Raw genomic sequence first — 72,089 nt, forward strand, 5'->3', positions numbered from 1 at the left:
TCCAACCTATCTGCCCTGTGCACTTTTAAGCACTTGCATGCACATTCACCACCATCACGCATCAGAGTTTATTTTCCCCTGCTATCTTCGCAGCAGAACTTGTATTGTTACGAATTTAATACGTCCCTACCTTTTCCTCGGGCCGGCCATCTCTTCAAGCAATGCTAATATAAATGGCGGCCCTCTGCATTATCGCTTCTCAAAATATTGTTATTGTAATCCCTGCTGCATAGACATGCATACTGTAATATCATATTATTAATTTTCTTTTATATCGTTGTTTATGCAAGTCAAACGAATCTGTGTCAAATATACTTTATTGATTTTCCTTATTATCTGCAAAGTCAACCCAAGCTTTAGCTGGATTATATTATACGCAAGTATTTCTTTAATTGTTTGTTCCCTTGTTATGTTTTTTTTTTAGGGGAGAGCTAAAAATGTGTTAATGTGTGTGAGCCATGGTGCACGTGTGTGACGAGAGTACATCGCCCAGCCCCCCCCCCCCCCCCCCCACTTCACGGTCCCTGCAGCAGTACAGAAGTAGAACGTCACAAATTTCAGAAAAGGCAGCAATGAAAAATATTAACAGTCCTTTCCAAAATTAATGGGGCATTCCAGACGATTTTCATAATTTCACATCATGTATATAGTACATGAATCGACAGTTCCATGTATAGATTTGTGGAATGTATTGTGGTCCTTGAGCAGATAAACAATACTCTGAAAAATCTTAAACAATACTGAACAATGTTGATGTCATAGGAGCCTCACATATTTCAGAAATGTAGCAGTGTAATTCCATTACGATACCACTTGCTTAACAAGTCCACCTGCGTAGAACGTATGCATGCCATCTTCTTTTGCTCTGCTTCCTTGAGCCCCAACTCATGCATTCTTATGGTGAGGCTGGCATCTGGGCATGTCATCATCCTTGTTCATTGCAATTTGTTGCAAATTTTTAAAACATTCTCATTCCTTAACCTAATCACTATAAATTCTGAAATTCTGTACTCGGTATAACTAATTTATAAATGTAAAAGTCTGAAATTCATCCGGAGGTCTCCTTTAAGTATTCAGCCAAATATTGAGGCGTACAAGAGAAATACAACACAATATTCGTCTTACTAACAGTGACTAATATAGTGCTCTTCCAACGATAGTACATCTGTATATTATAGCGTTTCACAAAATAATATAAAACTTAAATGCAAAGTATACATGATGAACAATTAATCATTGAAGAGAAATGTCTTCAAAAGCTTTTGGAAAACTGCCAGAGATGGTGTTTTTTGCATACTCTGTGGTATTTGAATTTGTTTCCTGTACTGGAGCCCTTGGGATAGATAGAATAAGATCTTGGCCAGGTATTTAGAAATATACATTTTCGTTAATTTGGCAATGGCAACTCTTATTTTAGTTTTAATGTCCTGAGGAATTATTGTCTATGAAAACTCACCATTTTCCCGTTTATGTGCAGCTGAACAAATACTTCAGAATTTGACTGTTGTGAATCCAGCCGATGAATCGTCGGATGTCCTTTTTCTGCTAAATTCTTCACTGTAACCCAGGATAAAGGAAACGCATTTTTGCTGTTTTGACGTGTAATCGGTATGTTATGAGTTGCAAAACGCCGGATGTTCCAGATGGGCCTTTCCGACTGCTCAGATGAGCTACACCAAGTGGCAAGTGTTTACACTTTGTCTGAGCTCATCATTTGTACTGAAGCGAGAAAAAGTGCCTTCAGGACACACTGGCTCTATCCACAGAGGAAAAGGAGCTTTGGGCGGTGTTGGGTGTGATCCTAGTGCCTGCACAGTATTTCATGAAAGTTGTCGGCCCCTGACAAGAGTTTTAAGCTATACTGAAATCCTGGCTTCCGATTGGCTGAGATCAGCTACGTCATTATCAATGGTAGCAGTTGTGAAGGAGTCGAAGTTTATTCATTCCAACGAGCAGCTTCAAATTCCTCTCTTTCCCGAGTAACCTTTACAGCTAATGCAACTTTCGCTGGACACGTTGTGTTTGTCGTGACGACTCCAGAATTTGAAAGACCAATCCGTAAAAGGTGCTGAATGCATTCTTTCCAAGCCGGCTCGCGAGAGGGAAACGGTATCAATGTAAGTGAAATTATTAGATTGCCATTACATTGTCATGACAACCGTACACAGCGCCGCTATCGGTCAAAATTAAAGTAAAATTATGGACTTTTTTAAGGATACTTTGCTCGCTTCATTGAAGTCCTAAAAAAATTAATTTCCTCTCCAATCATGTTTGATTCATAATGGTTGTTTTGACAGATACTGCTCTTTGGTAGATTACCCTGTTCGTGCGTGGATGATCTGTCTCTCGGAAACGAACAAAGTCCGTGGCATGTCGATTCATGTATTCCAATATATTGTCCATTAAAAAGTGATGATCATCAAGTGCGAGGTACAAAATCCTTTTTCATTTTTTTTTTTGGGGGGGGGGGGGAGGGGAAGGCTGCTGACAATGTGACATCAAAAGTGAACCAATTTGATAAGATTGAACACAAATGCCTGCTCAGATATTATTTGCCTATTCATTTGTTATATCGCTTCATGAGCTCAGAGAACACTCTTTTTGACGGTTGCTACCAAGGTAAAAAGTAGTCCGCCACGACTTGCAGTTGATTATTAAGTCTTCCAGAAAAACGGGGAAAACCCCATAACAACATCCCCTGGAAGTCCTTGGGCTCAAATTTGCGTTTGCCTGTTTGAACATTGCCATCCTCTGTTTTAAGATATACCACAAGATGGGTGAGGAAACGTTTTCCAGTTTGTTTTCTTTACCTGCTCTAGTCACTTTAATTTGAGAATCAACATTGAGCACATCCATGGTATTTACTTTGTGCGTGTGTGTGTGTGTGTCGTTGTTGTTTTTGCATTTTTCGTTCACGTTTCGGAGTGGTAATGTGTTCTATCAACAAAAGAGTAAGCAAGGAACGGACAATTTAGAATAAGAAGAATAATTTTTCATTATTGAGAGGATCAGATTCTGACTATAAATTTATCTGTTACATAACAGCATTCCATAATGAGAGACTGTATATAGTCTGTAGCCTTATAGGTTCTAACGGATTTTTTTTTTCTTATGACGATCTCTTTGCCTGATCTCCATACCTATATCTATCCTTCCTATCTATCCTCTTCCTTCCATCTATCTATCAGTCGATTTCTCCTTGTTGATGAGTTCAACCGCCGTAATCTCATGGTAGTCCTGTTTTGCTTTATGCATTACATTCGTTGCGCAGTTGTAAAAAAAAAAAGGATTAAAAAATGAAGCTGACTTTTAGAGAAAATGAACACATGAATAGATTATAAATTCTGTGTCTGACTTTGCCGACTGCGTGCGAGGTAACCTTGAATTATTCATGTTATACAGTTTGCTATGGTCTCTGGTCAAATGACAAACGAATCGAAGGTAGTTGCAGGACAGAAATGATGGAAGTAGAATTAGTGGTTGAAATAGTATATTAGTATTTCATTTCATTTCATTTCATTTCATTTTATTTCAATCATTTATTGTCCATATCATGGATATCTGTTTTGTTCACATGCTTTTTACAAAACAGAATATACGATACAATTACATAAAAAACATTTACTGGGTAAATGACATATAACACATAAGAGAGACATCTCTTTGCCAACATTATAAAACATAAAAAAGTCTTATCTATATCAGCAACGATATTCAAACATTCAACCTATTGATATATCTTTATATGATTAATATAAACTGTGAATACAACAAAACTGATATGGATGGTTTATTTCCGTGTCTTGGGGTACAATATACAAAATCCTGCAAATTATTCAATTTTAACGACCAGATGAAATAGATAAGCAAGCATTCTTACTTTGATCGGATTCAATCTCCTCCAACTTCTCAACATATTTCATTAATCATAAAATAGATAAACATCATCAACTAAAATAAATCGAAACCTTCCCTAAAACCTCCAGCTCAATCCATACAGCCTTCAAAACCTTCCTAAACCATACAACGCTCTCAATCAATCCAATCAATCAATTCAAAATCCAGTCATTATGATGATAATCACAATATTTGTTTTGCCTAAATACTTTCTAAAAAAAGGAAAAATAAGTATCATCAACCATACAAAAATCCAAACCTTCTTACCAACCTCATCATTACAACATTCCTAAACCATACAGCATTAAGCCCTAGCAATCAAATTAATCAATTCAATAAATCCAATCATTAATATCATCACAATATTTGTTTTACCTATACATAGGCCTACTTTCAAATATATATGTATACATGTCTATAATATGAATATATATATATATATATATATATATATGTGTATTAACATATATATAATATATTATATATGTTAGATATATATGTATACATGTATATATATACACACATATATATATATATATATATATATATATGTGTATATATATATATGTGTGTGTGTGTGTGTGTGTATACATATATGTATACATATATACATTGCATGTGCATAAACAACATTCCGATGACATGTAGACCGTTTGGAAAACATATTTGTCAATAGTACAGAACATGGAAAATATCATTCAACACATCGTAGATCATTACCAGTAATCCATCAACAAAATGCGTATTTCTACGTCCTGATAGGGCAAGATGTAAATTGTGAATATAACTTGCAATGACATTAAAACTGAGCATACAACACTGAATTAAGAGAGGTGATTTATTTCCATGTTTTTGGATACCATAACATAATGCATAAGTTTAAGATATCCTACAAATCATTTAATAACCGGATGGAATAAGGCACAAAAGTAGTAGTAGTAGTATAGTAATAGAAGTATAGTAGTAGTATAGTAGTAGTAGTATTAGTAGTAGTGGTAGCATAGTAGTAGTATAAGTAGTAGTAATACTAGTAGTAATAGTAGTAGTAGTAGTAGTAATAATAATACTTGTAGCAATAGTAGTAGTAGTAGCGGTAGTAGTGGCAGTAGTAGTAGTAGTAGTAATAGTTGTAGTATAGTAGTAGTAGTAGTAGTAGTGGTAGTCAGTAGCAGTAGTAGTGGTAGTAGTAGTAGTAATAGTAATAGTATAGTAGCAGCAGTAGTAGTAGAAATAGTATAGTAGAAGTAGAGTAGTAGTATATAAGTAGTAGTAATAGTAGTGGAAGTAGTATAGTAGTAGTAGTAGTAGTAATAGTAGTACAGTAGTAGTATTAGTAAGTAGTAGTAGTACAGTAGTAGTAATAGTAATAGCAGTAGTAGTAGTAGTAGTAGTATAGTAGTCGAAAAATAGTATTAGTAGTAGTATAGTAGTAGTATAGTATAGTAAAAGTACTAATAGTAGTAGTAGTTTTTGTATAGTAGTATAGTAGTCGAAAAAATAGTAGTAGTAGGAGGAGGAGGAGGAGTACCAAAAGTTGCAAATTGTAAAGTGCTCATTGTCACAGTGGCTAGCCCGCCCGAAGATCCCAGAAGTATAATGCGTTTGAGCTATTTACTGCCCATGCACTAGCACAGTTGCCATGTGAATGATTCATTCGTCCGTTTCTCTCCTGCTTATCAAATTAGATTTTTGTCTCAAATATAACTACGGTTTATAGTTCCCATCCATCATGTCCATGCAGTGAATAGCGAGAAACCCATAGCGAGTTGTGCGGAATAAACATAATGTCTACCTACCCCTATACACCACCCCTCCCCCCCCCCCCCCCACCCCCCTCCTCCAGACTAATTTGTCTAAAAGCTTCTTTCACGTTGTATATGGTAGAGGCAGAAGTGGCATTGAGAAGTACTAACATTGATTGTAGTGGTATAGTAGTTATAAATGTAGTAGTACACCCTATAGCCTAAAGCAACAGTAATTCCGCTTCATTTGTTATAGAAGTAGCAGGGGCAACAGTATTGGAAAAAATATTACATTCTCGTTTCGCTGTTCATTTTGCACGGGTAAATCACTACAGACAATCATAGCGCCTGAAATCGTTAGCCTTGCGAGTCCTAATTCATCGTCGTGAGGTCGTCTTTAATAGATTAAAGAGGCTGGTGAAATTAAAAGATTCAAGAAGCTGTTAACACAAGATAGTCTATACTTACGCTATCTGAATATTCATACCATCTCTGTTTATATGACATATACTAGCTGGTTCTACTGGAAAGAGATCGATTTGTTCAGGTTGATTAGACTCGGGTTGATTGACTGATGGATTCTAGTACAAATATCTTTTAGTGTAGAGCGCTGAATTTTCAGTTATACATGATACGTTAATTTTGTACACATCAGTCGATGTCATGCATCGTTCCATATATAGATATTAAAAAGGTACGAGGAATTCTATCTTGCTGACATTATTCCGCGCCATAAATTAAAATGATCACTAGACAAGCTTAAGCGTTATACAAATCAGTGGTACAATCATGGAGTGGACATGCATAATTATTACGTGCGCTTCATTCATCCATCGTTTCAGAGGGTGAAATATAAATCATCATTCCATTCTTTGTTTTATTAGCCTTTTCATGAAGAATCAAGTCAACGAAATACAAGAAGCTCTCATTAAAATGTAATAAAGGGAAGTTATACGAGGCCCAACACGCCATCACGTTCACGCGAAACAATGATATCAATCAGAACCACTTTTCAAGTTAGCTAAAAAGTAGATGCCACCTCGTCGCAAGTTTCCTTTTGTAAATAGACCTGCACACAAATCCGCTCCAAGACATGAATAAATGAGACACTAAAAGTTTGTATCCGCTCTCATCAGATTTTGTTCTCGCTGAGTCGCAATTCTCTGTTTCTGTTCCGTTATTCTCAAGGTTCGTTATTCCGAGGGTTTGTAATTTCGAAAATGAAAAAGGATTCGTAATTCCAAGGATGCGTTGTAGGTAGGCTCCCATTCGCCTTCTGCTTGTTTTCGTATTAACGAGCCTTCGGAATAAGGTACATCACTCACAATCACTGTGGAGCAATGACTTCTAAGGAGAAAAAGATATAGTATATTACTTTCGGTCCATATAAACCATGTCCACTAGTGGAAGAGTTGTTGTGCGTTGATGACGTCATCACATGAAGCTAGATTATAGACCTATATTGGTTGCTTGCAAATATCACCGTTAGATGACAACTTGTGAAATTTCAACATTTCCCATACGTTATGACTCCCATTGTCTACCATCTATGCAGCCATTGCTATCTATAACAGAGTTTGGAATTCCTTTTAAACTTAGTTACCATTGTTACTCTGCTGTAAGTTAAACGAGTGCTTTATGAATGACATGATGTCGAAGGCGAGCGACATACTGTATACTGAATTCCAACATTTTGCATGCCTTGGCTACCAACTTTCTTGCTATCATCCGATAACAACCCGGTTTCCCTTCCCGTTTTCTACTATACTTCTTTTCTCATTCTCGTTCCTTTCCGCACTAATCTATGATTGTTGTACTTCGTATGGTGGACTGACGCCCAATTATAGGCCCTTTTAGTTCATCTAGTGGACCCTCTGCAGCAGAAGTTTTGTCTGGCAGGGGTTATTTTGTAATGTATTGGAAAAACTTGCCAATTTCCAGTTGGTTTTATGTGGAACTCTTAATATCTAATCTGACCTAATTCTACGAAAATGGTCTTATATAGGCCACCATTAGGGCCGTCTGGCTGGCCTTTTGCAGCAAAAATTTTATCTGGCATGGGGCAAATTCCGTAGGCTTACTCTGTAAAGCGAACTTAATATTATTTGACACCGGTTTCAATTGGTACCTCCTATGTTTGATCGAGGCCCATTTGGGAGCCATTTAGGATCGTCTGGCAGGCTATAGGGCTTTTTACACTTGTGTTTCTTAACCCCGGACTTTCTCTGACCCAGGACTATCGTTAGTCCCGTACCAATTTTTTCAGCTTTTTACACTCGCCAGTTAGTCCCGTACTATCTCTTGTCCGGGGCTAAGGAGAAAACTGACCTTTTTACACTCGTATTTCTTAGCCCCGGACTTTCCAAACCACATGAATATTCATAATTACGCTGTGTACTGTACACGTACACGCACGCACCGGCAGCACTTGATTACCTCGTTTCTGATTGGTCAGTGAGGGTCGGACTTCGTCTCCGTCGCTTAGCCCAGGATTATTTTTTCGTTCTGTTTACACTTACTTGCTTGGCACCGCAATTGCGGTGCTAACCCCTGCTATTTTGCAGGGCCAGATAGTACCGTACTATCGGTGGGGCTAGCCCACTTTGGCAAAAACGAGTGTAAACAGAAAGTGGGCTAAGGATAGTCCCGTACCAACGGTGGGGCTAAGGCCCCCCCCCCCCCCTTAGCCCCACCGTTGGTCCGGGGCTAAGCAAAATTTTACAAGTGTAAAAAGCCCTTATTTTTCTGGCAGTGGCCATTTGGTATACAATAGGGTGACAATATAGAATTTTCCACTTGGCGTGGTACCTATAGAATGTGCCATTATAGGGGCCGGGGCCATTTTACGTGGCCTCGCGGGGGCCCGCATGCATCAGAAGGAACACGGTGCTCCCAGATGTCGGATCCGCATAGTACCTGCATATTATGGTAGGTCCCCCTCTGTACGTAAGTTCCAATACTCGGATATCGGGTACAGGCCTATTACCTTGTTCGTTTAACTGGGCTGCAAGACTAGTAAGTTGATCACGATGGCTGGTTTAATCGGATCGTTGAATGATGACGTCGATAGGGTGATGATAATGTCTAGGGTCCTAATGATGACGATGGACAGTGATGATGATGATGATGATGATGATAATAATAATAATAATAATAATAATAATAATAATGGTGATGATGCTATGAAAATGACGAGCGTAAAGGGGAAATGCGATGATAACTAAGATGAAATTCAAAGATGATGATGGTGATGATGAGAATGATACTCATTATAATCTTGTATGGATGTCATTATTAACCTAGACATTTTGATTTTTCTTAGGTATGTCTCAGCATATCACTTTTCAGTGAACATGATAAAAATTTTGTTATTTATTTATTTTCTACTACCATCCTTTGCAATGCTCAATTATTTGGCCATGTTGTAAGTGTACCGTAATTGTGCATTATGTTATTTTTCTTGGTACCGGTAAATGTGTCTACAATGTATTTCGTGATGTACGTTATTATATGTGTAGGGCCTCTGAGAATAACAGTGTTAAGCCACTGACAGAGAGCTACCCTACTGAAACAAAACAAATAAATGAATAAATAAAATTATTAAAGTTTTAGTAGCCTATATGTAAAATACATCAGGATTGGGTCTCATTATAGGCCCTATATAGGCCTTTACTCGAGTACCGGCCAGTCATCCTGGGTACACGGCTGCAAGGGCCACAGTTGCTATCTGACATTGTGGGATTTGCGGAGCATATTGGCAAGTGAATGTGGCCTATGGGGGGATGAACTCGCCTATTCCCGGCTGCTCATTTCATAGAGCTTAATCGCTCTAATCCCGGCAAAATAGTCTCCCTAGCTCCCGTTTTGTTTTGGGTTTTTTTCTGCAAGAATGTCGTTTGATTGCTGTTTTTTTCGGGGGGGGGGGGTTCAGTCCGCACACACGATTTTACGAATGTTTCTTATCTTCATGTACGTTGTTTTCCTTCTTTTTTAATCTCACCCATTCCCAAAAATTATTTTCTCCTCACTCATCAGCTAGGACTCACACCTGTAAATATAATGGAATACCCCTGATCGCATGCATCACAAAATCGTACCAAAGATACTGACTAAAACTAATGAAGAAAAAATAATTAAAAATCAATAATGCAGTTTGGCAAGAAACTTAATAGCTGCAGATATTGAGTATGAATTCCTCTTCAAACTGCGTTTTAGTTGGAAGATAAAAGCTTTTCTCATGGAATTTAAAGGGACTATATTTCATTGGGTGCATGTACCGCGAATGGTTTTTGAGTGAAAATGATTTTTTGAGTGAAAAAGAACTCGTAGTCTGGCTTTGCGGACCCTTGGACAGAGTTTGAGTTGAAGAACCCTCCTTGGAAATTTGATGGATGAAAGGATATATCTCACTTTATCCACAGATGAAACACCGGCTTATTAACCCGTGTGAGCCCTAAAGAGATTTTTCTCCTCAATCAAAAAGCTCTATACTAGCTATCCTATGACTGTTTCAAATTGGCAACGGGCATAAACCATTCGTAAGAATTGTGGTCTACTCTCGATCTCATCGGAAATCTCCGACCATCTTCGTCATCATAAAATCAGCCCCCAGAAAAATATAAATACATCTGTGCATATCAGTCCGGCCAGCGTGTGATTGGGGAAACTAAATATCTATCGGGGACCCTATCCCTAAACCTAACCCTAATCCTAATCCTAACCCTAACCATCAAACCCTAACCCTAACCCTAACCCTAACCCTAACCCTAACCCTAACCCCAACCCTAACCCTTACCCCAACCCTAACCCTAACCCTAACCATAACCATAACCAAAAACCCTAACCCAACGTTTTTCCCATAGGTTTAACACGTGCCATGCCCCAATCTGTGCCGTCTTTAAAAAAAAAAAACGCGTCCGTCCATAGTGAAAACCGGGAGCGTTTTTTTTTAAAGACGGCACAGATTGGGGCATGGCGCGTGTTAAACCTATGGGAAAAACCGCAAACCGGGACAGGGACTGGGTAGTGCCAGCACCAGTGTTACACAAATCGATGCTGTTTCTCCTTCCCTTTTCTCAGATTTCGGTACTGATAAGGATTTTAAGATGTTGAGCGAAGACTTTGGAAAAGCTGAAATCGACGCCATAGAGTCGGCATCGAAGAGGGTGGAAAATATGCTAAAGGTAAACATAGCAGGAAGTGCATGAATAAGCCCGCAGCAGTCCCACGCACAGACTTCCATGTCAGTGCAGACACTACTGCGGCAGACTAGAAATCTAGCACGCAGGTCATCCCGATGACTAACGTCTAACGAGTAGGCCTAAACGTTGGACTACAGCATTCTCGTATATAGATACTAGGTCTAGATCTAGACACTAGAATTCTAGTGAAGTAAATGACAAACATACAAATTACAACCCTAGGCCTAGTTAAAAATTAATCCTAATCATTGAGTGTGCATATCATTTGCACGTGTGTACCTCATTGAGTCATGGCCTCACAGAGAGTCACGTCACAGTCACATTGTCACAATATGCAGCATGAACTCCTTTGTTTGTTTACCCTAGATTTGCCAATTATAATCCTTCAAAAATAATAAACAGTCCAGGATCCAGCAGTTATCGAAATTTAATCATCTGTTCCTTGTGTCATTATCACCGTTTCAGTGTAACGTAAGTTTCATCATGTCATTCAAACAGTTCATGATGGACATGATGTGATGTTTTGAGTTATTTTGCAAACAGACAGACAGACAAACAAACAAACCAACGGCGGCAATAAATAACCTCCTTGTTGGAGGTAAAGCAAGTTACCCATTTTTCGACTGCCTACATAATTGCGGAAGCAAAATAGCAAGCATGATTTGAACGCCTGCGCTGTGATCATCATTCGAACGCCTGCGCCCATTGGCATTGTTCGATCCCATGACCAGATGACCATGTCCATGCTTCAAATTCGTGACATACCGCTGTGCACCACCTATGAATGGATTAGCACGGGTGCCACGCATGAACGAAACTGTATACATCGCACTATGAGAGCGCAGTACTCGATATACATGTACTCCACGCTGTGCGAGAGATTCAACGCGCATACGGTGCACTCCCGTTATAACGAAATGCTCGGGACCGGCAGTTTTCTTTCGTTAAAACGAAATTTCGTTATAACCAAACAAATACAATATATAACGATAACAAGGAAACCACGTATATATATCGTATTCTGTTTGCTGAATACTCATCATACACTGGAAAGCTATGTGAAGTATGATGGGATAACCATATCACAATAATAAACGCAAGTTCCCCTCAGAAACTGTATGTGACACAAAGAGCGAACACAGAGTGGTGTGAAGCGTTCACCCATGCAGAGACACTTTAAATGCTTGTTCCGCTACGTATTTTCGAAAGCAATTCGCATTTCGTTATAACGGAGCACATTTCTTTAGTTTTTCTTTGTCTGTGGCGCCCGGAAATGACTTCGTTATAATGAAAATTTTGCTATAACCGTGTTCGTTATAAGCAAATTTTTTACCACAGACTTTAATGATGATAATTTTGGGACCAGAAGATTTACTTCGTTATAACGAAATTTCGTTATAACCGTGTTGGTTATAACGGGAGTGCACTGTATGTTGCGGCCGAACCATGGCAAATATCGCAAATTCTGGCACGCACGGGTGGCATACAATTTACAAATATAAATAGCGCGTAAACCCACAAGTTATCTCAGAAACTGCTGCCATCGTGGCTGTAGGTGTACACGCTGTACAGATTCAATGTAGATAAACGGACTAGTAACTTCAAAAGTTTGAATGAAACAAGTCTATATAGTGTTGCTATGCAATCCTACTTACCCATTACTTACCCGTTGATCTTGAACCGCTTATGCGAGCTGACTTGGGAGGGTTGCGACAGTGATTTCAGGGGTCCGGCAACGTAGCCCACTGTTGTGCTCTTCGGAACACGAAACACTTGATTTGCGCCATTTTTTATTCATGAATCGCAGGGAATTTGTTTTTGTATTGCGGTCTATTCATGGAAACAGTCGAATCAAGGGTAACAAGCTTTAAAGATACTTAACATGTAGAACTGCCCTGTGGTTCTCTGTGTTGTCTGTCGTCATCTATATGATATGCATGGACCTGGCGGTCTGCTTCACGTGGACATTCATCATTTCGTGTTCATTAATTAAATGCATACCTCTGTCTCCGTCTTTGTCACAAAAACATTTTGAACATTCTTCTCTGCTTTGATCTTATGATCTCCACCGCCTGCAAGATGGAGCAAAACACAATCGGCAGCTTTCAAAAATCTATGAACCCATTGAGGGCAGACTGATTTTGCTACAGCACGCATTTCTCAGAGACACCTGCCCGAGCATACTCCGAACTCATCCTCAGCGGGTTAAATTAAATTGTAAATGTGCAGAAGATAATAACTGTCTTAAATCAAAGGAAATGCATGTGCGGTTGTGGTATATATTAGTATATCACTGTTTAGACATTCTCATTACCAAAATGCTGAAGTACTTGTAAAGAGAAAGCTGACATTTTTGCTAAGTGACAATGATTTATATCTCATTTATTTACACCTTTTCTGCACATTTGTCAAGAGTAAGAACTCATACTATATAGTAGGGAAGAGGATATGTATGTCTTACTATATTAAAGTCAAGGTCATATGTGTGACCAATAGCGAATGAATCAATAATTTCCAATCCAATGAACGAAATTAGTCTTTGCTGCTTCCCATCATTGGTGTTTATTCAAAGAAGTTTCCATCTGCAAAGGCACATCAGCCAAATAAGACTGGAATAAGGGATGCAATCATCATTTTCAAGACATCTGTACGTACTCATTATGATGCACATAATCAGGTGGCAGCGGATCTCATACTTCAAAATGGTTGGATTCAGTAAAAGTACATTCGTTACTAGGTCCATGGTTCTAAAAGAGAAATCAAGCAAAATTGGTGATTGTTAATGCTCATTTTTGTTGATAATGTTACGTTCCATTGCTCATCTTATTTTCTTTACAGAGGCCCGATCAGTTGGAAAGAGTGGAGCAGTTCAAGAGGAGAGAAGCCAGGAAAAAGGTGACAAAAAGTCTCTTTGTTTGACTGTATTGTAAAAAGTCACTCAGGATGATTTTTTTTTTTTTTTCAGTAAGCCAAAAACTATGCATTTTGAGTCAGCTCCTTACACTTGTAAGTGATTTGAGGTTTTAGGTGTTTCCTGGCAGAGTCAAATAAAACTACCATTTCTCTTACCCCATTTAGAGTCCTCCAAAACATGGCACGACTTGTAAGGCCCAAATTCACAAAGGTGGTACAATAGAAACCATGGTTTAAACCATGGACAATTTGTACAGAGCGCCAAGTGTTGCATGGCCTATTTGGTTACGAAATGACAACATTTTCGTCAATGAAATGATTATTTCGTCAACGAAATGAACATTTCGTTAATGAGATGAATATTTCATCAACGAAGTGGTCATTTCGTTGACGAAATGACTGATTTCATAATGAAATACAGTAGTTCCTTGCGACACTTGGCGCTCCATACAAATTGTCCATGGTTTAAACCATGGTTTCAATTGTACCACCTTCGTGAATTCGGGCCAAAAGGTTTCATCTGGCATGTCCTCGGGAGGTCCTCCTGAGGTCCTCCTACAATTGTAGTTACAGGGACTCTAGGCAGGGTTTCTGTCTAATTTGCAGTGATGGAATAAGAAAGAGGCATCTCTCATTTCAGTCGTAAACCCGATGATTTCCCATCTTAGTTTGTGACATACAGGGTATTCGTGATCCTGGAGTCGGATATTTATTTGGGAATATAACTCAACTTGTGAAATTCGCGAAAATAAAAGCACTGCGAAATGCAGCACATCTAATCCATCGGTATTTAATGTTGACCGGGATGTCACATGATCCTAGAAGCATCACTACACATTGCCTTGTAGTTGGGATCAATGTTCCTGTTGCAGGATACAGTAAACCATGAATAGTGCTAGATTTTTGTCTATTGTATGTGTATGGGAATGCATTACATTAGGGCTCTGCATACCTGAGGGCAACAGTAAAATAATTACTTTTGTGAGCCCTAGCCCATGTATTGCTTCCCTGTTCATACTTTGTGGTATACGTCAACTCTGCTATTTCCATGTAAATGTATGTTATGTTACTGCTAGTGCCATTTTTATTTAGCTGAATAAATGAATAGATAAATATTGATGACAATAATGACAATAATAATAACAATAATAATAATAAACACATACAAAAATAAATGTCGGCAGGATCCCTATATATGAAAAAAAACACCAGTTATTACCAAGATGTATTGCATTTCAACCCCCTGCAGGCTTCAGTTGAAGCCCGCCTGAAGACGGCCATGCAGTCACAGCTGGATGGAGTCAGAACAGGACTTACGCAGCTGCATAGCGCCCTCACTGGTATTCGGGAGATCAGAACATGGTGAGAAAATAAAATGAGTTAAAAAGGTAAAAAACAAACAAAAACAATTTGACCTTTCTGGATATGAATCATTATCAAATCATGGTATTATTTGATATACACAATACTGAACAAGCTGAGATTTAACTGTTCATGGATATTACAAAGTTTTCAAACTGCATGTGATTCTGGCGTTGGTACAATTCCATTCTCTTCATTCACATATCAGCACAAATCAAACTTACTATTAGCTTGGATTTATCTATAGCTAACATAAATATCAATCTTCTGCTACTTGCCCAAATGACTTCATTTAAACTTCAGAACAGGAGAGTACAATGTATATAAATATGGTCAAAGTGATGTCATGCATACACTAGATACATTAGTATAATTCTTCTGTTGAAGTTGCTGCTGCAGTCTTGAAGAGTATGCACTGTGCATGCATTTGTGGAACTGAAACTATGATTTTAACACAAGAGTCGATGGAAATGGGTGATGTCAGCCATAGGATATCCATTTTTGCTCAAACAAAATTGTATGGATGAGAGCAATAGTGTACAATGGTACTTTTAATTACATGTCACATTAGGCAAATTGCCAGTCGGATATCTACATTCTGTCTACCAGGTGTTGTATACAGGTAATATAGAAATAATGAATGTTGTTTGAGTGTGCAATAATGGACAGAATTTTTTATGAGGTAACAGATGAAATGATCCATTCAACGAGGCTGAGTTAGATGGATCAATGATTTCATCATTCAACAAGTGAAATATTCTGTCCCTTGCACGAACGACAAACATTTATTATTTGTTCTACGTATATAACACCTAAAAATAGATCTTTGTCATTTGATTTTTTTTTAATGAATTTGGCAACAAATGAGAACGTGCGAGATCTGAGATTGAAAGAGCTACATTGTAGTGCTCACTGAGCGCTATACACTAGCACGCTGTTCAGTAATATGCTCGATCGCATGCACACTGCAAATTCAAGCACCTTGCATTCATAGTGTGCTGGGCTATCAGCATGCATTGAAATAGAGCAAATTGTAGGGATCCAAGATTGCAAGGTAAATGGAGCCAAGTTTGCATAAATGATGATATAATAGTAAAATGGGACAAATGATTAATATCAAACAACCAATCAAATGACAAGGATGTATTTAGGTGATATGTAAAATGTGACCCTGCATCACAAAACCAACAAAAAGTTGTCAGACATGGATTTTTAAGTAAGGGTAGATTCTGAAAGAGTAGACTCTAAGCTTTAAAATGATGTAAAACTCAATTCAAAGGACTCCCTTAACCTACCGTGGTATCTAAATACTGGAAAGAAAGCACACACTCTGGAAAAGTGTGAACTGAGAAAAGAGCCTCTGAAGTACAAGGTCTATTCAAGCGCTAATCTTTACCAAGCCATGCTAACTGTGCTTAGAATGGGTCAAAAAACAGGATACACACCACTGGAGCAACAATAATGAAGGGATTACTAGATTAAGCTGTAATAGAGCATTTTCCATAAACACATTCTGTTCAGGATTGATGCCAACTTTCAAAGCAGTAGCATTATCATTTCAAAAGTTATTAGACTTGAAAGTGAAGAGTGTGCAAAGAATTTCAAGAAATGAAAAGGGACCTCTAATAAAAACATACCTGATCATTCTGCTTCCCCCCCCCCCCCAAAAAAAGGGGTTGTAGAAAAATTGCTGAAAACACACTTTTCCATTCATGTTATGATCCCAAACTAAAGAATAGTGTAGAAGAAGGATAGCTCTGTTAGAAAATATGAAAAACTCAGGATTGACGTGGTTAACCCATTTCACCTTTTTTGAGTCCTCACGTAAAATCAATGGGTGCGACTTTCTGTTGGTTTTGTGATGCACGGTCACATATAAGACATTCTGTCTGCTATCTTTTTCCCCCATATCTTCCCAACCCCCATCCAATATCCCTCACTGCAGGGTCAAAGAGGTGGACATTAGGTATCGAGAATGCGCTGAGCTGACCTCCACCCTCGGAGATGTCAAGGAAGTAGCGAGTCAACACAGTCAGGTACGTTGTACTCTCCTTTCTTCCTCCTGTATAAATGCCTACCGTTGTCATCCATTGTTCTGATGTCATCAGCTGAGAACCATGAGGGCGCTATTGCATTCTATTAGATTTGAGCCTAACCAAAAACCTAACAATCGGTTTTCATGAAATAAAAAGTTTACTTCATCAAAAGTGGGTAGATTAACTATTGCCCTTGTGGTTTGATTTTTTTTTTTTTTTACTGAAAATTGAAATACAGGGGAAACTCGGTATAACGAACACTGCTATAACGAGATATCCGCTATTACGAGGAAATTTTCCCGGTCCCAATTTCCCTTCCACACAAGTCTATGTAAAATGCTACTCTTATAGCGAGATCAGCTGTAACGAAATAACTGCTATAACGAGATAAATTTTGTGACTTCCAAACAAAGAAAAACATAGCCAAAAAATCATGCTCGCCCACAGACTGTCTTTAACTGTTGAGGATGAGTCCCGAGTATGCTCAGGCAAGCTTCTATGGGAAATGCGTGTTATAGCAAAATCAAACCATCCTCAACAGGTTAAAGGGATGGTATAGTTTTGATTGAGATGGGGGACTGAGATTTTAACCTTTTGTGAGATAATTGTAAACCGCTTGTGAAATAATTTCTTTGCACCACAATTCATGTGAGAATAAGAGAATTATTTTTTTCCCTCACACACAAGAATGAATGATTTTTGCAATGTGTTGCAGAAATTTGTTTTTTAAGACTGTAATTTTGTGTTTGTACTTGTTCGAAAGTGACTATTCTGCGTCTGTCTCATTATTGAGTCGTGATTTTGTATTTTTATTCATTATTTTTGTTTTCTTTGATCTCATCCAGCTTGCAGCAGCTGTGGAAAACTTGAAGCACATCTTCACTGTCCCTGAGAATGTGAAGAAGACCGAGATGTACATTCAGGATGAGAAACTGCTGCATGCACACAAAGGGTATTAAAACTTCCCTCCTGTTTAAAGTTTTCAGTCTTTTATAGATTCACTTATTCGTTCATTCATTTTAAATCATTTACTTTTATATACTTTATACACCGTATATTTCGCGAGTCTAAATTTTCGCGAATCGGGAATTCCCAATGATTTCAGGAGTGGTTAAATTCGCGATCGTGGAGTCCTGTACTGAACGGAGAAGAGTACACGCGTACGTCTCATTTATATCGGGATCAGAGTCAGTATTTCGTGTGTTTTTAATTTCGCGAATAGCACCTGACTCACCAATTCGCGAAAATAAAGACCTCACGAAATATTCGGTGTATATAGTATCTTTATCTATCTATCTATCCATCTATCCATCTAATTATCTGTCTATCTAACTAACTATCTATTTGTCTGTGATATGTATTCAGCAGTTATTTGCACATTTTTTATTCATTTATGTGTGAAAAATGACATTTGGTGCCTTTCAGGGCAAACAAGATAAGTAGGTCTTTGGAACACTTAGATGTGTATTTATTTGTATTTGTGCACATCTGCATGCTTTTATTTGTTTTATTTTCTATGCCTTGCTGAGGTGTTGCTTCATGTGGCAGGGGAAGTAGTGATGACTAATTCTGAAGTGATTAAGTGTGATTTGAAAGACTTGTATTCGTTGCACTTCACATGAAGTTGTAAAGTGGAATACAGTATGACGCTATGCCCAAAGAAATTATCACCTGCTTGAGAGGCTCAGTGGACAGGAATGCATAACTCTTAATGTAGAGGACCCAGATTCAAGTCCATTGGCAACAAAATGCTGTCAATCCTGAGGTTTGCTTCAGAGCCGTTTGTGTGGTTGCTGGTTGCATATATATTTCAAGCATTGATGCTTCCTTTGTGGCAAAGGAACACATAATGGAGCCCTTAATAGTCTCTGCCTCATATCTTTGTGCACTGATTAAAGACTACTATAGCAATTATAAAGTTTAGCATGCATATATATATATGCCAATAGGCTGCACATACAACCAGGATGCTGGCATACATGCTGAACGATACACTATACAGGGATCATACAGTACCTCGTTTGTACAGTTGTATCTGGCATTCCTTTCAGAAGGGCTGTGTGGACAATTATCATGGTAATAATTATGTTCAGATGATGATCCTTAACTTTGAGAATAAGCTCATACTTAAGTATGAGGTGCCAAGTGTTGCATGGTCTCTTTTGTCTCAAAATCGGTCATCGGTCATGAAATGACAATTTCGTGATGAAATTGGTTTTTCGTTGTCAAGTGACGTCAAGTTTGTCAACGAAAAGCAATTTTGTCACAAAATTGTCATTTCATGATGAAAGAGACCATGCAACACTTGGTGCCCCATACTTCACTATGAGCTTATCCTCAATGTTAGCTCATCCTTGAAGTTAAGGAGCACCTTCTGAATGTCACTAATTATAGCAGCTTATTAGTGGAAAACTGAGCAAAGAAAATGGGATTCCATCAGGATTCAAACCCGAGACCTCGGGAGTGCTAGCCCGGTGCTCTACCGACTGAGCTACAGAAAGCCCTAGTACAGTGTTTGTCCCTGAAACCCATAATTCTCAAAGAGCAGCTTAGTGACCCTTTCTTTGTATTCAACCCCATTCAGCCTAATGGAACTGGAGAGTTCCCGAGATGACCTCCTGTACGAACTCCACAAACAGCCGTCAGATAACCCCATGGACAACCACGTAAGTTCTGGTTTGTTGTGTTTTATTGTGATTTCTCTTGTTCTTGTGTTTGTTTGTGAACGTTTTATGTCCGTTAAGTTTTTTTATTGCTTGTTTGTTTGGATTTGTTTGCTTGAAGATACGGTGTAAATGAAATTCTCTTTATACTTGCTTGGAATGACATTTCTACCTTATGTCATCTCAGTGGCAACTAATATGAAATTAGAGTGTCTTTAAACAGAAACAGCCTTCTTGTATCGGTGTCTCTTAAAGTTGATGAATGAGTGATATTAAACAGGAGTATAAATGCAATTATTAGCATTCTATTTTATGTATAGGGAGGTTCATAACCTACTTTTTGTCCCCGCCGAACAAGTTCGAGCAGGGGACTATGAAACGGGCTCCGTACGTGTGTGTGTCTGTGCGTCCGTCCGTGCGTCCGTCCGTCCGTGTGTGCGTCCGTGTGTGATCAAAATGTTCAATTTGCTACTTCTCTGTCATTTATGAGCCAATTTTGATTCTGTTTGCTTTATATGATAGCACTACATGGGAGCTTTAAAACTTCTACACAGATTTCAGTTGTGACCTTTGACCTTGACCTTTGACCTATATTGTACATTTTGCTACAAAATGCTACTCCTTCGCCATTTCTAACCCGATTTCGATTCCGTTTGCTTTATGTGATGGCACTACAGTTAGTAGGTGAGGGCTTCAAAACTTCTACACAGAATTTTGACCTTTGACTTCTTTGACCTTTGACCTTGATTTTTGACCTATATTGTACATTTTGCTTCAAAATGCTACTCCTTCGCCATTTCTAACCCAATTTCGATTCCGCTTGCTTTATATGATGGCACTAGTTGAGGGCTTCAAAACTTGTACACAGAATTTTGACCTTTGACTTCTTTGACCTTTGACCTTGATTTTTTACCTATATCGTGCATTTTGCTACAAAATGCTACTCCTTCGCCATTTCTGACCCGATTTCGATTCCGTTTGCTTTATGTGATAGCACTAGGTGAGGGCTTCAAAACTTCTACACAGAATTTTGACCTTTGTCTTCTTTGACCTTTGACCTTGATTTTTGACCTATATTGTACATTGGCTACAAAATGCTACTCCTTCGCCATTTCTAACCCAATTTCGATTTCATTTGCTTTATGTGATGGCACTAGGTGAGGGCTTCAAAACTTGTACACAGAATTTTGACCTTTGACTTCTTTGACCTTTGACCTTGATTTTTTACCTATATTGCACATTTTGTTACAAAATGCTACTTCCGGCGGGGACATATACGCACCGCGTAATTTCTACTTTTCCTTGTTTTCAAATATTTTTCTCTTTGATCCCACAGCTTCTGCAAAAATACTTTGCTGATGTAGAAAAACTATCGGTAAGTGACATTGGATTGCATTTACATAATATTGCCAGTTCCATCACTGTTAAATGTATATTATGGCTGTAACATTATCTTTCTCCTATCTACATGTAATATAAAAGTAAGTTTGTGCTGTGTGATAATGCAGTGAAATATAGAATAGGTGGAAAAAGAACATGAACAGAGACGACACAGGCGATGACAGCAGCTCATGGAGTGTAAAATTATTGTTTTTGATGATAAAAATAAACGGAATAGTACATAACACCTGAAAATAGGGCTTCATTGATGATTATATACATGTGACTGTACATACACGTGTACTGTACCCAGGGCCACGCTGAATCACTTCCCCGTGTTGGAACTTAGATTGGGATTTAGCTCCTAACAGCCGAGGGTAAGCCTAGAGATATCCATGGGTTAGCCTTGTGCTTCCAGTTGTTTGTTACGGGAACCGAGAAACCTCAATCTTTTAATGTGGCAGGATAGACCTTCCTCCCATGTAGAGAGTGAAGTTTTCCCCACCGAATCATGGATCTCACATATTGTGTTGCCTTGTACATGTTGCACGTGTTGCAGGACATGTTGTTCAAGCAGATCAGACTGGTGTTGCAGAGGGTGTTGCTGATCGCCCACAGGCAGCCGCAACTTGTCGTAAATTGTCTCCGCATCATTGAGAGAGAGGAGAGGTGAGGATTCCAACTGACTCAAAACTCAACAGAAATGTATCCATGATACTGCATATATGCTTTATGTTTCATGGGATTTTAATACATGTACATAATGGACTTACAGAATTTTGTGAGTCTGGTGCTCTTCACAGCTGTAACAATGTACAAATGATGCATAGGACAGAGTGGATTGGTGAGATTTGGATGCGCGAGTTTAACTTTGCATCTGTTTAAACCTATGAGCGTAGCAAGTGGGTTTTAGACTGTTCCAAAGTGAAACGAGAGCATCCAATTCTCACTGATCCACAAAATAGGCCTGTGCATCATTTGTGTTATAAATTGGGCCCGTAAATTCATGAAATACAGTCATATTCCCCATCAAGCGTCCGGTACACCTACTACGTATACACTATACAAGACGGGAGCCATGTGTTCGCATTTTACCAGACGCATGGCTATGCGTTTGGATTTTACCAGTCGCATTGCTCATGCATAACATGCTAAAATATTGACTCTGATGCCAACATGAATGTGACATGCTCGCTTACATTTCTCTGTCCATTACCATACTCCAGGATTGTGAATTTATCCACTCACGGAATTATCAGGAAGTCCCAAGTTGCAAAAAAAATAAATAAATAAATAAAATAAAAAATATTAGACTCGCTATTAATACAGGAGAAACTCGGTATAACGAACACTGCTATAACGAGATATCGGTTATAACGAGGAAATTTTCTCGGTCCCAAATTTCCTTCCACACAAGTCTATGTAAAATGCTACTCTTATAGCGAGATCGGCTATAACGAAATAACTGCTATAACGAGATAAATTTTGTGACTTCCAAACAAAGAAAAACATAGTCAATCAAACCTGCTAGAGCGAGGTAAAGCAAAATGCCTTCGGTAAAGCTTTACTTCGCCTGTGCTATCATCTTCCGAGATTGTAAAGCTTGATGCGCCAAAAACTGTCTTGTATACACATAATCATTTTCTTCAGTGCACTCCAGCTAGCACTGCATGTTGTACGTGTGAAGTGTGTGTGTGCACGCACACTGATATATGCGGTTACCTCCACTGAACATGTCATCTCATAGCATGAAATGGAAATCATAGATTGTTCTGCAGTTCCGAGACTTATCCCTCATGACTGCATGTGCAACATTGTTGTCATTAATGTTGTACAACCCGACTTGTAGTTGCCTAACAGACAGTTGAAACACAGGCACAAAAAGAAGACGGCATTTGATGAGAAAATCCAAATCTACCATGCTCTCACTTTTTTGGTACAAACCCCTCTTCTCATGAAATTTACATGATGCCATACTTAATGTGAACATGTCATCTGTTGCTACAAATAATATGAATTGCTACAACAGTGACATTCGTTGTATATAATTGTTGAATCTATCTTGCTCATGTGTTTTTGATAGATTATTCTCCTGTGCCCGCCATAACTTTGTAAATGTTTGAGTCTACATTGCTAAAATTCACAGAAAAACAGCCTGAGGCGTTGATAATAGTGATAAGGAGGAATATCTTGTATAGTGCTCATGACGAAAATGTTTCTAAGCGCTTTACAATTAACAATAGAGAACAAACATATAAATCGGCTATGAGTTCAAATAGTCCACACTTACATAATCATTGCTTCTTTTGAAATAAATAGGTTTTGAGTTTGTTTGTTTGTTTGTTTGTTTGTTTGTTTTGGTGGTGTTTCTTTTTTTTAATGCCTCCACCACGAAATGGTGCCGGAGGCATTATGTTTTCGGGGTGTCCGTCCGTCCGTAATCAATTTTGTGGACAGCATAACTAAAAGCCGTTTGAGGTATCCTAATGAAACTTGGCATGTGTATGTATGAGTGGGCAAAGTTATGCCTTTATCAACTTTTATGTGCACATGCTCATGGTCAAAGGTCACGTTCAAATGCCCAAAATTTCACTATTTCCCCCATATCCATGCAATTCCTGAAGGTATTTTCTTTAAACTTAGTGTATATATGTACTACCAAATAAAGATTCTCCAGAAAGAGTTTCGGTTCATGAGGGTAAAGGTCAAGGGTCAAAGGTCAAATCAAAATGTTGAAATTGTACATTTTTCTCCATATCTCGCAAATGAATCATGGTATCTTCATGGAACTTAGTACATATGCATGTACTGACTGGCGGTGATTATCTAGGGAATTTAGGGTCACGGGTCAAAGGTCAAGGGGTCAAAATGTCAATACTTCCCTCACATTTATGCAATGCCTGCAGGATTTTTCTTGAAACTTGAAATATACATGTATTACCCAATAGATATTCTGTGAGAAGTTTCTTGCCGAAAGGTCAAGGGTCAAGTGCAAGTGCTAAATTCACTTCTTCCTCCATATCTCGAAAATAACTCAAGGTATGATCATAAAACTTATTACATACTTATGCATATTCTACCTAACAGTGATTCTCTTTAGAACTTGAAGGTCAAAGGTCAAGGGTCAAAGGCCAGGTTTAGAAACTAATATTTTACCATTTAATACTGAAATTAAACTTTTTCTCCATACACGTACCTTGTAAATTACTCAATGCATAAACTTATAAAAGGGTCAGAATTCAAGGAAAGATCCTCAAAGTCCCAAATACCTGCACTCTGACAACTTAGTCATTCATCCAATTAAACCTAGTTCAAGGAAAGTGAACATTCAGCACATTTGTGACAAACCTGCCGTTTCAATATTTTGCCAATTATGTGAAACTGTCATCACACATTGTCAAGACATTGTACTATAGACCTATTAGGAGAACCATGCATTATGGCGGAGGCATACCAGTCGCCGTAGCGACATTTCTAGTTTGAAAATGTCAATGGAGGTAGAGGACTGACTATGAGTAGGGAGGTTGTTCCAGAGAAGGGGGAGTTGTAGGAGGTGCAAGGGCTGAGTTGTTGTGATATCAACAGATCTGGATCCATACATATCATTCAGCTAAGGTCAAATAAGAGAGGAAGTGGATAACAAGAGAGTATCGAAGTATGACAATTAGTATCCAACCATCCAGTGATTTGTGAGTCTTATGTAATTAAAAAAAAAAACACAAACACTCTGTCCCTGAGTTCTCAAGAACACAAAGTTGTTTAGTAGATTTTTGCAGAGTTCTTTGTTTAAGTATTTTGTTTTGAACATTCCTAAGTGAGATAATGAGAAACCTCTTACAAAATATGAAAGACCATGTAATTTTAAGAAGAATTCAGCATTTGTTTGATGAAAATGGGTTTTCAAATGGCTGAGATATCCCAAAAAGTGATAATAATTAAAGACTACAGGCCACACCTTTTATAAGGATCTCTTTGTTTCGCCTTGTTTTTGGATATCTCAGCCAGTTCAAAACCGATTTTCATCAAATAAACTTTTGATACCCCTTAGAATTGCATGCTCTTTGACGTCTCATAGAGTGGTTTCTGAATATCTCACAAAACATTAAAAGCTAAATTCTCACCTCGACCAGAACTGTACACACCCTTTAATATGTGTCACATGCCTTTTGTTTAACTTGGTGATGCAGGATCGACAAGAAAATGTCCGACAGGGAGAAGATGGCAGGCTTCAAAGCCCCGGCGAGGCCCAAGAACTGGCGCCAGAGGTGTCAAGATGAACTCTGCAAGGTCATCCAGGTCAAGTGAGTAGAGCAGAGGACTATCAGAGCAACTTTAGTCAGATTAGTTTCATGATTCCATTGATGCCAATCCTTTGTCATCTTCACACAGTAATGCTGTCATTGATGGTGGGAAGAGCAGCTCTGTACTGCGGGCTATGTTCACACGCAACAAGGCCTTCTCGCGTTACAGAATTATAGCGCAAAACATTGAGGGGGTGGGTTCTGGCCCTTACAGGATTAAATGTACTCAGATGGACCTGCTAAACTAAACAATGCTTCACAGGGGGTGCCTTTATCATGACAAAACATGTCAGTCAGTGAAAGGTTCTGTGTTTGTACTTACTACGGCCTTGAGATGGCAAAACAACGCATGTAGAAAATTCATGAAAATTGATTTAGTTACATATTTCAGCTTATTTTAGTATAATATAACTCTTGCCCAAATCTTGAAATCAGAACCCATTCCGTTACTGAGATATGATGCTCCCTCCCAGTGGGAATTGTTCAAATTTTGTTGGCAAAACAACATAAGAAGCGATATGCTTGCCCCTGCTCAACCCACATCGGGCATGGACTTGGCAAAACAACGTACATTGTATCTACGTGTACATGCGATACTATTGTATGTTGTTTTACCATCTACATGTTTAGGCAGTAATACACATGTAGGCTGCACGCGCATACTGACATTGTAATACATTATATGCGCGCCAGTGATCGAGACTTAAAGTTATTTTGCTACGGCAAAACAACGTATGTTTTTATTAAATGCAAATTATTCTAGAAATACACATGTAAGGGTCTAGTAAAATCAATTTACCTGCACTGTATTACTGATACTGTTGGTCCTTGTAGGGTAAGATATGAACTGTTGAACGAAAAACAGAAAGAGAGCTGTAGGTTTGCAAAATTTCAAGCTCGATTTATACTGGAAATGAGGTTGGATGTAGATTCGTTGTTTTGCCATCTCAAGGCCGACTTGTACATAGAGAGGAATCCCCTTATGATGTCATTTTCCAAAAATGTTCTTACTGCAGAGTTGAAGGGAGCCAGATGGAGGACCGTATGATGGAGCGAATGTGGCTAGTGCGCCACCTAGAGTTGATTCGGCAATACATGGTGGAAGACTTGCGTGTTGTGAAGGTATGTTCCCTCAGTCGATACACTTAACCCGCTGCCTATGGGAATTTGAGCAAGCTCGGAAGCAACAGGTTAACAAAGTCATAGTTCTGACATTTTTGTAGCACCATTTACGGTCATAACAAACTAGGAGTAGTTGGAAGAGAAACTACAGGTATGATGCCTCTCACATTTAAGATAAATGCATTTTTTTTTCTTCAAATTACAGCATTTTCTGATGCTTTATCCAAAGAAGCACTTTAAGGCCGAGATGTTGAGATGTGCCTTCTCATTTTCCCATTTTTTAATGATACATGTATAAGATGTCTTCACTTGGCTATTTCCCTCCCTCCCCCCCCCCAAAAAAAAAAACAAAACAAACAAAGCAAAGAATGGAGATGAAATCTAGGAAAAGATATTTTAAATATATGTGGAGTGCTGTAAATGCCTTGGGTCTAAAGCCGAAGGAACTCTCACATTAACTTTGACCTCTGCTGTTCAGAAACTGGAAGTATCATTTTTGGGCCCGCTTTGGATGTAGACGCGCAGTAAGTTTTCATAATTCATCTTGTATTTGTATGCTTGACGTGACTTTCCCCTTTTCTTTTCTTTCTTTCCAGTTCCTCTGTATACCCCTCTTCCCGCCGTGCTACGACATCTACGCATTCTTCATCAAGAAGTACATCAACTGCGTTTCTGCGCATGTGAGTTGCCAAGCGTTTTGACCCTGAATCACATCAGCACCAAAAAGTCGCTAGTATACAAATAATAAATGTTTATGAGTGCAATGAACGATTATTTCACAAGGTGAAAGATGAAATGATCCACTCAACGAGGCGCAGCCAAGTTGAGTGGATCAATAATGTCATCTTTCAATGAATGAAATATTCTGTCCATTGCACAAATGAAAAACATTTATTATTTGTTTCATATAACACCTAAAATGGATCCTTGTCATTTGATGTTTTATGAATTTTAAGAAACAAGAGAGAATGTGCAAGATCTGAGTGCTCACTGAGCACTTTACGCTAGCGCGCTGTCACATACCTACTGCAAACACAAGTGTTTTACATGCGTAGTGTGCCGGGCTCTCGGCTTGCATGCAGTGGATCGAATTGTATGGATCCAAGATTGCACGGTAAATGGAGCCACAATTACACGAATGATGATGTAATAGTAAAATGTGAAGATTGATCAATAGCAAATAACCAATGAAATGACAAGGATCTATCTAGGTGTTGTATAAATATGAATATTTAGTTAAGGGCAGATTCTAAAAGAGTAAACTTACATGTAAGCTTGAAAATGATATATAACTCAATACAAATAGACTTTCCTAACCTCTCTAGATAATAGAAAGAGCATACACTCTAAAAAACTGTGTACTGAGAAAAAAGGCTTAGACGTTTAGGATCTACTCAAGTGCTAAATCTCACCAGGCTGCGCTCTGTGCAGTGAATGGGAGCCCCCCCCCCCCCCCCACAAAAAAAGACAAAACAAAAACAAAACAGGGTGTAAAAATCCAGTGAAGGGAATATCACATTGAGTTGATATTGTGCATACTCTACTAGTATATGGACATTCTACTCATGACTGATATTAATTTTCAATGCAATAGCATCAATGTTTCAAAAGTTATTAAAGTTGAAAATAGAGAATGTGGAAAGAGCTTTTAAGATATGAAAAGGGGCTTCTGAGACATGTACAATCACACTATGGTACAAAAAATGAGTGTTCTGGAAAAACTGCCAAAAAATCACATTTTCCCATTTATTTTACGGTCTGAAACTAGAATAATGAGGAGGAAGAATTGCTCTTCATAAAATATAAAAAATAAAGATTGACAAAACTGACCCATTTCACCTATTTTGAGTCCTCACATAACATCAGGGCATGCGACTTTCTTCACATTTGTTTCATTTTTTCCATTAGCCGAAAGGGTTCGAGAGACATAATTTTACAGTATCAGTCTGTCCCTATGTCCCTAATCCCACTATTACAATTCAAAACGGACATTTTTTTTTTTTTGCCATCGCTGAAAGCAGAGAAATCAGGAAGCAGTGAATTTGGAAATGATCAGCAAATATCATGAAAATTGAGAATTCTTAAGAGTCTTCAAACATGACAATCTGTTGTCACTTGAAGATAGTATATTGCAGCTGCCTCAGTCACATTACTTTGAGGTGTAATTGCTGTTTTTATGTGGGTCTTTTTTACTGTAAAAGTGGAAATTTTCGCGGTGTTGAAATTTTTGCGCATTTCGCGCAACCAGAAACTAGCGCGAAAATAAAAGCACGCGAATTTTTTTGCTGCCCGTATGTTCAAGTAGTCGATGTCTTGATTCCGTGGAATTAAAAGCATGTGAAAGTCTTCTTGCCCAGCCAAGTGCGAAAAATTTGTCACGCAAAAATATCCACTTTTACAGTACTTCTTTTCTTTTTTGACAGTCAAGATGAAAGTAAGACATAGGACATACAACTTGTACATTGTATTTTCTGTTATTTTTGATAAACTCTATGAACATTGTGTCCCTGATTCTCTCCTAAACCAGCTCGAAGACCTGATCGGCGGTGGCCTGGAACACAACGAGATCATTCAGATGCTGACCTGGATCACAGAATTCAAGTAGGTCCCCCTTCCCCTGTCAGTCAAAATTGTGTTACCATCAGTCCCTTTGTAGACACTTTTGAAAGCTAGATCTTCAGCACTTCCCCACTTTGGATAGCCTTTAAAGGCATAATCAACCATTTGCAGATAAAACAAAAACCCAGCATTCGTGCTTTAAAATAGTTCTAAAATCTGAGTTAGGGATAGAAACAACCACTGTAAAAATTTGAATCAGTAAAATCGATGTTAAGTATTGTTAGATATACAAAATGTGAACAGTGAATATAATAAAACAGTTTCCAGACTAAACCATCTACAGTTACGGTTTATTAAAAAAAAATACCGATATCTCCTTATATTTTAGGCTTTACTGCAAAAATTGTATATGTAGGATGTTTTGTTTAGTGACAGCAGTTGGCTTGCATAAGAGTAACTGCACAGAAGCATGTGTACTTTATAGGAAGGAGGGAAGTTGACTTTGTTGGCATAGTCTGCAGTATCTTTAGGATGGGCAATGCATGGATATCTACACCAGGAACTGCAGAATGTTTCGTAGCACACGTGTGTGGGTAGTGCAGGTGGGAGTTGGATCGAGGGTGCAATGTTCCCCACCCCCCCAGGCTTGCATGATGGAAGAATTTCGAATTTCAGGGCTGCACCCTCAAGAAGTCACAGGTTTTCTTGTTTGCTTTTGTTTTTTTGTTTTTTGTGGGTTTTTTTTTTCATTTTAATCTCTTTTGAAAGGGGAAAGTTTAAGAAAAGAATGTGTCACTTTTTAACACCACGTTTCACAGCCTGCCCATGCCAACATATTGCACAACCTAAGAAATAAATCAGAACCTTTCCATTGTGTAGCATGTCAGCAATATTTGTTTTGTGGAGGAAATCGGGCCAATGTAAAAACAGCTTTTCTAGGGTATACTGTTTTCTGTTTGTTTTTTATATACACGATCTAAACTAGTTTCATCATTAAACAATGTAATGTTTGAAGTACTGTATATGCCATATATTTAGTGAGTTTAATTTCTTGCGAATTGGGACTTCCCAACAATTTTGTGTATAGTTAGATCCGCAATCATCGAGTACAGTAATGAACAGAAAATTGCATGCATGCACATTGCATTTATGCTGGGATCAGAGTAAATATTTTTGCATGTTTTTGAATTTGCAAATAGCAGCTAAGTCACAAAACTTAAAGTAAAAACCTTAGTGAAATATATGGCATATGCAGTACACATGTGAACCCATTAATTTTTCTTCCTGATCGTGATGGCACCACCAGGGGAAGTATGTTGCTCGGCCATCCCGACCTCGACATCAACGTCAAGGAGCACCCCGATGTCCTGTCTGACCAGATGGTGGACGACCTCCAACAAGAGTGAGTAGATAGGCCTTCACAGCTTTTTATCATCACATCACGGTGGTGATGTGGCTAGTATTTCATATGACAAAGTTTTTTGGTTTTTTTTACTATTTTATGTAACTCCCTTGTTATTCGTGTGTTGTTGTTTGTTGAAGTTGCAGAAGTTTTGAAAGCATCGTAAGTGCTGAATTTTTAAACTCATTATTGATTTTCAACACTCTCTAGAAATTGGAGTTCTGATTTTCTTTCAAATTGGCAAGTTTTGGTAAGCTCAATGTGTAACTCTCTGCAGATGTTATGAATTTAACCAGCTCCATCAAATCTTTGTCCAAGATGAACATGCAGTGAAATTCAGTGTTGCCAATTTGGTGAGGGTGAGGTGATAATTTCTGCCGCAAAAATTACCCAAGGACATGATGGGTTCTACAGATGTTACACATGAGAGGCTTGATTTATGTACATTGTAAATCTCTTTCCCCTCTCATGCCATTTTATTTTCCTCTTCAGATACATGAAGACCCTGCACTACAACATCCAGAAGTGGATGGCTAACGCTCTGGAGTCTGACATAAAGGTGAGGCATAGAGCTCTTTCAGATGATAGAAAAATATATTGTATTATAAAATGGGTTCAAGAATGTAGCCAATTGGAAGCGCTGAAATGAGTCACGTGTGCGTGCATGATTTTTTACGATCATGCACAGCCTTGCAAAAAAAGCGGAAAGTCACTGACGTCACAATGTTTACACTAGCATTGCGCACTCGATCAGTTGTTACAAGTGCGTCACGTGCTCCTTTTTGCGCTGTCAATCCTGTAAACAACTTCTCGTTCGGGCTGCCAGCCGGCCTTTCTTGTGCATATGTGGCGTACGTATATGCTTATATGTACAGTACTTACATGTGCGGGATTTCCGAGTGCGACGTGCATAAATGTTTGGGACGAACATCTTCGGACATCTTGACTTTTATGACCCACAAAGGTACGTGAAAAATGCTGTTAGTTTTCGACCCATTTTATAAATCGAATAATACACAGGTTTGAGTTCGTGACGTTAGTGGAGATGCAGCTCACTCTCGGGTATTTACAATGTAGTGCATTTTTCACAATTGTAAATACCCTCGAGTGCGCTTCATCTCCACCAACGCACTCTCACCTGTGTATTATTTGTATATTATCACCTCCATTAAAAGTCATTTTTATCTTAATTTTGAGTTGTGGAGGTATTTGGAGAATTGTTAAATCCTCTTTTCTCCCCTTTCTGTGAATCTGCACTTCCTATAAGGCTCTTTTATTTCAATCACTTTTCAAATTGGTTGATAAAATCGTCCAAATTTGAAAAGTATTATAGCAGTCTGAAGTTTAGTGCTTACTCAAAATTATGTAGAAAAGTGGAAATTTATTTTGAGCTTGATGGTCTCCTCTACATATGCATCTCTCTTCAATGGTGAAAACCAATCTCTTTTCTCCTCTTTTCCAAACATTTTGGCTAACCCCTCTCAGGACTGGCAGGGCGATACAGAGCCGGATGCTGACGGGGAGGGATACTTCAGGACCCAGATCGCTGTCATCATCTTCCAGATGATAGAACAGAATGTAAGAGATATAGAGAGAGATGGATACAGAGGAGAGACAGAGAGAGAGATACAGACACATACACATGAATATATTGTGAGAGAAAGACATAGAGACACATATACAAATATATATTGAGAGAGAGAAAGACATAGAGACACATATACAAATATATATTGAGAGAGAAAGACATAGAGCCACATATACAAATATATATTGAGAGAGAAAGACATAGAGACACATATACAATATATATTGAGGGAGAAAGACATAGAGACACATATACAAATATATATTGAGAGAGAGAAAGACATGGAGACACATATACAAATATATATTGAGGGAGAAAGACATAGAGACACATATACAAATATATATTGAGAGAGAGAAAGACATAGAGCCACATATACAAATATATATTGAGAGAGAAAGACATAGAGACACATATACAATATATATTGAGGGAGAAAGACATAGAGACACATATACAAATATATATTGAGAGAGAGAAAGACATAGAGACACATATACAAATATATATTGAGAGAGAAAGACATAGAGACACATATACAATATATATTGAGAGAGAAAGACATAGAGACACATATACAAATATATATTGAGAGAGAAAGACATAGAGACACATATACAAATATATACTGAGAGAGAAAGACATAGAGACACATATACAATTATTGAGGGAGAAAGACATAGAGACACATATACAAATATATATTGAGAGAGAAAGACATAGATACACATATACAAATATATATTGAGAGAGAGAAAGACATAGAGACACATATACAATTATTGAGGGAGAAAGACATAGAGACACATATACAAATATATATTGAGAGAGAAAGACATAGAGACACATATACAAATATATATTGAGAGAGAGAAAGACATAGAGACACATATACAGTTATTGAGGGAGAAAGACATAGAGACACATATACAAATATATATTGAGAGAGAAAGACATAGAGACACATATACAAATATATATTGAGAGAGAGAAAGACAGAGACACATATACAAATATATATTGAGAGAGAAAGACATAGAGACACATATACAAATATATATTGAGAGAGAGAAAGACATAGAGACACATATACAATATATATTGAGAGAGAAAGACATAGAGACACATATACAAATATATATTGAGAGAGAGAAAGACATAGAGACATGCACAGAGAGAGAGAAAACAGAAAGAGATGAGAATACACCAATGCACTGAGAAATGTGCTACGCATGTATACGCCCGTAAATACTGCCATGATTCTTTCAAGGAAACCAAAACCCAAGAGCAATGTGGATTGAGTGAAAGCAGCAACATGTGTAGTAGAACACATCAGTGAAAGTTTGAGGAAAATCGGACAATCAATGCAAAATTTATGAATTTTTAAAGTTTTGGTGTTGGAACTGCTGGATGAGGAGACTACTAGAGGTTGTGTCATCATGTGTGGACAACGATATAAAGAAAATATAAAGGGATTTCCACAAAAATTCACTTATGTAACATAATGAAAGAGCACTTGACTATTACCGCTTTCAGAAAGCAGGAGGAATAATTGCTACCCTTAACATATGTCAGTATCAAGTTGATGGAATGTGTAATTTTCATGAAAAATGAATTTTTGTGGAATTCCTTTTATACTTTCTTTGTATTCTTGTCCACACATAAGTCATAATTTCTAGTAGTCTCCTCATCCAGCGGTTCCAACTCCAAAACTTTAAAAATTCATAACTTTTGCATCGATTGTCCGATTTTCCTCAAACTTTCACTGATGTGTTCTACTAATGTTGCTGCTTTCACTCAGTCTACATTTCTCTTCGGGTTTTGGTTTCCTTTAACTGTTTCATGATCAGAAAAATAGGATGCTGCCTTTTCCTACATGGCCAAAGTAGATATCCTCTTGGCAAACTTGTTAAAATGCTTTCACTTCTTTGGCTCATAGTATCCCTTTTGAGGAAAATATCAGTTCATAAAAAAAAGAATGCTATGTAATATATGATTATGTAATATGATTGTTTGATAGGAAATCAATGTGCAATTGTTTTATTTGTTGTTTCATCCTTTACCATCTGTAATATCATGTCAACTGCCTCTTTAGTGAGTGGTCAATGAGTGATTCCTAAATGTGACAGACATATACATGTAAGTAAATAAGTAAATTAAGGAAGTATATTTGAATTTCCTGGAGAGGTTATGTTCCAACAATGTACCTCATTATGTAGAGCATCACTGCATAACCCATCTAAATATTACCGTATTAAATGTAATCATGTACAATCAGGCATGTTGTGCAACTTCATTGAAGTGATCTCATTACCATAATGCTTCTGATTGGTCGATTCTTCAGCTTCAAGTGTCCAATCAGATCAGCAAGGACCTGACCACCAAGGTGGTGCTGCTGTGTGTGGAGGAGATTCAGGGATTCATCGACACTTACAGGGGTGAGTGGGACCACTTTTTCCATTTAACCCATCGCTTACCTCCATCTGATATGTCATGTATTAACCCTTTGGGGAATGGTCAGCTCTGAGAGGGAAAGGATTAACTGAATGAAGACAATATAAAGTGATATCATGTGGATGTCCTTTCGGCTTCAATTCGAGGGTTTTTTTTGGAAATCAGTGCCAACCATATTCAAGGACAGAAAAAAAATTTACCCCGCACTTCATCCGATCATGTGGGAGGTGAAAGAACACACTGACTTGCACGGAGAAGTGGTTTTGTAATTGTCTGATACACAATGTATACATTCTTTGTAGATTATCCACATTGAGAGCAATAACAACTGACAACAACAACAACAACAACATCATCATCATCATCATCATATTACTCCTTCAGACAGCCTTATTGAAATGAATTCTGAAAATATCGCATGACCTGAGCTAACATTGCTTGTTTTGAACATGAGTGCAATATGCGCCCCTTAATAGGGCAGGTAGTGTACAGTGTCCCATGAAATGCTCTGGTACAGATGCAGACAAGCCATGTTGTACCTTTTTTATTGTATAGTTGAAATGAGAGATATACTTGTAGGTTATGATGACATTTATCGCTGCTTTTCTTCCAGATGCCATCAAGGAGTACAAGACCAAGCACATGGCTGACAGGAGTATGCCAAGGTTCTTCTTCCAATACATGGTGAGTAACATTTCAGCACTGCTCCGCCGTGGCATCCCTCGCCATCAGCATTTCTATCTGTGCCGTTATTGGCAAGTGGACGTGACAAGCAGGGTTGCTGTCACCTAAAGGGAGAAATTTTTCCAAACACATGTATACATTCAGTGAAGATTAGTCAAGCACTGAATGAATAAATATTTGGGGATAAAAAAAAAGTTGGACTGTACGCAAGTAATGCCTTTTTTAAACTTGTGCGTAATTCATGGCGCTGCCCACCATAGATAGGAACTCTACAACTGTGTCTGGTGTCTCAGTAGTAGAACAGCTTTTATTCTCTGTTTGTTCTCTTTGCCAGGTGGCCATTGTCAACAACTTTCACTCCTTCATTGAATTCACCAAACAACTGGAGGTATGTATAAAGAGTATAGTGAGGAAGTTTTTCCTGCAAATTTATACAGTTATGAAAATTCATAAAGTACCATCACTTTTCAGGCACTTTTCAGCAATTTCTTTCAAATTTCACACAATTTCATCAGTGATTCAAAAAAATGGTATTTTTGTAACTTTCATTGTATGGGTCAAACTAAAACTTCAGCTCAAGATGTTGTGATGTTTCTACTCATAGAGATACATGTGTAAGCTTTGCTAATGTCTCATCCATACACAGTGCTTTGCAAACAAACCCATACCATCAGAGGAAGAATGGGAAGATGTCTGTAATGTTTATGCTTATTCATAAGTTCAACTTGTGTGAAAAAAAGCTTTATTCATGTACACTGCAAAGTGAGTTTATGTATCAAGCTTGTAATGTACAATGTACATGTACCCCCCTCCTCACATTACAGTGCGCTCCCGTTATAACGAACGTGGTTATAACAAAATTCCCGTTACAACGAAGTAAAAATTCAGGCCGCAACATTATCCACTCGTGACTCTATGTGTATTTATTGTTGATTTGTTCGGTTATAACGAAATTTTGATATATAACGAATATGATATATAACGAAAGAGAACTGCTGGTCGCGAGAACTTCGTTAAAATGGGAGTCCACTATATTCTTTTTCTGTGTGCAGAGGAGACATCTCAAACTTCCAGCAGGAGAGACCGGGTCGACGTCAGTCTTCCAGAGTCTGATTGATGGATTCAACAAGCTTGCAGGAGAGAGGTGAGTGTTTGCAAACTGAGGAGAACAGAAAAACAGATACAGTTCTCCCCCGCTTTAGTGGGTTTGCTGATGAAGTGCAGTAAATGTCACTGAAACAGATTTTTTTGTGTGTTCTTCAAACACCCCTTTATAATCGAAATTGCAATACTTTTCTTGGCATATATTTTGGGCTGAAACGCATCATGTGTCCCTCTTTAATCTATAAAAATTATTACTACATCCCTAAATTGGAAGTACCGGTAGTCTTGTCTCTTGACCACTCCCAATCAAATGGGGGCCACTGTATAGCACTATTCTTACGTTTGGACATCTGAGTATTTACAGGCAAGGCAGCGGGAGTGAAGACAAACCCACGATCAGTGCACGATTGGCATATTTTTTGCGACAAAATTATCTACATTGAAATTCAATCCACTCTGAAGGCTTTGATATTCTATGAAACTGTCAGATATGGTCCTTCTTAACATTTCTGATATCCGCAAGAAATGTCAGTGATAAATTACATAAAAGAATGATACATCCAGGAATATGAATGCCAACAGCGTGTCGTCTGTATCAGCACATAAAACTGTATACGCTGTTATTTTCGTGTACAGATATTTTCGCGTATGACGAGGTTATAGACATTTTTGTGAGATGTTTTTTTCGCGATTCAATGCCGACTTTTACATTAATGCTCTATTAACAAAGCACATAGAGATATTTTCACATGTTGTTAAATTCACGATCCAACCGTGATTCGCGAAATTCACGAAAATTAAACCCTCGCAAAAAAATCAGCTTATACAGTGTGGTACACTGTATGCTTCTGCATGCAAAGCATGCATTCACACCGGTACGGACTCACACTCCAGCTCCGCACATGTACTGTATGCAAAGGCTAGCTGTTCGTTTTCACTCCAGCTTCACTGGAATTGACATATACCCGACCACGAGAATGGAGATTTTACAAAAGTCCATTCATATCATCATTTCAATACTTGTCTTTTTATTGTCTCCATCTAATTGTCTACCTCATATTCTCCTTCTCTGATTTTTTTTTCTCGTCTTCAAGCCTTGGTGACCTGCTGTGGGAGATGTTCCTTGATCTCGAGCCTCACCTTAACCAAATTCTCACCAGACCTTGGTAAGCACTCCTCCACCTAGCCCAGTCTTAGTTCCATCAAAAACCTTTATCTGAACAAGTAACCTTCTTGTCGTACTGCACAATGTGCGTGGTTGATACTGAGGCTAACCGCAGTAAAAAAGACAATACTGTTATTATCAGTGCTTATTATTTGCACAAATACTGGGTTTTGTTGCTTTGGTAGAGATCAGATTTCAAAGCATAGCTGATGTAAATGAAGGGATTGAAATCTGAATGCGAATTGGCCCCCCTCTTGAATGCAGGTTCCATCACAGTGCATCCCCAGCCCTGGATACGGTGTGTATCACCATAGAGGATTACTTCAGCGACTTCAGCCACCTGAGACCAAACTACTTCAAGTCTCTTATTGAGGAGCTGGAGAAGAGGACGGTGGTGGCCTACGTCCGAGGGATGCTGGAGAAGTGAGTGGTCCATCCCTCCATCTTTCATCTCTCTCCTTCTCTCTCTCCTCCTCTTTCTATTCTTTTCTCTTTCTTTTTCTCAATTTCTTCTGTTCTGTTCTCCTATTCCCCATTTTATCACCTCTTTCATATCTATGTTCCTTTATATCTCACTTATCTCTCGTTCTTGTTTTCCTTTCCTCTATCTCTCTTTTTATTGTCTCCTTCCTTCGATTAATTTATACCAATCACTCTCCGTCTTTTTTTCATCCCCTCTTCTCTTCTTTCTATCTTTCTCGATTTTCTTCATGTCCTTTCACTGCCTCCTTTATCTATCACCTCTCCGCTCATCTTGCTCATCTGTCCTTCTTGCTCTCTGTTGCTCTTGCTTCATCAGGTCCCTAGTTCCTGGTCCTAGTTCAGGTCCTGTAACTCGGGACGCTTTCGGGACGCTGGTTGTCACAGCGTCCTTAAACGTAACATGGTCATTCCCATGTGTGCTGGAAGAAAGGGGGCAGGGGATTCTGTAAATAGAAAAGTCTTCTCGCAAGAGTCAGAGTGAAAATCTTCGTCACAGTCGTTTATTGAACTTGCGAATGGTATGCTGATACATGAGATATTTCTGTGTATGACCAGTGCTGTAACATAAGCCACCAATTGTAGATTATCATGAGCCGAAATCCTCCAAAATAATGTTGAGTTACGTGAAATTCTCTCCTCTTTTATGCCTCTGTAAGTGATGGTGATGTAAGCCTTGTGTGCTGCAACCGAAATACTGTTCCACAATAGTATGTGAAGAATAACCAACAAGTGTTGAATACTTAGAAAAATTGGTAGGGTTGTGACAAAAAGCAAAACTTAAAGAATGTCATTGTTTGTATTTGCCAATTGATGAATGCAGTGAACATCTGAATGATTTCGTATGACATCGTAGGGCCTAACAAACACATGTGTGATATTTTTGTCCACTCCTGCCAGACGCATGACGTTCAGGACATACGAGGAGCGCAAGGATGCCGCCGAGAAGATCACGCGGGAGAGCGACACCCTGGATAGGCTCTTCTCTAGGCTGAATCACTCAGAGGAAAGGGGAATGGTGAGTTCGACACGCCTTGAAACGTTTGTACAGCTTGGGATAGCAGGAGCTTGGATCAGCTAAAGTTTGTCCCCCAAAATTAAAAGTGTCTTGATTAGAAAAAAAACAGAAAGAAAAATCAAATGTTGCAGGGGAAGAATATGTATTTTGGAATGCATGGAGCATGCAAAATAAACTTTTAAGATATCTTGATTTATATATAATCTACATATATTATTATCATTATTATTATTTTGCAAGAAACAAGAAATCATTTTGAGGGTTAAGTGTAGTTTTTAGTCATCCATCTTTCTTTTCTTTGAAGTTTTGAGAGCAGTGGATATTTTGGAGAAAGATAGCATGGCTGCATGGAGAAGATACCCCCCCCCCCCCCTTCCACGACCTCCTCCTCCTCCGATAGAAAGACAGAGAGAAAGAAATAAGAGGAAAAAAAGGTCTTATGCCAGGAGTGTCACTTTGTGACAGACACTGCACTGTAAAAGACTATATTATTATCATTATCATTATCATTATCATTATCATTAGTAGTTAGTAGTAGTAGTAGTAGTAGTAGTAGTAGTAGTAGTAGTAGTGTCATCATCATCATTATTACTGTTATTATTATTAACATCATCATCATCACCATTATTATTATTATTGATATCATTATCATTATTATTGTTATTATTATTATTATTATTGTCATTATCATCATCATGCCTGATGAAATTACAATCACCCTCTGCTTTATTTATTTTTATTTTTTTATTTGCATCTAAGTAATGCTTATATCCATTTTGATGATTTTTGCTCACTCTCTGCCCATCCGCCATATTCTGCCATACAGATTGGGTCAGCATCTCCATGGGTAAATTCATACATTATTATTTATTACAATAATAATAATTGTTATTATCATTATGATTATTATTATTATTACTGTTGTTATTATATTATCATTATTATTATCATCATCATCATCATGCCCAATGAAATTACAGTCTCTCTCCGTCTGCGTAGGTAAATTCGTATATTATTATTATTGTAATTTTTATTATTATTATTATTATTATTATTATTATTATTATTATTATTATTATTATTATTATTATTACTATTATTATTATTGTTATTATTATTGTTTTTTTATTTTATTCTCTTTAGTAGTAGTAGTAGTAGTAGTAGTAGTAGTAGTTGTAATAGTAGTAGTAGTATCATCACCATCATCATCATGCCCGATAACATTACAATGTCTCTCTGCTTTATCCTATTCATGTTATTATTTTACATTAAGTAATGTATATATTCGTTTTGATAATCAAGTTTTCGCTCACTCTTTCCCCATCCGCCATATTCTGCCGTACAGATCGGGTCAGCGTCTCCATGGGTAAATTCATATATTATGGTGGTTTCCCACAGCTTTGCCATAGTTTCTCCCGTCTTGTAACCACAGCTTTCTATTGTTTCATTTCAGTGGGTATACATTTAATGTATGACGATGTGATCGTAAGTTCAGATTGTGGAATGAGATTTAGATTTTACTACTCTTTGAGAAAGAATATGCTAAATTGATCTTTTCCATTGAATTGATTGAATGGTTTGCATTCTGTATTGCTCACCCTGTGCTTCAAAAAAAGAAAAAGAAGAAGAAGAAGACATGTCTTCCTTCATTGAATATGCATAAATGTAATACGGATTGATCTGTGCATGATTATGAATGAGATGTCACCTTAGGCCATGACTGTATTAGGTACACAATGTCTTGTATGGATGACACAACCTATGTGTAAAACTGTGTGTGACAAATCGTCCTTGGCTCTGTGTTGATTGTTGTGTCTCTCCGTCCCCCCCCCCCCCCAGGAGCCGTCGCTGTGTGAGGTCATTCCACTAATGACCGAGGTCATCCGCATGGAGGACACATCCATGCTGACCCTAGAGATTTCGGTAGGTGTCCAGAATCCATGAGCCAACTCCAAACTGGCTGATTCACACGGTCGTGAGATGGCAAAACAGTGTATCTACATGTAACCTCCTTTCCAGTAAATCAAGTTTTAACTACAGCTGTTTGCCTGTTTTTGTTTAGCACTTCATATATTACCCTATAAGGAATAATTAGTATCAACAATATATTGCTTGCAACTTGATTTCACTAAGACCCATTATTTTTAAGAATAATTTGCATAAAGCGAAACATATAGTACGTTGTTTTACAGCATCAACCTAACCAAGCTACTTACGTATTACTATGGCAAAACAACTTAAGTCTCATCAATGGCGCGCATTCATGTAACACAATAGACTGTGCGCAGTTCTGCGGTCTGCGCACAGCGCGCAGCCTACTAATGTGTACATGGCAAAACAACATATTTCTCGCAGATCATGTAAATACATTGTTTTGCCATGTTCATGCACGACGCGTGTTGAGAAGGGCAAGCATATTGCTGCTTTCGTTGTTTTGCCAACAAAAATTATAGCGATTCCCACTGCGATGAGTTGTCATATCTCAGTCACAGAGTACATTCTGACTTCAAGATTTGTGTCAGAGTTAGATAACACTAAAACGAACTTTAATATGTGACTAATAAAGTCGATTTTCATGAATTTTTGACACACATTGTTTTGCCATCTCGAGTCCACACAGACATCTTGATAGCAACATCATAGTTTTCAAAATATGGCATTACTTCAGTGCTACTTTTAATCTTCATCTCATGGAACATTATTATACTGCTCTAAAGTCAGCAATGTTCAACCATTCTTTTACATTGTGCCACCACAAGATATGCAAAATACCTAGTTTTTTTTATAAGCATTTAGATGTCAGTGTGTCACAGCATTTTGGAGTATTTGTATCCTACGTCATGGAGCGTGGTTGCTGTTCAGGAGTTGTGCACAGCGAGGAGGCAGCAAAATTTTCTCAGTTCACAATCAAAATTTAATTCACCTCCATGAGCTTTCACTGACTGTTTTCTGCAGACTCTGTCAGACTGACATTGACTCACCGTAGAGGGGGTATTGCCAATAAGATGAACCTTTGAATTTTTCGCGAATTGGTGCCGATGGCCTTTTTAGCGGCATGAAATTTTATGCGAACTACCTCCAGCATTCAATGCATGTAGTGTAGACAAGAACTTTCGCGTGCATTTTAATTTCGCGAATCTTGGCAATCGCGAAATTTGCGAAATTATAATGCACGCGAACATTCCTCGTTTTACAGTACCTGTAAAACTAGAAGTTTTCACAGTCGAGAAACTTTTGCAAATTTTATGATGACCAATGATTGGCAAAAAAAAACTTGCACACAAGAGTTTTTGTCTGCACCATGCATTGAATGCCAGTATAATAGCAATTGGCGAAAGTTTCATTCTGCAAAAAAGGGCTGTCGGCCGCAATTTGTGAAAGTTGTACGCGCCATTGTTCTTGGTTTTATAGTATAAGTTCCACACATTCAGAGTGAAATGGAGTAGAACTAGCAAAACTTTGCTTTATTGGCTGTTTTGTCCCTTTTTGTTTAGACACTGGTCCATCGCTACCCAGACATAAGGACAGACCATTTGGTCAACCTCCTTGTGACCAGGGGCGACCTAACAATACAGCTGGCCAAACAGGTTAGTTGAACTTTCTCTGCTTTGTCTCCATTCAGAGTCATCCATTTATCATCTATCTATCTTATCCGTTCATTCATTTTTCTGGCCGTCTATCCTTTCTGTCCTTTTATCGATTCATCCATCTCTATAGCCATTATGTCATCCATCTTTCAAGCCATCCCTCTATCTATCATCCATCTATCTACCATCTATCATCTATCTATCTTATCTATTCATTCATTTTTCTAGACATCAGTCCCTTCTATCATTTTATTGATTCATCCATCTCTATAGCTATCCGTCCATTTGTCCATGCAACTATTAACTCATCCATCTTTCTATCCATCCATAAATCTTACCCATTTTTCTGTCTATTCCTTCTGCGGAACATATATCCTTTTAACCATGATCATATCCTTCCATCCAAGTTTCCATGCTGCACTTATCCATTCATTTTGATTTCCATTCATCATTATGTCTGTGCTCCAATTTTCCATTTTATTTTTTGTATGAACATTCCTTCATTTAGGTATTCTAAGTCACCCATTATTTTAGTCACTCATTTTATTAGTCAGGTGTTTATAGTCATTTTTCTCTGTCATGAAGGTATCTGCCTGTTACTATTTTGTTGGTTCATCGGCAGATTATCACTTATATGTCAAATATATTTGGAGTCAATGGCCCAAATTCACGAAGGTGGTACAAATGAAACCATGGTTAAAACCATGGAGCACCAAGTGTCGCATGGAATATTTCGTTACAAAATCAGTCATTTCGTCGATGAAATGATTAATTTGTAACAAAATGACAACATTTTGTAACTAGATGAACATTTCGTCCACGAAATGATAATTTCATTAACGAAATGGTCATTTTGTCGATGAAATGACCAATTTCGTAATGAAATATTCCATGCGACACTTGGCGCTCTATGGTTTTTGTCCATGGTTTTGGAACCATGGTTTCGTTCGTACCACCTTCGTGAATTCGGGCCAGTGAGGCTGTGTAGTTGACTATTCGTGGATAGATATATAATATGTTAGTGTGTATCTGTAGGTGTATGCATGTACATGTTTGTATGTTTGACTGTGTGATTGTGAGCATGTATGAAAGAGTGTTATCATTTCTTTTTCTTCTCTTTTTTCTTTTCCTGTCCAGCTTGTGCTTGATACTCTTGGTGAGGAGGCAGAGAGGCAGATACACACGAGGACCATCTTCTCTGATGTACCCACAAAATAGACTGTATATGGGAGTAGACACATACAGAGATAGAGAGATAATTTGAATACAAAGAGTGAGAGATATATATTATCAACAGATAGAAATAGAGAGAAACAGATACACACAAGGACCATCTTCTCTGACGTACCCACAAAATAGACTTATGGGAATAGACATATACAGAGAGAGAGATACTGAGAATAGACTTAAAGAGTGAGAGATATGTATTACCAGGTAGAAATAGATAAATGGATAAACTACTGGTACAGTGCACTCCCGTTGCAACGAACACGGTCATAACGAAATTTCGTTATAACGAAGTAAAACTTGTGGTCCCAAAATTATCGCCATTAAAGTCTTTGGAACAAAATTCGCTTATAACGAACACGGTTATAGCGAAATTTTCGTTATAACGAAGTCTTTTCCGAGCCCCACTGACAAAGAAAAACAAAAGAAATATGCTCCGTTATAACGAAATGCGGATCGCTTTCGAAAATACGTAGCGGAACAAGCATTTCTATAGCGTCTCTGCATGGAAGAATGCTTCACAACACCGTGTGCGTGGTTTCTTTGTTTTTATTATATACTGTATTTGTTCGGTTATAACAAAATTTCGTTATAGCGAAAGAACATTGCCAGTCCCGGGCATTTCGTTATAACGGGAGTACACTGTATACAGAAAAAAAAATAGAAAGAGATCGATAGAGTTTGTGGGAGAGAGAGATGATGAGAAGAGACAGAGAGTGAGAGAGATATATGTTAGCAGATAGAAATAGACTTATGGGAATAGACATACAGAGAGAGAGAGATACTGAGAATAGACTTAAAGAGTGAGAGATATCTATTACCAGGTAGAAATAGATAAATGGATAAACTACTGGTATACAGAAGAAAAAATAGAAAGAGATCGATAGAGTTTGAGGGAGAGAGAGATAATGAGAAGAGACAGAGAGTGAGAGAGATATATTATGTTAGCAGATAGAAATAGACTTTAATACGGGAGTAGAAGAGTATACTAAGACAGAGAGTGATTTAATATGTCAGAAGGGATATTGAAACTTACTTAAACATGAGCTTATATAATTGAAAGGACTATGACCTCTGTAAACATATGGGCATTTGTCAGGTTAAGTGTCACTATGAATGTGACTGAAGTTTATGGCACAATAAGAGGCTGGCTGTTGAGATGTTATGCAAAAAGAGTTTTCCTTATCTCTAGAACTCTACTTCAAAATGCTTTGAACATAATCTTGTCAACTGATAATTATTTTTCTTTTAGGGCAAAACAGTTATATTAACTTTTTAATACTAGCACACATTTTGTTAATGCAACATCTAAAATGATCTTTGGGCAACCTTCCAGCATAATTTGTGACCCTCTTTACAGGGTCAGTATCCTTGACTGATGAGTGAAAACGTGGAATTGAAAAAGAAAAAGAATACATGATTACACCAAGGATATGACACACAAAGACAAAGTTGCCCTTTACTGTGTGCTGTTCCTCGGCCCAAGCTCAGGTGGTCATCTGTACTGCATGCGCATTCTGGATTTTTTGGGGGGAAAGAGGTGTATTTTAGTAGCTCGATTCGGGGTTAAAATCCCGTGAATTCTTTGAATAGGGGATTTTATGGTTATTGTATTTCTATCCGAAATTTGTTTAATTATGGGGTGGTTTTCAAATCATTCCCAAACAGTGGAATAATCATGGACACTCTTCACCATGGCAATCTTCCTTCATTTAGGGGATAATTTTGCTAGCTTCCCTTCAAAAAAAAAAAAAAAAAATCTGTTTATGGGGGTAATTTTACTGGCTTCCCTTCTGAAAGCCTATGATGGGTGAATTTTGTGCAGCTTCACTTCGAAAAACCTGTGATATTGGCTCAAAATCCCAACCCCTTTCCATCCTTAAAGGGAGCATCTCTAAGAAACTGGAACAAGCATAATATGCCTATGGTTGACTGTCTGAGGATGGGGTGGGGGGCACGGTGTTGTTCCTGCAGACGATTGCCGCACCCTGTGTACAAAAAGGAGGCATTGCATATTTGTTATGATATGATGTGTTTGAAATGTTGTGTCACACTGATCGCCTCTCTGCCCGTGAGTGGCAATAGAAGGAAACCGATTATGCGTGGCCTTCAGCTGGTTTCATGGGAGGGCAACACACAATCTGAACAGGACTAAAAAGGAATCCAGCATGATCTTCTATGGGAGTCATGTAGCCCAGAAATATTGACGGAGAAGGGTACATCATGCTTAAGTTACGGAAAGCTGTTTATACTTGTATTTTGTATGTTGCGTTCAAAATGGGTTTAGTGAAATCTCTTTAATTCACATTCCCTATTAAAGTCCAGATAAGTAAGCTTTATGTGATCGAGTCATTATGACATCCAACTTTGCAAATTGATACAATATGAATAAAAAGACAAAATCAATTTTAGTCTGTTGATCAGACAGTTTCTTTGTTTTCAAAGCACAGAGCGACATCGGGCATTAATTGTATCTCCTATTGTTTCACATGTATGCGTGAGAATCACTGTATTCCATAGAATAATCATATATGCATTTGTTGTACATACTGCTGTAGGACTATTGTATTTACATGTGCAATATAAGGACATTATGTGACTCTTATATGTATCTTGTTACAAAGATGAATGATCGAGACCAGATTGCGTTTACAGGTGATGGCGTTGTAATTGTTAGTATGAAAGTAAATGTGTATCAGTAATGTAGTACCAAATACCTGGTATGATGGTATCATGGCATTTTGGCCTTCTGAGAATTCCCTTCAAGGTTATTAAATCCACGCCCGGTTATTCCATCAAAATGTGTTGTTTTCTACTGGTATGGTGTAAAAGAAATGGAAAGAAGTACTTTGAATATTGATTTGAATGACACTTTTAAGTAGATTTCTCGAATCAGATAGCAAAATGATGAGACCACTAAATTATCCATGTCTTTCCCTCATTATGGGGCCTTGGAAAAAAAGAAGAAGTAGAAGATGAAAATAACGGGAATCAACCTCGATAACCTATTCTTACTAGACATTACCGAGCAGAACACATTTTGTCAGGGAATTTCTGCCTGTTATTGCAGTTTGTCACTCTGCTACAGAAACAGTGTTCTATGCTGCTATTATTGCTCTTGCCTGTTTTTATGTTCCTCTTGAATCATTGTGTCGCGATCTTGAAAGCTTTGCAATAAATGTGCAAACGATATGGAAACAAATCGCTTTGGCCATTTCTGCTTTAATCTGCAGCTTACCCTGAACTAAGTAAAAAAAAAAGAATAGCACATTACTTCACATGCACGCACACACACACACACACACACACACACACACACACGCAAACAAATTTATGCGCACATGTAACATCTGTGCAAATGTTGCATCTACATGGAAAACTAACTTAATGTTTGTTTTTTGGCCTTTCCTTGTTTTCCCACCTTCTGCTACCAAAAGAAGAGTTGAGATAAGGAAAAGTGTATGTGAGTGTGTGTGTGGGTGGGTGTGTGTGTGTGTGTTTGGTTGTCGCTGTTATTTTGTTGCCCAGCTTACAGAGACAAAACGACATAACTTCAGTAATGAGCAATGAATTCAAATGGTGTTTGACCGAACCGTGAGATATGATAAACATGTGAAAATTATCCTCATACAAGAGTCTATCAGTGTCATCAAGTATACAATGTATTGATATTCAAACGATGCAATGATATGAATGATATTGGTGTTTAATCACGTTAGAAATGAAATAATTCAATAATTGAACAAAATAAAACGGAAAAGTTGCTTCCGTAGGGAAATACTGATCAGGTTTAGTAGGGGAGATTTCGTTTTGTTTTGTTTAGGGTGTATACACGTGTAGTTGGTTTCTTTGGGGATTCCCTTGGGGTTCGGAATTCGTTTTTACCTTTTATTTAAGTCTCTTTTTTGATAGATTTTTTTTACATGTTGAGCCAGTGATTAATAACCACGTAGCACCCCTGACAATGAACAATCTACTTCCACTGAGAGCATGGTGACTTGCCAGAACTTCTTGTAGTACGTGACAAAATCCATGAAATTTAAAAACAAATGAGAAGTTGGCAGAAATGGCAGACTAACTGTGAGAAATCAGGAAGATCTTGTGAGCTTTATATAAAAACAGCAGTCGTTGTTATCAAGCTTCAGACATTTCCTCCAACCTATCCATCCATAGGTGCCCCTTTGCCTCTTTTGATGTGTGATGCCGGTGGGGTCTACATGTGTATGGCGTTGGAAGGGGTTTCCCCCAGCTTCCCCCACCCTCCCTCCTACGTACCTTATGAAGCTTTTGCATTTTTAGGTTGTAAATCGTGCGATCTTTTGCTTTATACTGAATATGATATTCTGGCTTACTCTGATAAAAAAAGAATATTGTCACACAGTCTTTATAAACATTGGCCATCTTATTGATTTGATTTATTCACAAAACGCATATGCATACATACATAGGCCTACAAACATAAAAATTGCTTGTTCGTGGAATAATCATATGCCGTATACATTTGAGTAGATCATCATAAGCTATTCCAGTAGCCAGCTAGTCCAGTAGAATTAACTTTATATACATGAATATACAATTAGGCCTATATCAAACACAAACATACAAAAGATTATATTATGCACGTTTAGTAAGTATTCATTACAGCTATTAAAGAGAAATAGAGACAGACAGACAGACACACACACAGGCAGACAGATCTGACCGGAAGAAGGTAATCTTTCTTTTTAATTCATTTCAGAAAATTGTTTTTCTCAGTGTGTCTGATTTCAGTGTGTCCGATTCGTAATCGATGCCATCAGTATATATATACGTCATGGAGTCGTGTCACTCGACCCTGATCGCTATCAGTCCTTTGCAAATCGCCCCTCCCCCTTCAACATGCAGGACTACATCCTGTCCGTCTCGTGTTGATTACAGGGAATTAACTCGATGCTCCATGATATGCTCTGGGTTAAAGCGACCATTGCTTCGGAGCAATATCATGGCGCTTTGGGGATCGTAGATCAAGCTGGCCATGATTAACCCGTCAAACCAAGAATTCAAATCACGACGGTTTGATGTTGTATCTGTTTTATAATAATTTTCACTATTCTTGTTCGCATTTATAAAGGTAGAACCAAGACAATGCAAGAGTTCGCTTTCATTTGAGCCTTATTTTATGTCATAAGTTCTGTTTTTCATTTGCGGGTTTATCAAAAGCTTCTAAATTGCCGAAGTACTTGTGACTATTAGCAGAACAGCTTTGGAGATGGCAGCTTGGTATTTTAGTTCATTTTGGACCTAAGTATGTAATACAATACCTGGTATTGAATCAGCTTCCAAAACTGCTGTTCTTTTGAAGTCGTTATTTTACATACTTTTTACAAGAATTTATTCTCAAAAATGTATGACTTTATCAGATATTGTTATTATATGTCATTATTTTGCATTCTCAACAACTTCTCATGAATCATTTTGTGTCACTTATCATTAATTTCATTTGAATAAAAAGAAGGCAAACGGGTGAGAACAAAATAACTTAAACTCGACAAAACCCAACTCATTTTAAGTCAACATCAACATAAATCCCACTTTAATATTTTAGAGGTTAGACGTTATGCATTGCAGTTGCGTGTGTCACGCTCAGCACTATCAATATTGATACACGTAATAATCATTACGCGTTCGCAGGAGGTTTACACGGCCTTCGTGCATCCCACACCTGACACGTGCTGCAGTATCTCAAAGGTATAACGTACGTGTGATTGTGCGTGTAGGAGGGGGAGTAGAGGGAACTCAAACGCAGTGATTAAAGCGCTAATCCATAGCATGTTCAAGCTGGCGTTTAAAGCCACATGGTACGCAGAGGATTCAGCAGAATTAAACACACCGGTAAAAAAAAAAGAAATTCTACAAGTGCATACTTTTCGAGAAATTGTGATAATGAAAGGACACCTCCAGAAATGACATATTCAAATTCGTTGAGGAGAGGATGTCACGAGATTCCCCTTGGACCCAGACTTCCGATGGAATATATTTAATGTATTTGAAGAAAGTGCTTTGATGAAATAAAAGCCCTGTAGAAGCGTTAAAAGAGAAACAAGCTTGGCAATTATGCTTTGGAAAAATACATTATACTAGTGTCTTTGATACGAAACATAAACGTGGTAGACACCCCTCCCCCCCCCCATCCCCCATCCCCGTGAAAATAACATGAAACCAGCCATTATACTGTTTAACGAGTGATATTCGTTCCTTTAAAGGGATGATATAGTTTAGGTTGAGAAGGGGCTTCAGATACCAACCTTTTGTACGATTACAAGAAACCTCTTATGTAATATGAAAGAACATACACTTCTGAGAGGAATTCAAAGTTTATTTTATAAAAATTGTTTTTGAAATGGCCGAGATATCCAAGAGAAACTGATCCCAATAAAAGGTGGGACCCACCTTTCGTTAGGATTGTTTTGTTTTACTTTGTTTTTGGATATCACAGCCATTTCAAAAATTGATTTTCATCCACTAAACTTTGAATATGTCTTTGAAATGTATGCTCTTCAATATTTCATGAGTGGCTTCTAACTATCTCCCAAAACGTTAAAAGTTTAATCCCCATCTCAACCAAAACTATACCATCCTTTTACACGCATTTCAGATGAATGCAGAGAGCGTGTGATATTACCGAGAAGCAATAGGGAGAAAGTGAATTTGATTCTACACACTTTGCATTCGAGGAGCGTTGAATTTCGCGATGCTCATGATTATTTGTGTGTGTATGTGTGTGTGTGTGTGTGTGTGTGTGTGTACATAATTTTTTTCCCTCATTATCATGATTTGTTTGTCGTCTGTCAATATTTTCTCATGTAGTCATTAGGTCATATAGATCAGACTGAATTTATTATGAAAACTTTCCAGGTATTTCCTTCGTACCAGACGGATACAAATCAAGTGAATTCCTGGTAGACATTTAAAATCATTTCCTATTACACTGTTTAGTTTCTAAACACATTAACAAACAAGTGATAAAATATCTTATATATATCACCTCAAGAATCAGAAATGATATCATTTTGCACTTTGATAGTATAAGCGAGTCATATTTTCCCATTGGCGTTGACAATAAACAAATTCACTATGACGATCACTCTGATTACAGGGGGTAGAAATGATGGTTTAATAGCATCTGCTAAAGGAAGGAGTTCACCAGGGCCAATTTCATTTTTAAAAAGTTGCTATGACAACAGTTCTCACTGCAATGGTAGGGCCTAAGTGTCGTGGCAATGACAAGAACCCTGCTTCCTGATTCGCTGTTGCTATACAAGAAGTTGCCATCCTAGCAGAATTTTACATCATGCAAATCTTTTATGAAATGAGACCAAGGACAGCGTGAGAATGATGACCAACAATTAGAGATGAAATAAAATGGTCTACAGAACACTCCTCTGGCACAGGTGACTTTTTTGATATGAATTAATCATATATCATTCTGTAGAAAGTTACTTCTGCCTTAATGGTTACATGCAATGATCTGATGATTAAAACGTAGGGAAATAAATCACACCACTAACGGAGATTTGTGACATGGTATCAAAGCACGAGGCATCATATTACGTCTCAACATCGAGAGAGGAATAGTTTAAATTACTAGCAGATAAATTAGTGACTCAGCGCTCAATATTCTGGCCGCGGTAATAGTGTAATTAATGTCTAAACTGAAAGATCCTAAAATATCAATTTGCGTGTCCTCATCTTTTGATTAACATCTATTTCTACTTCGCGAGATAACCCCGTTGCACGAATAGAAACGGAAAGAAGAATACTGTAAACCGAGAGGGAAACGGACATTGCTTTGCACAGGGCACCGATAGTAGACACAAATACAGGGAAGGATCTTTTTCATTTTTAGAATTGAAATTCGACTATCTGATGCAAACTTTTGGTGAAATATTTTGAAGACTTTCAATTAAAAAAGGGCCATACTTTGGTTATAAGTTGCAAGAAAAAGCGCCAAACAAACTAAATGCTGTAATTGTTTCGTGACTTTGTCATTGATTGATTAATACTAATGATTTGAAAATTTAATATCTAAGCGCAGCAACCAGGCAGAAGGATGGTGTGGGAGGGAGTGGGATAACCCTTCCCATAAAATGAGAGGGTTATTTCCCATTTTAAGAATTGAAATCCAACTATCTGGTGCACACGTTGGGTGGCATATTTGGGAATTATATTTGGAATCGTTTACAGTAAACCCCTTAACACACGCCCCACCTAATCTCGGCCTGAGTGCTACAGTAACGCATGTTAAATTTTAGCATTTCCTATAGCTTTCTTACATTAAATCTGATTTTGATTAAATATCTACAAAACTACTCGGCTCATTAACTTGACCCTGTTTGGCAAGGTTAACTAGGTCATGGTGAGCAATTGCTTTCACCTCAGATTAAATGTGGTAAAACAGGAGATAAATAATGGCCAAAATCTTATCTTCGTATGAGAAGCGACCGTCATGGTTTGATCTGTTTGCAGAGAATATACATATAATATCAGTAGCGAGGATTCAGACTTCACAACAACAACAACAAAAGTCTGCTTATCATGTACAGGCATCATGCTTGGTATGCATTAACTCAGTGGGAAACGGGTATACAAAAGTTTTTAAAATTCAACGCTTGTTTTTCAATTCTCACGGCGAAACAGCTTCGCAGTAGCGTGCAACGAAACTTGGAAACTTTGCGTTTAACAACGTTTAATATCCTAACCCTAATTGCGAATGCGATCTTCATGTGATATTTTGTTGAAAACGATAGGCCACATGAAAATGTCTCACTGCCCTTTGAATGTAAATGATGAGTGATTGATGGAACTGATTGTATAGTATCACAGCCATTAGGTCTGTAGTGTGGAATACTAATCCCCTCTTAAAGGAGTCCTCCGGATGATTTTCAGACTTTTACATAATATGAACAACTATAAATTGGTTATTATGGGTGCAGAGTTTCAGAATTTGCAGTGATTGGGATGAGGAATAGGAGTGTTTTCAAAATTTGTAACAAATCACAATGAACAAGGATGATGACATGACAGCCTCACAACAAGAATACATGAGTAGGGGGCTCAAGGAAGCAGAACATAAGAAGGCATGCATAAATTCTACACAGGTGAACTTGTTATGCACATGGAATTGTAATGGAATTACATTGCCACATTTCTAAAATATGTGAGGCTCCTATGTCATCATCTTTGTACAGTGTCATTTGTTTTGGGTTTTCAGAGTATTAATTTCTCTGCTCAAGGACCACAATAAATTCCACAAATCTATACAATATGGAGCTGTTAATTTATTCACTACAGGATGTGAAATTATGAAAATCGTCTGGAATGTCCCTTTAAAAGGAGGAGCTGTGATTTCATGACAATTTTCAAGTGATGAGAAACGCGCGCGCGATCCTCCATCTGTGTTCATTGGCAGGTCCATTAATACGTTCTATATTGCATGTCAGAAATGTGACTATACAGGGTGGCCCAAAAAGAATGGAACACCTAAGATCTTTAATTTCAGCAATATTGTTGCAAATATGTCATTATTTTGCACAATATTGGGAAGGCCATTCCTTTTCCAATAGAATGACACCAAATTCTTTAATTTTAGTTGATGCGTTATGATTTCAGGACCATACTTGTCAACCCTTGCAATTTTCAAAATGTGATCATTTTGCACTCTCAGAGATACCGAAACCAGCGAGACATCGGCTTGCCATAGAACCAGTAGCGTTCACAATGTGTGGAATGTGGGGCGAAAGGTGATTACTATTGTCCGTTGTCATTGTGAATAATGTGAATGTCATTGTGAATATCATTGTGAATGCTACTGGTTCTATGGTAAGCCGAATTCTCGCTGGTTTCGGCATCTCTGAGAGTGCAAATTTGATCATATTTTGAAAATTGCAAGGGTTGACAAAAATAGTCCTAAAATCATAACGCATCAATCAAAATTAAAGAATTTGGTGTCATTCTATTGGAAAAGGAATGGCCTTTCCAATAGTATGCAAAGTAATGACTTATTTGCAACGACATTACTGAAATAAAAGATCTTAAGTGTTCCGTTCTTTCTGGGCCACCCTGTATTTTCCTATCTCATAGAACCTCTTGCCCTCTCTTCTCTTTGTTTGTGACTCAGTGTGTGTTTTGTGTGGGAGTTTTTCTCTTCTGTGTTTTAAAGCCAGTGCGTAATAATGAGATTGTTTAATTGCAGTTTAATTTTGTTCAAAACACGCAGTACTATACAGTCTGGACTCCCGTTATAACGATCGAAGTCCTCGGGACCAGCAGTTTTCTTTCGTTGTATCAAAATTTCGTTATAACCGAGCAAATTAACAATAAAAACCATAGAGCCGATACTGTTGTGGCCTGAATATTTACTTTGTTGTAAGCGGAATGTCGTTATAACCATGTTCGTTATAACGTGAGTGCACCGTATCATTATGAAAGACTTGATTCAACTTGGCACATAAATTTGTTCTAATTTATACATATTGCTTTAGCTTACTTTGATTACCATGGTAATGTTGAGGAAGAACATACGCAAGTAGTCCTAAGTACAGGTTTATACTGTAATTCAATACGGAGATATCAAACTATCAAGGCCTTTTATAAGAGGCCAACTCGATTTTTTTTTAGCACTGACATAATGGATGATTAGGAACAAGTTTGCACATCATGTTCAATATCCCGATTTTAGAAAAACAACGAGGAATACGAAAACGTACAATGTTTCTGTAATTCAATACGGAGATATCAAACTATCAAGGCCTTTTATAAGAGGCCAACTCGATTTTTTTTTAGCACTGACATAATGGATGATTAGGAACAAGTTTGCACATCATATTCAATATCCCGATTTTAGAAAAACAACGAGGAATACGAAAACGTGCAACGTTACCAATTTAGTATGTGGGCCTATTTTTTTTAACTGTATATTGGATAATCTTCCCGAGGAAGAAATTACACACGGTGAAAAGAAGAATGAAACAGATTGTATTCATTTTAATAAAATACGAAAAAAAAAACAGATGCCGCTTCATTCATTCATCGCAAAGAGCAGGGTGCATAACCCGGTGAAGTGGTCCCGCCTCACATCCAACTGGACCCCATGGAAGACCAGCTCGTGCAGCTGAATATGGGCTGTGAAATGAACAGACAAACAACATATGCTACAAAACATTGCAAATGATCTGGAGTAGGCCAACACAACTTACTGTTGACTGTACGATAAATATTAACAAATTAAAAGCATGCATGCATAGTTTTAAACCAAAGTTGTTACATTCTCCTTGCTTCGAGGGAATAGAAGTAAGGGGTCTACTAAAAATCTGAGCTTGTATACTATGAACAACTCACACAATCGACTCAAAAACTTACAAACGGAAAATATAGAGTAATTAAAAACATGACAGGCATTACAGGATAGACAGGATAGAAAAGCAAACAAACAATCACGAAAAACACAAATATAAAAGCCCATGAACATGGCATGAACTGCACATAACACCAATTAAGAAAACCCAAGATTGGCGTGACAATTCCATTTGACTTCTGCTGTCGGTCACCGTGTCGTCCGATTAATAGACATCTCAAAAGCATCAAATAGTACATTTTGTTTCAGCTACCAGGACTTTAAAGAGTGAGACAAGAAAATAAACACGTGATAAATCATAAACCATAAAAAATGAATAAACGAAAACAAGAAGTCACGAATCATAATCAATATGGAGTATATAGAATTATTATCGTTGCCATAAACACACATGTTCATCACATAGCAGTTTAAGCACTACACAGAGTGGTGATTCAAGGTTAAAGTTGTCGAAAATTTGACTACTGTGCTGTATTATATGGTTCAGAACAAAAGCATGGAGTAATGATGTAAATCTGATGAAACACTCAAGCGTGCGAACATTTTGAGTGTCGTGCCGTCACCTTTTATATATCTATAAATATCTTATGCAAGTTCCAACGCTGCTGTACTGGGAAAGTATATAAAGATACATGTGTATGAATACATTTTACTACTGTTTCTTCATTGTGTTTAACTATTTCACAGTAGATTTCTTTTCTTCTTCTCATGGCTTAAAGGGATGGTACAGTATTGGTGGAGATGAGAATTGGGCTTTTAACTTTTTGTGAGATACAAAGAAAACACTTATGAAATAATACAGAGCATACCATTTTAAGAGGAATTCAAACTTTATTTGATGAAAATCGGGTTTGGAATGACTGAAACATCCAAAAACATAGTGAAACAAAGCGATTGTAATAAAAGGTGGGTCCCACACTTTATTAGAATCGCTCTGTTTTGGATATCTCAGCCATTTCAAAACCAATTTTCATCAAACAAACGTATTCCTCATGGAATTACATGCTCTTTCATATTCTATAGGAGGTTTCTCATTATCTCACCCAAAAATTGTAGAAACCTGAAATTAGGTCTCAACCAAAACTATACAATCCCTTTAATTCTAACCCAGTTCCATATACGGAGTTCACATAAGACCTCGCGGCGCATCAGTTTCATCTGCGAGTATTTCATACTAAGAAATTATATCAAGAAATCTTATACAGCAAAGAGAGAGAGGGGGGAACGGGGAAGACAAGGCAATCCTTTGGGAACAAACACACTGTCACAGTGTGGCTTATGTGAAAATGTCCTAATTCTGCATAGTGATATACAGTTGTATGATATTCGGGCAATTCACAGAATCCCCACAGCGTGACACATAAGTCAATATACACTCAAAAAATGAAACAAAAGGAAGCAATGGAAATGAATTAGGATCTGATGAACAAAAGATACACACACAAACACACACGCACACACACACACACACACACACACACACAAACCATACATATACATACATAGGCCTACATACTGTCATAGGTCCACACTGCAAAAGGTCCGGTGTTTAATATGAAACACCGAGCTGGTGTTAAATTTCCGGTGCTCATTGATGGTGTTAGATTAACACCTCCGGGTGTCATTCCAAAATATATCATTGTTTTTTTAATAGTTTCTTAGTTATTGTTCTTCTTGTCGATTTTAAATTTCAACAAGACGATTAATAATTTTCCGATGAAGTATTTGATTTTTTTTGGGGAAAAAAAGGTGTGAACACATTTACACCACAGTAACACCATTTTGTGTGGTCTCCTATTGAAGCTGGACGAGTGTTATACCATAGACATTAACACCAGCAATATCAAATCTACACCATGCTGTGTCATTGTTGAATTAACACCAGCGCAGTGTCAAAAATATCACCAGCTATAACAGTGTCAAATTAACACCACGAAGTGCCAGGTGAAAACGTTTTAACACCATCACAACATACTTTCTGCACCTGCGGGGTGTGGTCCTTTATTGACGCTTGATCGGTGCTAGATTTAACACCCATGGTGTTAAATTCAACACCGATATTTTTTCAGCGTACAAAGACATCCTATAGGCAATTGAAGAACGAGCTGCAATGAAAGAACCATGGGTCTCATTTCATAAAAGATGTTATGATAGCAATTCTTGCTTGGATGGCAACCGCTTGAATTGTGTATAGCAACAACCAAGCAGGAAGTGGAATTCTCGTTGTTATCATGACACTTACCATTGCAGCAAGATTAGCTATCATAGGCGTTTTGTTTCCCATGAAATAGCGCATAGCTGATAGGCAACTAAGAGCATGTAGAAAAAAAAAGTATAATCATGACCTTGCACAAATGAACGTGAAAGATAACGCAATCAGAACGGCAAGCATGTTCGCAAACCAGCAGGCAAAAGGACAGATGCTGCAAAGCAAAATCCAAAAATTCAAGACAAGTATGGATCAAAGAAACAAAGTAGGATGTAGACTACAGCCTCGGAGCAGGGAGGTGGGAAGAGGCTGCAAACCTTCAACGTGTTCAAGCCTTCAAAAAAAAAAAAGAAGAAGACTTTATAGAGTTCCTACATGATCAAGTAGTACTCGAAACAGAATCCAGTGATCCAAGTAAGAATACGATTCACCTGTACGGGCCTAAATATGCAGGAAAGTAACATTATAGCAAGCATGGCTAGAAAACAGGTACCATAAGTGGGAAGAATCGACGCGGAGACAAACCAAACATTGATCACAGGTTCGTTATATTCTGAAGGTTGATCATTCCGAATTTTCGTTCATCCAAAAATGAAATAAGGTTCATTTTATCCAAAGCTTTGTTAATCCGAAATTGAAAATAAGGTCCGTTATTCCGAAGGTTTGTTATTCTAAAGACGAACAGAAAGTGCATACTAACGAATCTTCGAAAAGATTAACCTTAATTCATTTTTCGGAAAAATGAACCTTCTTTCATTTCGGTGTAACGAACCTTATGAAAAATAAATCTCGGAAGAACAAAGTGTAACCCCTCGAAGCATGAATGCACAACTACACCGGAACTATCGACAAAAATAGAAGATGCAAAGTGTAGCAGATGCCACGTTGTTTGCGTTTCGTACTTCTTCGAGCTCAAACCATCTAGTTTCACTTTTGCAAATGGATAAGGGATGGGGAGGGAGTCCTACCACATTCCGTCAATAGGTTCTGAAAGGAAGACTCTGGTTTGCAACTGAAAATGAATTGCACGTGCGTCTGGGCCTGCCCCCGGGGAAAAAAGAGAAGAAGAGAAGAAGAAGCCCTATGACAGCCGGTCCTAAATCGCTTGATGAACATCAACTCTGAAGTTTATATCAGGCTAATGCATTCGGGGGAAAACTGATTGTCTTTTGCTGCTCAAAAATGACGAAAAATGTACACTGATGAAATGTTTCAAAGAGCATAATATGAAGATAAAGTACAGTGGAATGGAGTTGCATCCGGGCACTTTCTACTGCTCGTGCTACTTTGAGAAACTGCTTTGAGACAGTGCCGTATATTAAGAGAGTCTGGCCAACTCATAAATTGAACGCCATGTCGTTACCCAGCGCACAGTGCGCTTATGGTTTTAGCGCGTGCGCTTTGGGGTTAGCGCAGGCGTCCCAAAGGCGCAAGGCACTGTGTTGCTTGACCTTTTACATATATATATATATATAGAGAGAGAGAGGGGGGGGGGGGGGGAGAGAAAGGGTGTAGGTTGGGGGAGGGACATTCATTCATTCCATCCATGTTGAACAAAGCCAACAATCAATCATTTTTACACATTCAAATAGACACAAGCACACAGGTATATAAACAATAGGGAAGCTGTTTAAAGGACATAATTCCTGAATATAAATATGATAAATTATTGCTGTATAAATAAAAGAACAATTCACAGTATGTCGTGTCGTAAACTTTCACTAGACTGTAGGCCCCTATGCTATATTGTATATTTAGCAAGTTGTCCAGGGAACAAAAATAGTGTATAACAAAATGATACAATGTATATTATTTACAATTCTAGCTGTACTATGCACAGACGATAGACGAATTTCACAGTTTTACTGTTTCGCACATAAATAACCATCAATTAGCATCCTATTTAGAACCATAAACTGACATGAAGGCCTACCAGTATAAGTAGGCCCTAATTCAAGAGGAATACACCTATATACAACATGAAACGTCATCGGCAAGTGCATAATGGTATGTAAAATGATCTCAAATTGTTTGAAAATAATTTCAATAAAAGACCTGTAATTGAACAATTGAACAAGTAAAAGTACCTGGATAACATAATAATCATGAGGGATATCCTCAGTGACATCCGTACCCAATATAAACTATGATCAGGACCACTGAATGGATATGAAATGAGTTTAAAAAAATGAAAATGTCCAAATGCGACCGGTATACCTCCGCCATATTACATTGTTCTTAGCAGATGTAGAGTACGCCTTGATAATGTTACACGACAGTTTCACATATTATTGGCAGAAAAATTTGTCACAAAATTTAATGCATCGAGCGTTTACTTTCCTTGAACTAGGTGTAAATGGATGAGTTTTATTTTACAAATCTGCGGAAATTACTGTCATTTTAGTATTTTCACTTGACCTTTGACCATCATGGCCAAAATCTTTCCCTATGCGTCATTGTGTAGTAATGGTGGCATGCAAATACCGCCCTTGGTTTTAAGTTTGTGCATTGGGTATAATCTCCAAGGTATGGATGAACTGGGTAATAATATTTCAACAATGATAGTATAATTTTAACATTTTACCTGACATCGATCCTTGACCTTTGCCACCTCCCATGATGACCCCCAACCCCAACCCCAACCCCCCCCCCCCCCCACGAAAAAAAAAAATCACAAGAGAATCACGGTCGGGCAGTAAGTTTCGTCTGGAAATACATGTACTCACCTTCAGAAATTGTATACAGATATGGGGGAAATGGCAGTATTTTAAGATTTTAACCATTATGATTTTGACCGTTCACTTTGAGCATGTTTACACAAATGTTATTGTATGCTAAAAAAAAAAAAACTTCGTCCACTCCCACTTGCACACAATCATGTCAAGTTTCATGGCCAACGGTTTCAACAAAATTGATTACGAATGAAGGAAAAATGCCTCAGGCGACACTTCGTACGTTATAGCGGTGACATACAATCTTAATGTGAATCAAAACTGGGATAGTCTGAAAGACACCTCGAGGAATCCAAATAAAAAAAAAAATCAAATAGTTTTCTCGTCACACTCTAATTCCCCACTTCTTTCCTTCGTTTTGGATCTGTCGGAAAGCGGTGCATCATTACACTTGAGCCAGGTCGGTTAGCGCAACGCCATGCTGCGCAGGAAAGGCATGACGAATTTTCAGTTTATCGCAGGAAGATATCAAAAATATCTTTCGTATACCTCAATAGAATAGACAACGGCAAGGACACTGCACCGTGACTGATATTGGGGATGTCCCAATTAACGCGTAGCTGCGCATGTTCAACAATGGGCACTGCGTATGAACTCTGCTCACGCCCGCGTGATTGACTTTGGTAACGACATGACGCCTGTAGATCACGGGACCAGCTTTTGACCAATCACAGGCTTCAAAACACATAAGCCGAAAACCGAGTTGGCCAGACTCTCTTAATACTGTATACGGCACGCGTGCTTTGAGACATTGGGGACTGCCCTCAATGGCTATGAGCGCGCACAGCTCTGCGTCAGCCGGTATGGCGCTCTACAGGACACGATAACAATTATGCATGCATCTCTATGACTGATACCGACAGTCATCTGAGCCTGCTGTCTACGGAAGATAAGACAGTCGTCTAAGAGGGCGCGCTCCACATAACGCTGATTTATGAACTTTGTTTCGAATGAAAGGAAACGAATAACATTACGTCAAGGGTGAAAATAAATATTAAAGCCAAATGTCAAAATCGACACAAACCCCACCCCGTCCACCTCGGAGACACTCTTGCCCTAAAGCATACACATTTAGTTATTATCTTCTTTCAGCCATCGTGCAGTCTTGGGCCTATATAGTGATTACGTGGTTCACTTCACCAGTTCACACACTTCTTCCTTCCTTCTCTATTCTGTTCAGGCCAATGTCCTCATACTCTATTTGGGGCAAAGGTTGGTATTTCCGCAATTAAAAGGTTACCGACCATGAATCATGACTGCACGGAACTACCTCTTAATGATTATGTACAGACTCGTGATGCATAACAATAGGTGCCTATCATATCATAAATCTTGTCCTGAACTTGGTGATAATAAAGAATTACAAGTGTGTATGATATACCAACATAATCGTATTCGTATGTCGTCTGCGGGTAATGCAATATAGGCTACTGTCACGAGATTCGAATCTTCATTTTGACGTTCTGTTGGAATTAAAGGCACTATCGAGTTGAATTGAAATTGAATTGTTCGCGCGTGCGCTTTCACAACCCGAGTCAGCCTCTCAACACCCCTCCCATAGCACCACGATAGACAGATACATTAACCCTTTTCCCTCCCAGCCTAAAATGCTATTGACATTCTGTATGCAACCGGACTGAAATGATATTTGGCCTATACGATCCCCTGTCTGTCCACTGCTCTCGATTTAGTTATATTTACATCATGATTCTCCCTCACTCCCCCTCCCGCAATGTCCCTCTCCCCTCCCCATTCCCTCTCTCCTTCCCCCCACCCGCTTTCTCTTTCACACTCTTGATATTGACTCTATGTCCATCTCCCGCACTCTTCCTCTCTAACTCCATCCCCCCCCCCCTCCCAATTATTGCTCCGTTGTATGTCTTCCCGACTGACCGCATCCCCCGGTGATTTATGCCAAATTAATGAACACGTCTCGATGAGTCCTCGATCCCACGGCGTGAGTTTTTGACTAATCTCTGCCGCGCGCCTAGCGGACTTGCCCCCATGACAGACTGTGAGCTAGGCCGCCCCCGCCCGGCGAGAATCCGCCCAGATCCGTGACTCAAGAACACGCAAGGAACAAAGGCGAGAGCATGACCGAACCCATTTACCTACCCCAGCGCCTGGTCGGGCCGAGCGCGGATATCGCATGCCTGCGCCCTCACTTCGCTCGCTTTCGTTTACGCGGTCAAACATGGAAAGCGAAAGGGGGGGGGGGGGGAGGATGTACAGAAGGGAGAGATGAGATATGCGGGCTACAGTTCAAACTCACTAACCATATCGAGAACGAATCCCATTAGCAGCGGAGAGCGTCTTAAATAAATGCCCGCTCGCTCCGTATGCAATATGTGTTACCCGGTCGGGCCGAGCGCGATTTTAAATAGACGCGAGCATTGCTGATTAGTCCCCATTGGGCACCCGGTGTGGTAGGCGAGCCTGGAGCGCGTGTGGCAGCCGAGACCGTGGGACCGAACAGCGCACGGAGAATGACGCGGCAAGAAATGCATCGCGAAGATTAAATTACTGTAATTGTCTTCGACGCTTGTGCAAATTCGACGGGCTCTTCTGCATTACAAGACGGAAGCGGGAACGAATGGATGCTAAATATACATAGTACATCGGCTTTTTTCCCCTCTTCTCTTCTATGGGGCTGGCACCCTCAGCATGCGGCAATGTCATTGCGACTTTTAACATCCCAAAGCCATTTAATTCACGGAAAGAGAAAGCTCTTGATTTGCACATTTTATTTTACTGTGATAACAGAAATCATCACGAGAGAAAAAGATTATTAATGCCGAGGGGGTAAAGATGTGCCATAATTACGTGTCGCTACCTGGAATGCCGACGATGACGATCATAATCATGTTCGATTTTTTATTGATTCCTTTTTCTTACATGTGTGTTAGTATAATCATTGTAGATCAGCAGTTGCGATCTTATTCACTATCATAAGTTATACAGAATTGATGAATGGCGATAGCTTGCAGCGCATTCGTAGCATTGATTTCTTTTTGACACAAACTTATCTACATATTGGTAACCAGGGAAAGACACTGATAATAATACAGACAGCATAATAGTCTTAACATCTGTGAATAAGATATTCCTTTACCAATCTCTTTTTGTGCTGTCGGGAAAGATATAGACTAACATGCCTATATTAAAGGAAGCCCCTTTTGATAAGAGCCAGTAAGTTCTGGCTGTTGAAGGTTGATTCCTTTACTAAATCAACCTTACTTGGAGGCTGGATACACTCTAAGAAAAATAGGTTCAACCTTGCACCGTAACGTGTGACACAATCATGTACATGTATTGTAGCACCTATACGGGTGCAATTTTGCACCTTTAAAGGAGCTCACTCGTCTGAAAGGTGCAAAATTGCACCCGTATCCCGAAGGTGCAAAGTTGTGTCCATTTTTTCCTCACAGTGTTTACCCTTAATTTTTAGTTTAACGGGATTCCTTTATTGTCGAGACGAAAATGTAGTGTTATTCAGTTTACATGTGGTATTCTATTGTGTGTTATATCAACTTTCAGTGAAATCAAGAAAGATGAGATGAAATTGTACAATACTAAGTATATTGCGTACCTAAGGAGAGATTCAACGTATAGACATTCATATAGCGATTATAGCCAGTTACGATTATATTATCATCATCTAAAGCGGCTTTCGAGTCCTAACAAAATTAATCGATTTGAGACATCAAATCAGCAGGGTTTATCATTCATAATTCTTTCATTTTATTCGTCCATTTATAATTATTCTTGTGCACCCTCTTGCTATCTGAACGCGAGCTTGGTTATTACTGCTGTTTTCAGTGTTTGACCTTGTTTTGCTTACAATTTTCGTGTTCTGACGAGAACCATTGAGAAACCTAAAGATGAAATTTATTGGCACGGGAGAAGATAAACACAGCGAGGACATTGTCCTCTATACGAGACAATGTAATAAAGGGAGACATGACGTCACGGAAAAGTCTTTACGTCATCTCCCGGAAATCGAGACAATCAAAGCCGAGACTCATGAATATTCAATGATGGGAGTGCATGGAAAAGGTCATTAATAGGCCATAACTGATTCTTCCCGTATAGGCAAGACACAGTATCAGCAGATCCACAGTATCGAGTGGTCCAAATTCAAAAGAATGCCACTTACTATGTCGTCACAATTATTTTGCGTCCAATCCCGTGCATTTCTTCTTCCACTTGTCATGATAACGTACTCGAATAACGCTTTTGGTTAAAAAACAGTTACGCGCTCAGCATGATTAGTATTCGTTATCAGGCATAAATATTTCTGTGCAAAAATCCCCGGTTATGCAATACTGATATTTGAACCGCATTTTATTTGTAAAGTAAACTGAATAATAAATAATGAATAATGACGGAGAAAATGTACCCTCGCATCTCAAAATGAGAGTATTTTTTTCTCTTTTTTTTTTTAATTGTTGACTCGCAATACCGTGGAATTGTATCGTCTTACAATATACGAACGCCGGTCATAATGTATGCATATTATGTATATATATATATATATATATATATATATATATATATATTCATATCCCAACATGACACATTATAAAAGCGCAGCTTACATGAGAGTATTTGCGTTGGGCTACGTTTGGGGAAGTTTTACTTTAGAAATGCGGATTTTACACTAGGACCAAAAATGCCGATATTTTAATTTCAATTCAACTCAAATCTGGCGCTGCACTGCTCTAGGGCAAAGCATCGGGTTGCAAGTGTTCATGACAAACATATTGATAGTTGATCGATACTGTCATTGTGATTGGAGACATCCTGTTACTATACTTTGATTGGCATTATCGATACTCGATACTGTCAAATAATCTCTCAGTTATTGGATGGATCAGCCCTGCAGCGCCTCTTTGAAGGCAAAGGCGCAAAATGAGTTTTCGTTTACTTGAAGTTTTGAATATTGTAAGAACATAACAACATTGAGTAGAGCCTGCTCTGAAGAGTGTGGGGGAATGGTGAGGTTGGCTTTTCCGGAGATTCGTTAATCCGAAAATGAAAAGAAATTTTCGGAATAACCTTATTCCATTTTCGGATTTACGAACCTTCAGAATAAGAACTGTGTTATCATTCTTTTTTTTCTAGGAATTAGGAACCTCCGGAATAACTAACCTTGAAAATAACGAACTGTAACCGTGAGGAAGATGGATGCCAAGTCTATTCTCACGAGTATGCCATGACGTGGGTCAAGGATTTACCTCACCTAGAATATGTAGTCGCCAAAATGTTTTTCTAAAAGTATACCGAAAGCACCAGAGACCTATGACGACAACAACAGATGAAACAGCGGGCTCCATAATTTGGCCCTTTTGATTATAGTCATGTTAATGTAGAACGTTGCCAGTCACACACACATACACACACACACACACACACACACAAACAAACAAACAAACAAACAGACAAACAAACAAGCAAAAGACTACACAAATGAATTGATAACAGGGAATCCTTCACGAACTATTCGGGTGATCCTATATGTTTGATGGAAATATATATATTCGTTAAAGCAGTTTTCACTCATTCCTATTTTTCGTCATCGTGTCCACAATATTTCACCCCTTCGCTAAAGGCATCTCAGATTGTGAAGGTGTTTTTTTTTTCTTCTCTTTGATTTGGAAAAGTGAAATCTAGCGAATTTTTCGTATCAGGAGCACATTCAAGAACTTCTGGCATGGTTATAACAGCGACCGCAGTGGCAAAATATTAAGAAAATCCTCTTCATTGATTTGATATCGAAAAAATCATACTTGCTATTTTCTTAGGGTAACTATACTCGCATGTACTCGACCACTTTTCCTTTTTTTTCTGACGAGTTTCAGCAACAACAACAAAAAACCACCACAAACAAACAAATCGAATACACTGAGAACAGGGAGTTTGGCGTTAGCACGTTCGCACGCTATGTCCCTTTTCTAAAAGCGAGTTCGTCTCTTCCCAAGAAGCTATTGATTTTGCTTGTCTCTTTTTATTGAAGCCGGGAGGCACGTTGCATCATTTAAGTCGGTCATATCAATATTATTTCTTCCCTTGGAGATATCGCTTTCGTGTTCATCCTGTTAAAACGCACTTGTGGTGGTTTCGTGATGAGTTTTGTTTATGACAATCAATCGTACATCATTCTTCACTTACAATTATTATAATGGTTTAATCGTTACGTTTTTTCTATCGATTCATACATCGTAAAAGGAATACAATCATTGGAATGATGTGCTATAAAGGTTTAAGTGAAATAGATAAAAATGTTAAAACTGCGATAGGAAGGTAAACTCTAAGGAAGATGTCAGTAAATCCCAAGATGTCAGTAAATCCCAAGGACCAGACGGCTTGCCAGCAAAAATATTGAAAGAAGGGTCTGAACAATTAGCCAGTTCCTTATGTCAATTATTCAATGAATCTTTGTCCTCGGGAAAGCTGCCCGTTGACTGGCGAAGAGCTAACATTTGCCCCATATTTAAGAAAGGTGAGAAAAACGACCCAAATAATTATCATACAATTTCTATGACTTCTATTGTGTGCAAATTACTTGAAAAGATTGTATGTCGTCGACTTGTTAATCACCTGTCAGTGAATAATATATTGTGTGACGGTCAGCACGGTTTCCGTGAAAAGCGCTCATGTGAGACACAATTGATCGAAGCTATTCACGATTGGTCAAGTGCGATGGACTCAGGCTCCCAAGTGGATATCTTCTTTTTAGATTTCGCCAAGGCGTTTGATAGTGTTCCGCACAGTCTTTTAGAAATTAAATTACAAAGGTACGGTGTAGTAAACTCCAATTTGAAATGGATCATGAATTTTCTAGAACATAGAGAGCAGAGGGTTGTGCTCAACGGGGAATGTGCCGACTGGGTTGATGTTAAGTCTGGTGTCCCGCAGGGAACCATCCTTGGTCCGATTTTGTTTTTATGTTTCATAAATGATATTACTAATGATATATCTTCTAATATTCGTCTTTATGCAGACGATTGCATTTTGTATAGGTGTATCAATTCACTTGAAGACTGTGACGATTTACAAGGAGATCTTGATGCTTTGGGTAAATGGTCTAAGACATGGCATCTTGACTTTAATGTTAATAAATGTAAGATTATGAAAATGTCACGGAAAAGAACAAAATATGATTATGATTATGTTTTATGTGAAAAGAAATTAAGTATAACTCATTCAGAAAAATATCTAGGAATAATTATCAATGAAACACTCAACTGGAACGATCATTGTAATGAAACGTATGTTAAATGTAGTAAAATTATTGGTGTCATAAAAAGGAATTTTTTACATTGTCCCTCACATGTTTTAATCAGTTTATATAATTCTCTTATACGTCCATGTTTAGAATATTGTGCTGCTGCATGGGATCCATACAGATTATCTCACATTAACGTACTTGAGCATGTTCAAAAGAGGTTTGTTAGATTATTGTTTCGTGACTGGGAAACAGGTTATGATACGTTGATGCAAAAGATACATTTCTCGAAATTAATTACAAGACGTAAGTATTTCAGACTTATAATGTTTTACAAAATGATAAATGATATAGTGAACACTGGACAACAAAGAATTACACGAGAGAACAGATTTGGGAGAAATGATCATAATAAGAAAGTATATATCCCGTTTGCTAGAACTGATTATTTCAAATGTTCTTTTTATCTCAAGACTTCACAACAATGGAATTCATTGCCAAGTAACATTGTAGCCAGTACATCTCTTTCTCGCTTTAAATATTTATTAAGACAGTTTTTATGTATGTGAATTCATTCTACAATGTATCATGTATATCATATAAGTCTCATTTGATGAATTTTAACCTCACTCTGTCCGGTGCAATATTAATGTGCATATACTATGATATAGACTTTTTTTAATGTATTCGTCCATGTTTTAATATTCCGCTAGTATACCCTGCAATATGGTTTGTTGTCTTAGATGATTATTCCTCTCTTGCGATATCACTTATTTACATTTTATCCTGGTTACCCATTTTTTGTGCAATATATTGCTGTTCCGAAGGCCAGAGTTTGGTTTCATTGTCATTTTACAATAACTGTATTATATTTGTACCTATATGTATTTAGATTTTTTGTATTTCAATGTACCAATCATAATTTTTAATTTGTTTAATTTTGTGATGATGTACTCCAGGGGTGCAGACATGCATGGGTATTCGTACCTTTTTTTGCACCCCTAGACATGTTGTTTTTGATTTGTCTGAATAAATACAATACAATACAATACAATAGATCTTGAAAAGGATCTAGAGAACTGAAATCCAACGTAGGAATCACTTCATGTGCATGTATGAATGCAGGTATGCATGTTGTTGTATATAATATATGTATGTGTTGATGTGAGTTGGTTGTTTGCTTGTTTGCTATTTCTTCAACAAAAATTACAACAAGCATTTTAAGTTTGCAAAGACATGTACTAGTATTAGATGCAACACAATCATCAAATCGATAGGGTTGGGGAAATGTAAAATATCCATGTATATCTCGGAATATTTATTATAGAGTCTGTGTATTATCAATGTGGGGGTAAAGGTGGCTCTTTCATGTATATTCATAATTATATGTATATATATATATATATATATATATATATATATATGTATATATATATATATATACATATACGTATACTTGAGAAAGGGCGGCGAGACGCCCGAAAATTTGTGTGAAGAAATAAACCGTTGGTGAATACAGCATGAACTTTGTTGCAGCTTTGTTACTTATCTTTTTATCTTGCCAACACGTGGACTACCTTATCAACATATATATATATATATATATATATATATATATATATATATATATATATATGTTGATAAGGTAGTCCACGTGTTGGCAAGATACAAAGATAAGTAACAAAACTGCAACAAAGTTCATGCTGTATTCACCAACTGTTTATTTCTTCAGACAAATTTTCGAGCGTCTCGCCGCCCTTTCAACACTTGAGAAAGGGCGGCGAGACGCTCGAAAATTTGTGTGAAGAAATAAACCGTTGGTGAATACAGCATGAACTTTGTTGCAGTTTTGTTACTTATATATATATATATATATATATATATATATATATATATATATATATATCAGGGCTCGACACTAACGGTGGCCCGGTGGCCCGGGGCCACCAAAAATGAAAGTCGGGCCGCCAAATTTCAAAATAGGGCAAATTTGGTGGCCCGCCTCGGGCCATCAAAATTTTTTGAAAAGTATGTCAATAAATTCGTAAATTAGCAGTTAAATTTGTTCAAAGGATGGATGAAAAGGACTGAATGAGTGCCTGAGAATGAGTGTTGCAAGTTTGTTGAAGTGTATTTATGAGTAGATATGTCCAACTTCTAATTCTTACTATCATAAATCTTAAATATTTGACTCATTTAAAAAAAAGGACTTTTAATGTTTTTTATTGGGGTTTTTTCGGGACACCAAATTTTTCTCTCGGGCCACCAAAAAAAAAATTAAAATTTAGGATTTTGGTGGCCCCATCGGGCCACCAAACAAAAAAGTTAGTGTCGAGCCATGTATATATACATATATATATGTATATATATAGCGAAAACTCCTTCCTTGTTTCAAAATATGTATATATATATATATATATATATATATATATATGTATATATTTAATATATATATGTAGAGAGAGAGAGAGAGAGGTGTGTGTGTGTGTGTGTGTGAGTGTGCCTGTGTCTGCGGTTATGAAGGAGAAAGAGAGAAAAAGCCCACCTTACATAATTATCTATGGGTTTGGATGTAGATTTTATAGGACGCGCATCATTTGTGGTTAGATTTGTGACTGCTGTTGTTTTTGGGTTTTTTTACAAGGACACACCAACGGATCGCGTTGCTCAACATTGTATATGGGCAGACGACAACCCACCTTATTACAGGAGGAAGAAAATTTGTATCACGAAGCAATATTGTATCACTTACGACAATTGCTATTATCATAATATAATCTATAAGCTTCAGTAATAACACGCTTCCTGGAATCTTAATAATAAAAATTGACTGCCCTAGCTGCAGATGAAATAACATACGTGACCCACGAGCGAGTAACGGAGAGCAATTGCAGACAGAAAGCTGACTGACGTGACGGTTATATTTTATTTACAACGCGAATTTTACGTCTTCATAAGTCTGATCACATTGATATTCTGAAATATCATGAGCTTAATCTCTCTGAGAAATAGTTTTCTCTGCAACTTGAAGACATATAAATGTAATACTAGAAGTAATCAAGTTTTGTATCAATGTTAAGTAGCATCTCAGTCTTGGTACAAGTCATCTCAAGTATACACAACATCAATTATGCTAAAATGTTATATGTCGCAAAGCGACTTTGCATGATGATTTTCTTTTTCTGATGTAGGGAAAATGAAGACATGACTTGAAGAAAGGCTACGCTTGAATTCGTAGCGCAAGTCAGCAGTCACACACACAAACAAACAAAAAAGCTCACAAAAGTATAAACAAAGAACACACAACCACAATACACTATGATATATATACCCGATTACTGCTCTCCTGGTTCTCGATCGCCACGCATAGCCCTAACACAGACTTTAGGCATATAATAAGGTTATAAAAAGCGCCCTTTCAAATACATTTTTTTCCTTCCAGCGAGCTTGCATTATACAGGAGACGATGAAATTAAACAAAATAAGACTACCCTCTCTTTTCGACAACTCTATAGAGGATTCGTGGATGCGTAATATATAATGTGGTGAATGATTTTATTTTCCGAAGAAATCGTCTGATTGACAGGCTTTAGATGCAGCATCACCAATTATTACGATCCTTTGTCTCATGAGTTTGTATGCTCCTGACTCTGTATATTTGCAGAATGTTTTTTTTTTATGTTGTCCTTTGAATTCATATTTGATGGTGACTTAATAAATTGCAAATAAAGAGAGAGAGAGAGAGAGATAAACATATAATCATGGTCAAGAACGAAGCCGTCGAGCAGAATTAGAAATTTCTTTAATGTTTTCATGGCTACATTTTCCAATGCTCGTATATAATATGACGATTATGAGAAATCATAATGGGCTATCAATATGATTTCAAGCACGGACGCCATTCTATGTGGAACGAACAACTGCATATACAATGCCTATACTTCATGGAATAATTTATCATAGACTGTAAAACAAATTGCTTGCTTCAATAAATTCACATCTGCCTTGAAAATGTTTCTTTTTACAGTCTAAACAAACATAAAAGCGGTATCATTGCATTTGCAAGAGTATAATCTGTTATAGTCTTAATCTTTTTCTTAGGTGCAAAGGGACATTGGGACCTATGATCAACAAGCCATCGTCATGATCGTATCTCTCTCTATATCAGTCTTTTACTTTGATCAAAACTGACACATCGATAGCCATGTTCTATGTTAGTGGGGTGTTTTTTTTTTCCTTGTATATCCAAGCTGGGTATTATGTATCATTATGTTTTGTTGTATTTCATGTATTTTCCATTCAGAAATACGAAAATGAAATTGAAATTGAAATTGAAATACTGCACTGTGTGCTGTATAAGCATTGTTGAAGAAAGAGTAAGAGAGAAGTTATAGCAATAACGTGTTCGTGTTGATAATATACAATGAACACACTTATATGGGCGCACACTCGCACAAAGGCACAGTCCCACTCACACACACACACATACACACACACACACACACACACACACAGACAGATGATTAAGGTATGCTTATTCCTCTGTACACTGTTGTACACATTTAGGGCCAAAAAATATTATCCCCCCCCCCCCCCAAAAAAAAAAAAAAAATTATACAGTCTCATCATTTAGATAAGAGGTC

The 72,089-nt window shown here is 37.9% G+C and overlaps 1 protein-coding gene across 1 annotated transcript; it reads left to right on the top strand.

The window, feature by feature from the left end:
* Positions 1 to 16,371: 16,371 nt before the first annotated feature.
* On the top strand, positions 16,372 to 44,417 carry LOC139735633 (exocyst complex component 3-like). Its single transcript, XM_071646382.1, has 23 exons — positions 16,372 to 16,376; positions 17,061 to 17,151; positions 17,997 to 18,103; positions 19,736 to 19,817; positions 21,151 to 21,189; positions 21,754 to 21,863; positions 25,382 to 25,495; positions 26,512 to 26,617; positions 27,214 to 27,297; positions 29,145 to 29,218; positions 30,483 to 30,578; positions 31,071 to 31,137; positions 32,064 to 32,156; positions 34,511 to 34,604; positions 35,234 to 35,304; positions 35,639 to 35,692; positions 36,357 to 36,448; positions 37,503 to 37,574; positions 37,838 to 37,996; positions 38,954 to 39,071; positions 40,911 to 40,994; positions 42,566 to 42,658; positions 43,796 to 44,417. The coding sequence occupies exons 1-23, from the start codon at positions 16,372 to 16,374 to the stop codon at positions 43,874 to 43,876; spliced, it is 1,986 nt and encodes a 661-aa protein (XP_071502483.1). The 3' UTR covers positions 43,877 to 44,417.
* Positions 44,418 to 72,089: the final 27,672 nt, after the last annotated feature.

This window comes from Diadema antillarum, unplaced genomic scaffold (assembly GCF_040938485.1).
Source record: "Diadema antillarum isolate AM-2024a unplaced genomic scaffold, OU_Dant_1.0 seq00000589_RagTag, whole genome shotgun sequence".
Taxonomy (NCBI): domain Eukaryota; kingdom Metazoa; phylum Echinodermata; class Echinoidea; order Diadematoida; family Diadematidae; genus Diadema; species Diadema antillarum.

Excerpts from the sequence above, each read along its gene's own strand:
- LOC139735633 (XM_071646382.1), top strand. Across the intron at positions 17,152-17,996 it reads TAGCGAGTCAACACAGTCAG|CTTGCAGCAGCTGTGGAAAA; the intron begins GTACGTTGTACT and ends GATCTCATCCAG. Across the intron at positions 21,190-21,753 it reads CTGATGTAGAAAAACTATCG|GACATGTTGTTCAAGCAGAT; the intron begins GTAAGTGACATT and ends CACGTGTTGCAG.